Source organism: Carcharhinus amblyrhynchos, chromosome 24 (assembly GCF_965287045.1).
Source record: "Carcharhinus amblyrhynchos chromosome 24, sCarAmb.v2.hapA, whole genome shotgun sequence".
Classification (NCBI taxonomy): Eukaryota; Metazoa; Chordata; class Chondrichthyes; order Carcharhiniformes; family Carcharhinidae; genus Carcharhinus; species Carcharhinus amblyrhynchos.
In genome coordinates, this window is record NC_137347.1 from 45453186 (window position 1) to 45525274 (window position 72089).

General features: G+C 44.9%; 1 protein-coding gene across 2 annotated transcripts; it reads left to right on the top strand.

Moving 5' to 3' along the window:
* Window positions 1-15477: 15477 nt before the first annotated feature.
* Window positions 15478-59275, top strand: LOC145357934 (tumor necrosis factor alpha-induced protein 3-like). Of its 2 annotated transcripts, XM_080211518.1 has the most exons (10): window positions 15478-15801; window positions 23802-23992; window positions 27485-27626; window positions 34856-35026; window positions 36222-36390; window positions 38369-39261; window positions 46092-46336; window positions 48298-48387; window positions 52784-52898; window positions 59170-59275. In XM_080211518.1, exons 1-10 carry the CDS (start codon window positions 15498-15500, stop codon window positions 59217-59219), a joined length of 2370 nt encoding a protein of 789 aa, XP_080067644.1. In that variant the 5' UTR covers window positions 15478-15497; the 3' UTR covers window positions 59220-59275. The 2 variants fall into 2 exon arrangements, with proteins under 2 accessions (XP_080067644.1, XP_080067643.1); XM_080211517.1 differs by lacking the exon at window positions 59170-59275 and having other exon boundaries at window positions 48298-52899.
* Window positions 59276-72089: the final 12814 nt, after the last annotated feature.

Below are 72089 nucleotides of genomic sequence, written 5' to 3' on the forward strand. Positions count from 1 at the left end.
AGACCTGAATAAGTTTATAAAATTAAGAGAAGCATAAATAGGGTGGATTGGATATAGGTAGCACAGTGGTTAGCACTGCTGCCTCACAGCATCAGGGACTGTGTTTCAATTCTGGCCTCGGGTTACTGTCTGTGTGGAGTTTGCACACTGTCCCTGTGTCTGCATGATTTTCCACTTGGCTCTTGCCACACTTCAAAGATGTGTGGGTTAGATTGATTGTTCGTGCTAAAATTGATCCTTGGTGTCAGGGGGATTAGCAGGGTAAATATATGGGGTTACGGGCATGGGTCCTGGGTCAGATTGTTGTTGGTGCAGGCTCGATGGGCTGAATGGCCTCCTTCTGAGCTGTAGAAATTCTATTCTAAGGACTCTGATCTCAGCGCCTCACTGTACCACAAGCCCATGGATAACCTCACAATGCTTCACTTCTCCAGCTTCCACCTTAAACATGTTAAAGAAGCCATCCCCTATGGACAAGCCCTGCGTATACACAGGATCTGCTCAGATGAGGAGGATCGCAACAGACACCTCCAGACGCTGAAAGATGCCCTCATAAGAACAGGATATGGTGCTCAACTCATCGATCGACAGTTCCGATGCGCCACAGCGAAAAACCGCACCAATCTCCTCAGAAGACAAACACGGGACACGGTGGACAGAGTACCCTTCGCTGTCCAGTACTTCCCTGGAGCGGAGAAGCTACGACATCTTCTCCGGAGCCTTCAACATAGCATTGATGAAGACAAACATCTCGCCAAGGCCATCCCCACACCCCCACTTCTTGCCTTCAGACGACCACACAACCTCAAACAGACCATTGTTCGCAGCAAACTACCCAGCCTTCAGGAGAACAGTGACCACAATACCACACAACCCTGCCACAATATCCTCTGCCGGATCATCGACACGGATGCCATCATCTCACGTGAAAACACCATCCACCAGGTACATGGTACATACTCCTGCAACTCGACCAATATTGTCTACCTGATACACTGCAGGAAAGGATGTCCCGAAGCACGGTACATTTGGGAGACCATGTAGATGCCCCAACATTGAATGAATGAACTCCGCTCGACAATCACCAGGCAAGACTGTTCTGTTCCTGTTGGCGAACACTTCTGCGGTCACGGGCATTCAGCCTCTGATCTTCAGGTAAGCGTTCTTCAAGGCAGCTTTCACAGCACACGAAAACGCAGAGTCGCTGAGCAGAGACTGATAGCCAAGTTCTGCACACATGAGGATGGCCTCAACCGGGATCTGGGGTTCATGTCACACTATCTGTAACCCCCATGACTTGCCTGAACTTGCAAAATCTCACTAATTGTCCCTGCTGGAAACAATACACATCTCGTCAACCTGTGCTTAACCCTCTCTCCACTCCATTGTCTGTACCTTTTAAGACTTGATTACCTGTAAAGACTCGCATTCCAATCATTATTTTGTAAATTGAGTTTGTGTCTTTATATGCTCTGTTTGTGAACAGAACTCCCACTTACCTGACAAAGGAGCAGTGCTCCGAAAGCTAGTGGCTTTTGCTACCAAATAAACCTGTTGGACTTTAACCTGGTGTTGTGAGACTTAGAACATAGAGCATAGAACATAGGGCATTACAGCGCAGTACAGGCCCTTTGGCCCTCGATGTTGCGCCGACCAGTGGAACCAATCTAATGGCCCTCTAACCTAAACTATTCCAATATTATCCATATGCCTATTCACTGACCATTTAAACGCCCTTAAAGTTGGCGAGTCCACAACTGCTGCAGGCAGGGCATTCCACGCCCTCACTATCCTCTGAGTACCCTTCCTACTGTGTTTTGTGAAGATCAGATTCAGGCTCAGCTGCACAAGTTGCCACCACTCACCATTGGAGGGAGCTGATGGTTAATGAGCAGCAGTTACTGAAGGTTAATGAAAATGTTGAGAGAGAATTAATAAAGTGATTGGGATCCTTGGCTGTATTACTGGAGCATAGACATAGAAACCTGCACAAAACACTCGGTCAACCTCAACTATGATCATAATGAATGGCAGAGCAGCCTTGAAGGGCTGAACGGTCTCCTCCTGCTCCTAGTTTCTATGTTTCGATAGCGTATTGTTTCTAGTCAGTTCTGTGCATCAAGGATGTGGATACATTAGAGAGAGTGCAATAAACATTCACAGGAATGGTTCCAGGGAAGAGGGATTTCAGTTCTGTGGGTAGATTGGAGAAGCTGGGACTGTTCCCTTGGAGAAGGGAAAGTTGAGAGGAGAATTGATAGAGATGTTCAAATCATCAGGGGGCTGGAGAGAGTCAATAGAGAGCAACTGTTCCCACTGGTGGAAGGATCGAGAAGGAGAGGATTCAAGTTGAAAGTCATTAGTAAAGGAAACGATGTGACACGAGGAGAAACATTTTCACACAGCGAGTGGTTAGGATCTGGAATGCACTGTCTGAGAGTGTGGTGGAGGCAGATTCACACAGCGAGTGGTTAGGATCTGGAATGCACTGTCTGAGAGTGTGGTGGAGGCAGATTCACACAGAGAGTGGTTAGGATCTGGAATGCACTGTCTGAGAGTGTGGTGGAGGCAGATTCACACAGTGAGTGGTTAGGATCTGGAATGCACTGTCTGAGAGTGTGGTGGAGGCAGATTCACACAGCGAGTGGTTAGGATCTGGAATGCACTGTCTGAGAGTGTGGTGAAGGCAGATTCAATCAAGGCATTTAAAAAAGAATTGGATAATTATCTGAAAATAAATATTGTTAAAGTTAAAGGGAAAGAGCAGAGAGGTGACACCCAGTGAATTGCTCTTTTGGAGATCCAGGATGGACATGAGGGGCTGAATGGTCTCCTGTGATGTAGCCATTCTGTTATTCTATGAAAAGTCAAACAATATCATCACAGGCTCCAATCAGCAGACAGATGATGGCGAGCGGTCCATATCTACCAGGCCCCCTGCTCCAAACGTGTAGCATAGGGTGGATACAGACAGTAACAGCAGGCTCTGGTCCATCTCAACCAGTTGCAAACATAATGTTAATGGAAGTGATTCTTGGTTCAGAACACACAGACACCCTCCTGACGCTATTGCTTAAAGATTTTGTTCAATAACAGGAAAGGCAAAGCTCTTATATCATCATCACTGAGCCCGTGGGTTAGGATTTGAAATGAGATACCACACACTTCTGCTGAAATTTCTGCCCTCAGCAGTAATTGGACAGTTCACATTTCAATAATTTTAGTATTGAATAATTGTTCCGGGGGCACATGAGGGTTTCTATGAATATTGGACGTCGCTTTCTATTGCTTAACCTTTCAGTAGTTCCATGTCATAAAGGTGGAAGCAAAGCAATTTGTTCTTTCAGTTTCCAGAGTTTAAAGAACTAGAAACAATTCAACAAACAATAGTGTTCGTTGCCTGATAACGAAGGGTGTCACCGACTGGCTGAAATGGGAAAATATCTAGAATTAAACCTGGAAACAAACCTCTTAACAGCAAACCTCGATTAATTTGTTAATATTTCTTATGTTAAAAAGTTCGTTTGCAGGATCTTGCTAAAAATAATGTTTCTATTCTTTCTATGTTCTAGGTTAACCAGAAATTTCTGGAAAAACTCAGCAAGTCTGGCTGTGTCTGTAGAGAGGAAGAAACAGAACTTTTCAAAAATATTGTTCCATTCTTAGTTACAAAGCCAATGTGCAGAGTGGACAAGGCAAGCCTTTAATCCACCTCCTTGCTTGCGATAAAAACCACTTCAAATTCAGGCTAAACTGAATTCATGGTCCACACAAGAGAGACAAACAAGATCCGAGCTGACAAGAAAGGTTATTGCACCCCATCCTAGGCTTGATCTGATGCTTGATCTCAGCCCAAGAAGCAGTGAAACAGGCTGATGTTTCAAGTCCGTTGAGAAAGTTTAAGATGTGTTGGATTCTCTCCATTGGAAGAAGCAGGTGAAGCAAGATAGAAGGTCAGACATGGGTGAGAGCTCAGAAGAGATTTGACAAAGATGCCAGGGACATAGACAAAGACAGTGTTAAAGACGAAGGAAGATGCTATTTGTGGTCTGTAGGTCAGAAAGCAGAATGTGTTAATAGCAGAACAAGGATCCACACTCTGAAAATAAAACGTGGCAACAAGATGCAGACTGAGTCTTGTAGTGGGAAGGGTTTTGGGGAATACACATTTGACTGAGCATTATTGTAATTTCCCGAATGTCGGACAGACTCCTTGTATCCATGTTTAACTATAAAACAATACAGTTATATGTAAACATTTATAATATCGTGAAAAGGTCCACATTTCATTCTGACACAAAGTGGCCTTTTTATCCCTCACTGCATCGGCCACTGATGCAACAGGGTTTTTCAGTTCTTCATTTCCTCCCAATTTCCTCCTTTTTAAGTTTCTGCATATTTTAGGTAATTTCTAAATTTTGTTTTGCAACCCACTTGCCTTTTCCCTCCATTTCTCACTTCACTTTTTTTTATTTTAAGTATTTTAATTTGATCTTTTTGAAATGTTTATTATCCCCGCTGTGTACTTTCTCCATGTTCCTTTCTCTGTGTTAATTTTGACATTTCTTCCCGATGAGATTTCCCTTGCTTTGTGATGTACTCTGAGAGTTTGCTACAATTGTTCTAGTTGTACATTCTGTCCTGGATGATGGATTTATAATTGATGTTATACATTGGTCTTCCTTCTTATTCTATCTCATTACGACCCAGTTACAGCAAAGAGAGAGTAAAAAAACTAACATTGAGTTTGATCAAAGCCTAACTGAACACTTGCCTTTTTTTTCCCACATTGTTCTGCTGCTCCTACTTAAACAAGTTCATGAATTTCACCTCAATTACATTTCCTGACAGTCTGTACTACCTGCCAATGTAATCAAATTCTTCCTAAATATACCCTTCACAAATCTGGTCATTTCCCTTCTCATCCTAATATCCTGTGCTTCTGCAAATATTGTTCCAAATTTACTTTCTCTAACATGTGAAATATCTCAGCAATGCTTCACACAATCGCCAGGCAATGACAAACCGCAAAAAGAGATTATCTAATAATCACCCCTTGGCATTACCATCATTGAATCCCCATCTATCCTGGGGGGGTTATTATTAACCAGAAACTGTATAAATACTCTGGCTACAAGATCAGGTCAGAGCTGGGAATCCTGCGATGAGTAACTTACCTCCTTATTCCCCAAAGCCAATCCACCATCTATAAGGCACAAGTCAGCAGCATGATGGAATACTCTCCATTTACCTGGGTGAATGCAGCTCCAACAACATTTAAAAAGCTGGATATTCAGAATTAAATGTCCTGTTTCATTGGCACCCTATTCACCACTTAAACAATACCTCCCCCACTACTGACGTGGGCTTGTAAACCGTCTGTAAGAAGCACTGCAGCAACTTACCAAAGCTGCTATAGCAGCGCCTGCCAACACAACCACCACTATCTGAAAGGAGAAAGACAGCAAATACCCAGGAACCCACCACCTACAACTTCCCCTTGTTACACAGCTTTAATTTAACACCTTCCAAACATTCCAGTGTAATGAGACAAACATGTACAGCAATTCAATAATTCCTTTATTTAATACTTTGGGTTCCAAGTCAAAAGTAAGCAGTTGCAACTTATTAACTCTTTGTTGAAATTTATCTTTAATTATTTAATTGAAAATAGATACTACCAAGTTTAGGAAAACCTTGGCCAAGAAATATCCTTGGTGTAGAATCTACCTTCTTCTTTTCTGAAGCATTCCTCAGGGTACAGGTCTTCTTGTGATGGTTGCTGTCTTCAAATTATCACCAGCAAACAAAGGTTCACATGTCTCTTTCTCCACAATTCTCCACCCACTTCCAGAAGATTATCTGTCATCCAGCCAACTGTGTTACTAGAAACCAATCACATGGCTTGAACATCTAGTGAAATTACTTGCAAACAACACCATTACACTTAGTTCAAACTACATACTCCATAGATCGCAGCCATATAAATCAGAGAAGCAATGTCTGGGTGAATGTCAACAATTTCTTTTATCTGCCCAACACAAGAAAGCTTCAGATCAGAGTCTTACCCAGAGCAACTTTGCAATCCGCATCTGGTTTTAACCTATAAATTGACCAAAACTCCCAGCATGCTTAACTCTCAACCAGAAAAGCCATTTTGAAACCGCTATTGCCATTATTGTTATTAAATTATTGTTGTAGCCGTTCTTTCTCCATCTACACCCTCTAAGTCACTCACCATTCTGACTTGGAAATATATCATTCCTTCACTGTCGCTGGGTCAAAATTTTGGAACTCCTTCCCTAACAGCACTGTAGGTGTGCCTACACTGCATGGACTTCAGCAGTTCCAGACGGCATCTCATCAGCACCTTCTCAAGAGCAAGTAGGGATGGGCAATAAATATTGGTCCAGCCCACGACACCCATATCCCACTGAACAACAATGAAAAACCAAGTATCCCCCAAGGCAATTTACCTGCTCAAAAAGAAATGTGGGAATATCAGACTGGTAACTTTTATTCTGTCTGTCAAGAGATCACAGCAACAGAGTCTGGGCTCAGTCACCCTGCTCGTTCAGCAGCTTACACTCAGGGTAATTTTAGAAAACTAATGAAAGATGCTACAGTTACTAGTGGAGGAAAAAGCGAGTCAGCATTCTGAAAAAGAATGACTTCCTGGTGTTGTACAATCCTGTGTGTTTTAACCTCTTTAGCAAATAAGGACACAATTTGACTTCAAGTACTTAAACAGAATTTCCTTTATAGAATCATCGAGGTTTACAGCCTGGAAACAGACCTTTTGGCTCAACTTGTCCATGCCGCCCTTTTTTTTAAAACTCCTAAGCCAATCCCAATTGCCTGCATTTGCCCCATATCCCTCTATACCCATCATATCCATGTAACCATCTGAATGCTTTTTAAAAGATAAATTTGTACCCGCCTCTACTACTACCTCTGGCAGCTCGTTCCAGACACCTCCCTCTGTGTGAAAAAAGTTGCCCCTCTGGACCCTTTTGTATCTCTCCCCTCTCACCTTAAACCTATACCCTCTAGTTTTAGACTCCCCTACTTTTGGGAAAAGATATTGACTATCTAGTTGATCTGTGCCCCACATTATTTTAGAGACCTCTATAAGATCACCCCTCAGCCTCCTACGCTCCAGAGAAAAACGTTCCAGCCTATTCAGCCTCTCCTTATAACTCAATCCATCAAGTCCCGATAGCATCCTAGTAAATCTTTTCTGCACTCTTTCTAGTTTAATAATATCCTTTCTATAATAGGGTGACCAGAGTTGCACACAGTATTCCAAATGTGGCCTTACCAATGTCTTGTACAACTTCAACAAGATGTCCCAACTGCTGTATTCAATGTTCGGGCTCACTTTTAACGTTTAAGGTTGATTTCCACTTGCAATAGAATCTGCAGGGCTTTGCCACATGAAATCAGTTCTTTGTCCTCTTCTTCCAGATGTTATCTCTCTCCTTGTGAGCCTGATTCCCAGGTTCTCCACACTGCCTTTCTGAACACATTCTTTGTGTTAGAAGAGCTAAACTCCAAAGGTTCCTTGGTAATCAGTCAATGAATTAATCAGAAACCCCAACTGCATTGTTCAGTTCAGAAAATCAAATAGAACTGGAGTAGTGGCATTGGTCACTCCAGACCCTATCATATCAGCCCCATAAGTGCATGTTCTTTACATTCCAATGCCCAAAGAACTTCTCTCTGCTAAGGACAAGCTGTTACAGCTGACACCTTGTGTCTTTTGACAAGTTGCAGGTCACTGGCCACAAGAAATCCCAGCACAGTGAAAAAACAACTTGAACCAAAACTCTGCTTTGCTTGATGGGAGATCTTTAATAGATTGAAAGTTAAATCTCTGCAGTCCATTCAGCCACGCTGGCCAGGATCCCACTGCCCAGGTTTCAAGAAACTGCCAGGAGAGGCTTCTCTTTTTAAATTTTATTCCTTTCTCAAAGCCAATGTGCAGAATGGACAGGGCAATCTCCAAATCCATCTCCTCGCTTCTCCAAAAACCAAATTCACACTGAGTCCAATTCACGGTCCCTACAAAAGAGATAACCAAGATCCAAGCTGACAGGAACAGACATTATACCTGATCGTAGGTTTGTTTCCCTGCTCAGTCTTAGCCAAAGGTGTCAGCCAAGGACCAGAAGTGAATGGTTCCCCTTGGACTCTGATTCTGCCTATTACTCATTGGTGAGCAGGGTGACCACTCCCTGGTCATCATAACTGCCCCCTGCTCCTTGCTCCCTGTACCTGCCACCTGGTCCCTGCCCTCTGGCTCCTGGCCCTTGATGTTATCTGTGCCCCCTGCCCTTTGCCCTTTGCCCCCTGCCTCCTGCCACCTCTTCCTTTAATCACATCAGCACTCTGCTAAAGATTAAAGTTATATTTAACCCAAAACATAGCAAACCAAATTGTTTTGATTATTCTTGGGGCTGAGATCGAGCGGGAGGATGGGGTGCAATGCCAACTCCTGTCAGCTTGGACCTTGTTTGTTTCTCTCATGGAGACTGAGTTGGATTCAGTGTGAATCTGGTTTTTGGTGGATTAGGGACTTCCCTGTCCACTCTGCACATTGGCTTTGTAACTCTGAGTTTCATATCTGATATGCCCCTTATCTGGGGAAAGATATTAAAGTGATTTTTGTGACAGGAATCAGACAGATGACAAGGATTGGAGAATTCTCATTGGCCCTCTCAGTGTCCATGGACTGATAACCAACAATACTGGGAAAATTATCAATGTGTTAGCTTATTGACAGTAACAACACTACCCCGAAATATCTGGGAGCCCAGACACCATCAATCTCTCTTCAAATGAAAGCTCTTCAGTTGCTGCAGGTTTTTTTAAAGATTATATTAGGACGGAAAATCCCAGGCTGCTACTGAGCATGCGCCTCACAGCTCAGTCTGTGACTGACAATGGGGGTTTCCAGTGTCTACAAAAGGAAAAAATATCAATGGAGGTAAGAGAGAGAGAGAGAATGTGTGTGAGAGAGGGAGAATGTGAGAAAGAGAGGGAGAATGTGTGAGAGAGGGAGAGAATGTGTGAGAGAGAGACAGAGAGAGGGAGAGAATGTGTGAGAGAGAGACAGAGAGAGGGAATGTGTGAGAGAGAGACAGAGAGAGGGAATGTGTGAGAGAGAGAGACAGAGAGAGGGAATGTGTGAGAGAGAGACAGAGGGAGAGAATGTGTGAGAGAGAGAGGGAGAGAATGTGTGAGAGAGAGAGAGGGAGAGAATGTGTGAGAGAGAGAGGGAGAGAATGTGTGAGAGAGAGACAGAGAGAGGGAGAGAATGTGTGAGAGAGACAGAGAGAGGGAATGTGTGTGAGAGAGACAGAGAGAGGGAATGTGTGAGAGAGAGACAGAGAGAGAGAATGTGTGAGAGAGGGAGAGAATGTGTGAGAGAGAGAGGGAGAGAATGTGAGAGAGAGAGGGAGAGAATGTGAGAGAGAGAGGGAGAGAATGTGTGAGAGAGAGAGGGAGAGAATGTGTGAGAGAGAGAGGGAGAGAATGTGTGTGAGAGAGAGAGGGAGAGAATGTGTGTGAGAGAGAGGGAGAGAATGTGTGTGAGAGAGAGTGTGTGAGAGAGAGAGTGTGTGAGAGAGAGAGAGAATGTGTGAGAGAGAGAGGGAGAGAATGTGTGAGAGAGAGAGGGAGAGAATGTGTGAGAGAGAGAGGGAGAGAATGTGTGAGAGAGAGAGGGAGAGAATGTGTGAGAGAGAGAGGGAGAGAATGTGTGAGAGGGAGAGAATGTGTGAGAGGGAGAGGGAGAGAATGTGTGAGAGAGAGAGGGAGAGAATGTGGGAGAGAGAGAGGGAGAGAATGTGTGTGAGAGAGAGGGAGAGAATGTGTGTGAGGGAGAGGGAGAGAATGTGTGAGAGAGAGAGGGAGAGAATGTGGGAGAGGGAGAGAATGTGTGAGAGAGAGAGGGAGAGAATGTGTGAGAGAGAGAGGGAGAGAATGTGTGTGAGGGAGAGGGAGAGAATGTGTGTGAGGGAGAGGGAGAGAATGTGTGTGAGAGAGAGGGAGAGGGAGAGAATGTGTGTGAGAGAGAGGGAGAGGGAGAGAATGTGTGTGTGGGAGAGAGAGTGTGTGTGGGAGAGGGAGGATGTGTGTGAGAGAGGGAGGAAGAGAATGTAAGAGAGAGATAGAGAGAGGAAGAGTGTGAGAGAGCAAAAGACAATGTAAGGGAGAGATAGAGAGAATGTGAGGGAGAATGTGAGAGATAGAGAGCGAGGATGAGAGAGAGGATGTGAGAGAGGAGGAGGGAGAATGTGTGAGGGAGAGAATATGTGAGGGAGAGAGGGAGAATGTGATAGAGCAAATGTAAGAGAGAGAATATGAGAGTTTATGTATTAATGTCACAAGTAGACTCACATTAACGCTAAGAAGTCTCACACCACCATGTTAAAGTCCAACACATTTATTTGGAATCACAAACTTTCGGAGCACTGTTCCTTCATCAGATGAATCAGCCGATGAAGGAGTAATGTTCCAAAAGCTCATCAAAAGCTGAGTCCAGAATTGAACCCAGGTCCCTGGCGCTGTGAGGCAGCAATGCTAACCATTATTCCATCATGCTACAGAGACCGAGAATGTGACACAGGGAGATAGAGATAGAAAATGGGAGAAAGAATGCCTGAGAGGAGAAGATGAGGTGAGAGATCTTGGCACAAACCAATAACAGTAGCAGTACAGGTAGATAAGGTTGTAAAGAAGGCAAATGGAATGCCTGTGGCAGAGATATAGAATATAAAAGTAGAGCTGGAGAATTGTAGCTACGAGGAGAGATTGGAGAGGGTGGGGTTGTTTTCCTTGGAATAGAGAAGGCTGAGGGGTGACATGATTGAGGTACAAAATTGTGAGGGGGCAGGGAGATAGTAGATAGGAAGAACTGGTTTCCCTTGGCAGAGAATTCAAAAACCAGGGGTCATAGATTCAAGATAAATGGCAGAAGGATTAGAGGGGACGTGAGGAAAAATGTTTTTCTGTAGAGGGTGGTGGGTGTCTGGAATTTGCTGCCTGAGTTGGTGATGGAGGCAGAGACCCGAAACTCGTTTAAAAAGTCCCCGGATCTGCAACTTAAGTGCTGTAAGCTGCAGGGCTATGGGCCAGGTACAGGAAGGTGGGACTAGAAAGGGCACCTGGCTGTGTTTGGGTCAGCATAGATAAGATGGTCTGAATGGCTCCTTCTCACTGTATCATTTCTTTGGTTCTGGAAAGGAACAGGAGAGTGGGATACAGGGGACAAAGAAATAAAACCAAAGAGAGATTTGGGACATTTTATATCATTAATATTTGGGTGTTTTATAGTTGAATGTATTGATCTCTGCATTATGGCTGCAATCGTTAGATTCCTGGGGTTTTCCCAATGATTTGCCGGAAGTTTGACCTCTCTCTGCTTCCCTGTATGAACAGTAAAAAGTCTGACAACACCAGGTTTCAGTCCAACCGACTATCAAATAAATCGGTTGGACTGAAACCTGGTGTTGTCAGACTTTTTACTGTGTTTACCCCAGTCCAACGCCGGCACATCCACATCATCCCCGTATGAAGACGTTGAGCTTTTCCCATCGAGATTTAGTGCTAATCTCGGTTGGTGGAACTGACTCCCAGTTTGAGTTGTGACTCCATAGACAGACATAGCTGGAGTGGAACACTGGGATTTAAAATGGGCATTGCGGAGGGCTGGGATCAGAGTGGGTTGTGGATTAAGGAGCAGACAGTAATTCATTCCAGCAATGTCACCTCCAATTTCACTTGCTGCTCAGTTTGAAAGGCCGGTGTCCTCATTTGCAGGAAGAGTGAACAGAATAGAGGCAGCGGAAAGTGTCTGCTAAACAAGCTGCTTCTTTCTCATGAGGCTGAAAGATTTGTGCAGATCAGTTTCCTGTTCACCTCCTGTTTCTGTGTGAGTTGGAGTGGAGCAGGATTCCTCACCGCCCTCTGATAGGTTTCTACCTGAAGCTGCAAATCTTCATTACCATCTGGTTCGTCTCTTCACCGAGATTTCATTTTATTACCCAGAAACATTACAGTTAAATGTTTGAAAATGTACTTCGATTTTTATTGAATTCACGGTTTAGTTGAGGCATTCCTTGAAGGATGGTTTATATTTTAATATTCTCCAAGTTAGGGACTTTCCCAACCCTGGCGCTATGGAATAATTCTCCAAATTAGTGCCTTCCCCGCTCCTAATTCTGCCAAACAGCAATTTACTGGCTTCCCTTCACTTGAGTCAGGGTTCTGGGTTCAGATTGCTGTCTGACACTGGGATGGAGTTGTTCACGGGGGGGTGGGGAGTGAGTATTGTGTGAAGGCGGTTTAAAATGGGCAGGATACTCTGGTAACTCCAGCACAGGACAATGTGGTTCAGAGGGAGCTCTTTAAATTATTGGTTTGTGCTGGGGGGATATCTGGTTAAACCGGATCACAAACCGTTTACAGGAAGCAGCAAAGAGTTGGTGATTTACATGTTTTGCCAGCGGGGCTGTTTAGTTTCTGATTCCATTGTCCCTTCAGCCTGTAAAAGATTGAAGTGATTGTTTTCGCTTTTCACAAAGCACCACACAGATACCTTCAGCACAGACCAGTCCATCAATCCATCAACAAACCCCCGGATTTACACTGACTGTGAGAGATGTTTGCGGTTAATGTACAAAACATTCCCTTGGTGATATTCAAGCGGAACCCTGTCTCCAGCCAGAGATACGGAGAGTCCGATTCTCTCATTCCATTACAGTGAGGGGGTGACAGCACTCTGAGGGGCTGCAGTTCCAGGCGCTATATCAGTGGCTGAGTTTCTTACATGGAGAGGATTGAGAATGGACTTTCCAATGAACCTACGCGGTTGGGGTTGAACGTGGTCCTGCCGGTTGGAGAGTGCCTTACCGCTGGCTGTCCTGTGTTCAGTCATTGTGAAAACTGGTGTTTATTTCCTGGTTGAATGAGGAAGAGTTGACAATTATTAGAGAGAATCCAGCAGGCCTGATGTCATTGTGGGCTGCGTGTGTGAAACACAACTGGCCAATTTATTGAACGGAATCTCTGTCTAAACTGTTCGAGTTTAAAGACAAGGGTAATCCAAAGGGGAAAAGTTAGCGAGAAATACCCTAGCTGTTTGAAGTGAAGTTTCCTTTTCGCTATGATGCTATCAACTAGTTTGTAAGCAAGACTTTTAAATGGCCAGTAAACTCACACCAGAACTTTTAAAGTTATAAATGCAACCTACAATTGTTATTAATATAATAATTATTTATTAAAGTGAAAAAATATTTATGGGTATTTCATTCTCCGTCGACGCTAAAATCAAATCTTGCACCAAGTGGTAATTATGTTTCCAGATTTGTGTTGAATATTACCGTTAGACAATTATTAATTAATAATACTCATCTTTATGGGGAGTTTTGCTCGGGCTATTGGGGGTGGTTTAAACTAATTTGACAAGTGGATGAGTCACAGTCTGGAGGTGCAGTGAGGAGGGGGGGGAGGGGGGGACGGGTGATGGATAACCAAATAGAGAAGAAAAACTAAGTCAGTCTGGAAGGCAGTACAAAGACAGACTTGTTAATGCACAAGGACAGTGGCAGGGCTGAGATGGCATTGATTTTATTGCGAGGAATCTTACGGGTACGACTGATAAATTGAGGGTGGGCATCGATTAACACTTGGGAGTATGATATTATTGCTGTCATAGCGACATGGTTGAGGGAGGGGCAGGACTGGTGGTTCAATATTCCAGGGGATGCAGAAGAGAGGGTAGCATTGCAATATTGATCAAGGAATCAATTACTGCAGTGAGGAGGGATGATAACTAAGCAGGCCTCTCAATTAATGCCATATGGGTGGAAGTTAAAGACAAAAAGGATGCAGTCACATTGCTGAGGGTGCAGTAAAGACCCCCAAACATGTAGACAAACCTTAAGAGAACTGTAAAAATAATGGGATAATAGTAGGGAATTTCCACTCCCCCAATATTAATAGGAATGGGCAGAGGGTGAAAGGCTTAAAGTACATCCAGGAGAGCTTTGAACCAGCACGTAGAAAATCCTACAAGAGATGGGGTGGTACTTGACAGTTTTAGGGTTCAAAGTTGAGCAGGCGGTAGAACTGTCAGTTGGGGGACATTTTGATGATAGTGACCACAACTAGGTAACATTTAAGTTAGTTATGGAAAAGGAAAAAGATGGACCAAGAATGAAGATTCTGAACTAGGGGAAGACTTTTTTTAATTGAATGAGACAAATGCCTAAAGTGGACCAGGAGCAGCTTCTTAGAGGAAAATCCACATCAAAGCAGTGGGAGCCATTTAGAAAGAAAATAGAGAGAGTATACTGCTAACGTGTTCCCATTAAGATCAAGGGTGGGAGCAACAAGTCCAGAGAAGGAGGAGAAGGAACCTGACTGAGGTGTACAAACTGATGAGAGACAGATAGGAAGAAACTTGTCCCCATGGTAGAGGGATCAATAACTAGGGGCCATGAGTTAAGGTAAGGGGCAGGAGGTTTAGAGGGAATGTGAGGAAAACCTTTTTCACCCAGAGGGTGGTGGGAATCTGGAACTTGCTGCCTGACAGGGTGGGAGAGGCAGCAACCCTCACAATGTTTAAAAACAATTGAGATGAGACTTGAAACATCCTAGCATACAAGGCTACTCAGCAAGTACTGGAAAATGGGATTAGAATGGATAGGTGCTTGATGGCTGGCACAGAGACAATGGGCCAAAGGGTCTCTCTTCGTGCTGTCAAACTCCATGATTCTAATACTGTAGTTACACAATGATTGATTAATACTGCAGTTGCAATAACTAAATCAGACAACACTACTTACAAGCAGTGTTAATCAGTAATAACCTCGTGCCAATGTGAATAAAACCCGCTGGGCTCTCAGAGTCAATCTGAATACTAGTTTTTTAAATCCCTTATTCAAAGCCAATGAGTGAGAGGTGAATTAATCAATTAACCCACATATTCAATCATGAACATGGCCAGAAAACTGAGAGGGGACAGCAGAATGTAAGATCCCAGATATAATAACTGGAACCTCAGCAAGCTGAAACCCCTTCCCCTGCAAAGCCTGTGTAAAGAAGGAAATGGAAAAAACGAGCAGCAAGTTGTGGCGAGTAAGGAGTTAAAGGGAGCTTACCAAGTGGAAAGTCCCCATCTCACTCACACCCATGTCAAACATTCGCAGTTCAACGTTAGCATGAAGTTAAAGGCTGGTGAATACAGGGCAGCTTCACAATACAGAGGAATTAATAAACACAGTTTAAACCCGGCAAAGAGAAAACTAGCTTGATCAAAGCGGAGGGAGTTTGTGAAAGTTGGGGTTAGTTTGATAGGTCGCCAAGTTGCATTTGGACAGTCATTGGGTTTAATGTTGCAGTGAGTTGTGGAACAGACTGGGTGAGCAGTGTGTTAATGAATGCTTCCCCTCATGGTTTCCAGCTCTTCTGTGTTCTGATCGGCTGATATGGAGAAGAAGGGAATTCTACCCAACACACTGGCAGACAGCAATTTAATCAAAGCGGTCAAACTGCGAGGATTGATTAGTGAAGATATTATTAAACCAACAAGTGCTGAGCCCCTTATCCATCATTTGAACAGACTGCACCAGCACACGATGCATTTATGTAGCACCAAGGGTTACACATCCAAGTTCAGGAGAATCGTGGAAGAAGCGCTGCTGGATGGAGCTGTTTGCAAAGAGTTACAAGAAGCCAAAAGACTGAACTGGTGTAAAGAGATCAGGAAGCAATTTCCACTCAAAGTTTCTGGTAAGAAAAACGGAAAGAAAATGTTTACATGGTGAAGATATTTACATGTAGAATAAAAATGCAGATCTCCTGGAGGTAATGTTGGATTCCTGTCCATTCTCATTTTCTCAGTCAGAAATGTAGATTAACATTAAAATCTGTTTAATGTTTCTTGCAGAAATATGGTGGGTATAAACAAAATATCTGTGACCTTGTTATGATAAACATTTAATTCAGTAAACTTTAGCCCCATAATGTGTTGTCATAGGGTGATTAAAGTTACCTGAGAACTATATGTTAAAACTTAATTTATCTGAATAAAACACTGGACGTACAGACTGTACGATGGTGCAGAATATACACAACTATCATCTATTTTGAAGATGAATATATTAAATATTGTCAGGTTGCACAGACTTCTGAATACAATTATACCATTAGTGAATATGGAGAGAATTTTATGATTATGAATATTTCACGCTGAGATTGAGGTTGGTGGATTCTTATCCAAAAGAAGACAGTCTCTGTGAGAACTAAAATCAGTGATGATATTCTCAAATCCACAACTCACAATTCATTGTGCATTGGACATTTTGGCTATTTTTTGTGTATTGACGAAGGAGAGAAGCAGATGTTCAGATGTGTTTCCGAACTCCAGTGCCAGAAATACAACCTCATTTACTGTCCAAAGACAGACTGTGGTCACTATTGTAGGATTCTGTTCAGTCACAGGTGAAAGAAAAAGAAAGGACAGGCATATTTATACAGTAGCTGATGGTCTCTCAAAGATCTGTAACTATTAACAAGGCGTGTTATTCAAGAAGAAAAGGAGAGGAATAACTCGTGCATTCCACAAGCTTTGTAATCATAGTGAACATATATGGGAAACAATATTAGTAAAACATTAAATAGCAGTTGTGGTGTTCTTTTATACTTTAGAAAGGAATCAGGAACGGGAAGATTAATCAAGAATCTCACTGACTTCAGAAGAACACACTTGTTAAAGAGCTCAAGGGATATGGGGGGGGAGGGGGTATCAGCCTGAGAGAGAGGGCTACAAAGGTTCACCAACTGGTTCCTGGGATGAAGCATTTCTTATATGTGATGATATCATATCAGGCCTGTATTTCCACAGTCGGGTTTCCCAAGCGTTTCCAACGACTGAACTCGAGAGTACTGACGGAAACACAGAAACATTCCTATTGTGAATTAAACCACAAAACAGCATTGCTTTTGCTCAATACTAAATACAAAAATACTAAAACAAAATTAATCAACATAATTTCTAATTCCTATCTACATTTATTATAATTAATAACCTCTCTTATTCAATAGAGTGCTTTAATCTTGTCTTTTTCTCATTTTTAATGCGAGGAGTTGCTGCTTCTTTTGCTCACAAATTCATTTAATATCAGGACTGCTGCTGGATTCTCGTAACATACAAACTCACACTCGCACACCCACACCCACACTCGCAGACATACATCACACTCACTCCTCTCTTTCTCACATGTGTGGAGACACATCCACACGCTCACATCTCTCTCACGCTCACACATGCTTACACTCCCATCCATCTCACACACAAACACACCGTCACCAGACACACACACACACTCACCCCTCTCTCCCTAACTCCTTGGCCATTACCCCACCTGCCCTATGAACACTCCACCATCCTCTCCCTCCCTCCCTCTCCCCCTTGCTCTCCCTCCCTCCCTCTCCCCCTCGCTCCCTCCCCCTCTCCCCCCCCTCCCTCCCTCCCCCCCTCCCTCCACCCTCCCCCTCCCCCCTCCCTCTCACCCTCCACCCTCCCTCTCACCCTCCCCTCCCTCCCTCCCTCCCTCCCTGTCACCCTCCCCCCTCCCTCCCTCCCTCTCTCTCACCCTCCCCCCACCCTCCCTCTCTCTCTCTCTCACACCCTCCCCCTCCCTCCCTCTCCCCTCCCTCCCTCTCACCCTCCCCCCCTCACCCTCCCCCCCTCTCTCCCTCCCCCCCTCCCTCCCTCTCTCCCTCTCTCCCTCCCCCCTCCCTCCCCCCCTCACCCTCCCTCCCTCCCCCCCTCACCCTCCCTCCCTCTCTCCCTCCCGCCTCCCTCCCTCTCTCTCACCCTCCCCCTCTCTCTCTCACCCTCCCCCTCCCTCCCTCTCACCCTCCCCCCTCCCTCTCACCCTCCCCCCTCCCTCCCCCTTTCCTCCCTCCCTCCCTCTCACCCTCCCCCCTCCCTCCCCCTTTCCTCCCTCCCTCTCACCCTCCCCCCTCCCTCCCCCTTTCCTCCCTCCCTCTCACCCTCCCCCCTCCCTCCCTCCCTCTCACCCTCCCCCCTCCCTCTCTCCCCCCCTCCCTCCCTCCCTCTCACCCTCCCCCCTCCCTCCCTCCCCCTCACCCTCCCCCCTCCCTCCCTCCCCCTCACCCTCCCCCCTCCCTCCCTCCCCCTCACCCTCCCCCCTCCCTCCCTCTCACCCTCCCCCCTCCCTCCCTCTCACCCTCCCCCTCCCTCCCTCTCACCCTCCCCCCTCCCTCCCTCTCACGCTCCCCTCTCCCTCCCTCTCACGCTCCCCTCTCCCTCCCTCTCACCCTCCCCCTCCCTCCCTCCCTCCCTCTCTCTCACCCTCCCCCCACCCTCCCTCTCTCTCTCTCACCCTCCCCCCTCCCTCCCTCCCCCCTCTCACCCTCCCTCTCCCTCCCTCCCTCCCTCTCACCCTCCCCCCTCCCTCTCACCCTCCCCCTCCCTCCCTCCCTCCCTCTCACCCTCCCCCTCCCTCCCTCCTTCTCACCCTCCCTCCCTCCCTCTCACCCTCCCCCCCTCCCTCCCTCCCCCCTCTCACCCTCCCCCTCCCTCCCTCCCCCCTCTCACCCTCCCCCCTCCCTCCCTCCCTCCCTCCCTCCCCCCTCTCACCCTCCCCCTCCCTCCCCCCTCTCACCCTCCCCCCCTCCCCCCTCTCACCCTCCCCCTCCCTCCCTCCCTCTCACCCTCCCCCTCCCCCTCCCTCCCTCCCTCTCACCCTCCCCCTCCCCCTCCCTCCCTCCCTCTCACCCTCCCCCCCTCACCCTCCCCCTCCCTCCCTCTCACCCTCCCCCCCTCACCCTCCCCCTCCCTCCCTCTCCCTCCCTCTCCCTCCCTCTCACCCTCCCCCTCCCTCCCTCTCACCCTCCCCCTCCCTCCCTCTCACCCTCCCCCTCCCTCCCTCTCACCCTCCCCCTCCCTCTCCCTCCCTCTCACCCTCCCCCTCCCTCCCTCTCACCCTCCCCCTCCCTCCCTCTCACCCTCCCCCTCCCTCCCTCTCACCCTCCCCCTCCCTCCCTCTCACCCTCCCCCTCCCTCCCTCTCACCCTCTCTCCCTCTCACCCTCCCCCCACCCTCCCTCTCTCTCTCTCTCACACCCTCCCTCTCACCCTCCCCCCCCCTCCCTCTCACCCTCCCCTCCCCTCCTCCCCCCCTCCCCTCTCCTCCCCCCCTCCCCTCCCCTCCCCTCCTCTCCTCCCCCCCTCCCTCACCCCCTCACCCTGGCCATTTGAGGACTTAATTTCCTGCTGTTTCCAGTTTATCCAATCAGAGGCTGGCTTCTCATTGCATTGAGAGGCTAATTGAGCCTATCAGCAGCCAATACAGAGAAAAGCCAGCCTCTGACTGGACAAGCAACTTCATGGCATTTTCCATACTTTATATAACAGCCTAATCTGGTATCCCAGAACATTCCCAACAGAATCCCAAGGTTCCGCGGAACCCAGTTTGGGAAATCCTATCCTGGAATTTAGAAGAATGAAAGGTGACTTCGTGGAAACATCCAAAATTCTTAATGGTATTGATGGGGTAGAGGCTGTGAGGATGATTCCTCTTGTTGGAATGTCTAAAACAAGGTGTTGCCAGCCAAAGATGAAGCTCAGCTAATAGGATTGAGATGAGGAGAAATGTCTTCACTCGGTTGGAATTCTGTCCCGGGGAAACTGTGACTGCTCAGTTATTGAGTAGATTCTAATGAAGGTCAATACCTTTTCAGGTACTGAAGGAATTGAGTGATAAGGGGATAGTGAGGTTCGTAAAAGGTATGGGACATATGGGGTTAACATTGGACTGAGTACAGTATCACTCATACAGTGATGTAAGAGGGACATGATCTGCACCCAGGGCCAGTCTAGAGTTGGACAGAGCAGTGTGTACAAGCAAGCATGAAGACAGTTCCATATGTGAATCCTTTACTGTATATATGTTCATTGTTCTTGTAGCTAATAAATACACAGTTATTCCAATTTTCCAAAATTCACTCAATTCTGGAAAGGTTTCATCAGTCTGGAAAGTAGCGAATATAACCTCTCTATTCAGGAAAGGAGAGAGGGAGGCAGACATCAGGAAACTACAGGCCACTTGGTTTGCTGTCTGTCATGGGGACGGTGTTAGAATTATCATTAAATAGGTTGTAGCTGGAATTTCAGACATGCTCAAGTTAATTAGGAAGAGTCAGCATGAAATGGAAATCATGGTTAACCAATTTATTAGGAGCAGCATGTGCTGTGGATAAAGGGGAATATGTAGATGTACTGTACTTGGATTTCCAGAAAACGTTTGATGAGGTGCCACACCAAAGTTTATTGCAAGACATGAAAGCTCATGCTGCAGGGGGTAACATATTAATCTCATTGAAGATTTACTGGCTGACAGAAAACAAAGAGTATGCATAAATGGGTCTTTGTCCAATTGGTCAGATGTGACAAGTGGAGTTCTGAAAGAGGGGGGTGTGCTGGGTCTTCATCCTTTTACAATTTACATTGACTTTTACATTGACTTGGATGAGGGGAGCGAAGGCTTGGTAGCTAAATTTGCAGATGACACAAGTATAGAGTTAAAGAGTCATGGGTAGGAAAGTATGTTGTGAAGATGACATATGGAGTTTGCAGATGGATATAGACAGATTGAGTGAGTGGGCAAACATCTTGCAGGTGGAATATAATGTGAAAGAGTGTCCAGTTGTTAATTTTGGCAGGAAGAATTCAGAAAAAAGAATATTTAAATGGAGAGTGACTGCAGAATTCTGAGATGCAGAGGGATCTGGGTGTTCTAGTGCATGAGTCACAAAACATTAGCGTGCAGCTGCATCAAGAAGGTTAATGGAACACTATCTCTCTGCTGTTCATTCCTCACTCTTGGTATAATTTTTCCTTTCATTTTCCATGCTTCTTTTATGGAGGCCCCTAACAACAGATGCACTGTAAAAATCCCTTGTACTGTAATTAGCACTAGATATCAATAAAACCTTCACTCATCCTGGGTGAATAAAAATTACAGTCTGGAACCCGCTTTTGCTTATTTTTGTCAGAGTTTTAGCACCAAGTGGGTATTGGGTAAATATTTTAGGCTTGGAGTGTTCCAGCTAAGCAGCCAGATCACGTTTCCATTTTCAGCTGATGAAGTCCTGTTTGTGACATAAAAGGTCACATATTTCGGGCATGGACGTTGCTGGCTGGGATAACATTTGTTGCCCATCCCTAATTACCCTTGAACTGAGTGGCTCGGTCGGTTATTTCAGGGAGCAGTTAAGAGTTAATCACATTGCTGTTGGTCTGGAGTCACATATAGATAATGACAGCAGATTTTCTTCGCTAAAGGATATTAGCGAACTAGATGGGTTTTCAGTGATGGTTTCATGATTTTTTTCTTGGACTTGCCATCTGCCGTGGTGGAATTTGAACCAGAGTCCCTGAATTCTTCATCTAGTGAAAACACCATGACATTAACGCCTCCCCTAATTATTTCTTCAATGCATAATAAACATGATAGAAATAACCAGAACAGCCAGGTTTTACAGGGATGGGTCCCAATTTCCTGATGTCCAATCTTGGGACATGGAATGCAGCCACTCACAATTCACAGTGAAGATATAAACACAAACAATATCCGGCAAATTGAAGTAAAGAATTACCCAACTGGAGTTTGAGAAGTTACGAATTTGAGCTTTTGGAAAACTGCCCTAAGTACCTACAGCTGATGTAACTTAAATTGCTTAGAAGCAAGGAGATTGCAAAAGGGGATTGAATCTGGTTGGTGAGACTATCCCTTAACGTTCTCACTCTTTGTATTGTCCAGCAGTTTCTGTGCTCTGTGTCACTCTGCACCTCAGCTTTTCAGTAATCTCAGATGGCAGCTCTTCATACACTATCACTCAGAGTCCAGTTTTAATGTTAAGTTTTCCTGATCATTGACAATATTTGGTTACTTTGTGCAATCCTGCATCATATCCAGTGAAAGTTTACTGTTCCAGCCACTTGTCAAACTTCTAGCTTTGAATTCTTTATCTGACGTACGCACAAAACTTTATCTCAAAATTTTTATCATCCTACATCAGCTTGGTAAGATTCATCCCCTGAACTAATCTGCAGCTAACTCCAAAATCAGATTGGCACAAATCCTTCCATCATTTAGAATTGTAGAATTTTTGTAATTTGCCTGCAAATTTAAAAGAAAATCAGGTATTGTCAATGTGTTTTTAAATAGCCTGACAAACTGAGCAAGTAGTCTCACAACACCAAGTTAAAGTCCAACAAGTTTATTTGGTAGCACGAGGTTTTGGAGTGTTGTCCCTTCATCAGGTGATTGCCTTCATCGGAGCTCCGAAAGCTCATTCCACCAAATAAACCTGTTGGACTTTAATCTGGTGTTGTGAGACTATTAACGCGCTTACTCCAGTCCAACGCTGACATCTCCACATCATGACAATCTGAGGCAAGTGTTCTTGGTCCTGGGTCTGAGGGTTCCAGCTATTCAGAGGCAGCAGTCAAATTGGCTGCCCATTTTCTTTTTTGTCAGAAGTTATCATTATCAATAGAGATATCTGACTTTCAAATCATTTGCTGAACCATCCTCTGCCTTTGGTAATGAGTAGTTTAATAGTTTTGTTTGCATTGTGTTTATAATCATCCTTCCTCCTGGGCAGGAGAAAATCTTGGAATAAATGGGTGCTTTTCCGGTTAGCAGTTGGTGACTAGTGGCGTGCCGCAGGGATCGGTGCTGGGGCCTCAACTATTTACCATTTATATAGATGACCTGGAGGAGGGGGCTGAGTGTAGGGTAACAAAGTTTGCTGATGATACAAAGATGAATGGAAAAGCGAATTACGTGGAGGGCGGGGAAAGTCTGCAGAGATTTGGATAGGCTGAGTGAGTGGGCGAGGACCTGGCAGATGGAGTATAATTTTGGCAAATGTGAGGTCATCCACTTTGGAAGAAATAATAGTAGGAAGGAATATTATTCCTTAAATGGTGAAAAGTTGCAGCATGCTACAGTGCAGAGGGACCTGGGGGTCTTTGTGCATGAATTGCAAAAACCCAGTCTGCAGGTGCAGCAGGTGAATGGAAGGCGAATGGAATGCTGGCGTTTATAGTGAGGGGGATAGAATATAAAAGCAGGGAGATCTTGCTGTAACTGTACTGGGCACTGGTGAGGCCGTAGCTGGAGTACTGTGTGCAGTTTTGGTCCCCTTATTTGTGAAAGGATATTTTGGCCTTGGAGGGAGTGCAGAGAAGGTTCACCAGGCTGATACCGGAGATGAGGGGCTTAGCTTATGAGGAGAGATTGAATAGACTGGGTCTGTACTTGTTGGAGTTTAGAAGGCTGAGGGGGGATCTTATAGAGACATATAAGATAATGAAGGGGCTAGATAGGGTAGAGGTAGAGAGATTCTTTCCACTTAGAAAGGAAACCAGAACTAGAGGGCACAGCCTCAAAATAAGGGAGGGGAGCAGTTTAGAATGGAGTTGAGGAGGAACTTCTTCTCTCAGAGAGTAGTGAATCTCTGGAATTCTCTGCCCACTGAAGTGGTGGAGGCTGCCTCGCTGAATATATTTAAGTCATGGTTAGATAGATTTCTGATAGACAAGGGAATTAAGGGTTATGGGGAGAAAGCGGGAAAGTGGAACTGATCCACTTCAGATCAGCCATGATCTTATTGAATGGCGGGGCAGGCTCGAAGGGCTCAATGGCCTACTCCTGCTCCTATTTCTTATGTTCTTATGTTCTTACGTTCTAGGAGAAGGTAACAGTCTCTTGCATTCCCTCTCTCTCTATATGTGGGGAGTTGAGGACACAGATCTTGTCCTGCAGAAGACCTTCCATGAAGCACTGGTCAAAACTCAAGACACAAACTTCAAGTTAAGACTGTGGGCAGAGTACAGAAAAGCCCAGGGAGTTCTCGAGCCAGCTCTGTGTCAGGAATCTGAGGTAAGGTTAGAAATCTTTCTTTTTCTTCATTTTGTAAGACCAGTGGAAATAAAGAGAAGACTGATGTGAATTAATCGGAAAATGTCCAGTTACTCATGGTCAGCACACAGAGTTACAATCACCCCAACAACTTCATAAAGTCCGCACAGAAAAGGCCCTTCAACCCATTGAGCTTGCATTGGCAATAACTACCACAAAGGCACGCTAATCCCAGTTTCCAACACTTGTCCCATATCCTTGAATGTTCAGATATTTCAAGTGCTCATCTAAATATTATTTTAAAGGTTGTAAGGTTTCGGCCTCCACTGCCTTCCCAGGCAGCACATTCCAGATTCCCACTACCCTCTGAGTAAAAAAATGTTTCATCAAATCTTTTGTCTCCTTCCCTACTGCATTGAGAGAATTTCAAATTCCCAAAACATTCCGATTTCAGAGATAAAATTTAAGAACTGAAAATGTTCAATATCTGAACTAAAAATAAGAAACAGTTCAGGCACAGCAGGTCTGTCAACATCACAGACAGAAGAAGCCAGGTGAATATTACAAATCCTTCAGCTGAATTGGAAGATTATACCGTAAATGCATCTTTTTAAAATGATGAACAGTCTGTTGTGCGTTTGTAACATTTACTTTCACATTTTTCTGTCGAGTATTTATCCTTTGTGACGATGTGACCCTCTAATTTGTCTTAGTTTTGTATGGCTGGGGATTACCACATAGTCAAAGAACAAAGAAAATTCCAGCACAGGAACAGGCCCTTCGGCCCCTCCAAGCCTGCAACGACCATGCTGTCCGACTTAACTAAAACCCCCTACCTTCCGGGGACCATATCCCTCTATTCCCATCCTATTCATGTATTTGTCAAGATGCCTCTTAAAAGTCACTACTGTATCCTCTTCCATTATTTCCCCCAGCAATGAGTTCCAGGCACCCACCACCCTCTGGGTAAAAAACTTGCGTTGTATGTCTCCTTTAAATCTTATCCCTCACATCGTAAACCTGTGCCCTCTAGTAATTGACTCTTCCACCCTGGGAAAAAGCTTCTGACTGTCCACTCTGTCCGTGCCTCTCATAATCTTATAGACTTCTGTCAGGTCTCCCCTCAACCTCCATCGTTCCAGTGAGAACAAACCAAGTTTCTCCAACTTCTCCTCATAGCTAATGCCCTCCATACCAGGCAACATCCTGGTAAATCTTTTCTGTATCCTCTCCAAAGCCTCCACATCCTTCTGGTAGTGTGGCGACGAGAATTGAACACTATATTCCAAGTGCGGCCTAACTAAGGTTCTATAAAGCTGCAACATGACTTCCAATTTTTAAACTCAAGGCCCCAGCCGATGAAGGCAAGCATGCCGTAAGCCTTCTTGACTACCTTCTCCACCTGCATTGCCACTTTCAGTGACCTGTGTACCTGTACACCCAGATCCCTCTGCCTATTAATACACTTAAGGGTTCTGCCATTACTATATATTTTCTATCTGTATTAGAACTTCCAAAATGCATTACCTCATTTCATTACCCTTCATATCAGCCCCTGGATTTGACAAGTGGTGTCTCAGACCTTGCTCTTGTTAACCCGCTCCATTTAACTGGCTTGGCAGTTGGCCACATACACACAGGCTTTCCCCTGCCAGCGGCTGGGCTGAACACTTGTTAAAAGTGCTAAATAAATGCAAATTGTTGTTGTAAAAAAACATTGGTATAAATTCCACAACCTGATGGGTTAAAAGTGCATTAGCTGTTTTGAAGGCTGGATTATTAGTATTACTCTGATTTTAGCTGTGTTGAGAGTGTTTGATGCTGGATGGGAGGTATTTCATTCTCCAACACAATCATTTCTCATGACAATGAAAAGAAAGGTTTTACAAAGAAACATTTGTGGACTGTTTGTGAGAAGGTGATTAAAACTCAAGGAAAAGGCCAGTTACTGACTGGAATATCAGCAGGATAAATAATACAAGAGTATTCCTGAGGTTTTATTTCAATCCTGTTTTAATATGAATGGGATGCTGAGAGATCATTGATGAATATTTCCCATTTTCCTTCATGGTGTTTTCAATAGTGGATCTTTTTATTTTGTGATACAATGATCAAGAACATCAATCAAACCTGAAATGGAATCTCTTGTCTTTCGCCCTGTCACAAATTTTCCCTTTTGTTTTTTTTCCCACTCTCCCACCTTTCACTTCTTTACCATTTGTGGCATCTCTAACTTCCCTGACAAAGGATCACTGACATTAAATATTGGGCAGGATGTAATGCCCTCCCCATGGCAGGTTTGGTGGCAAGTGGGCTCTTAATCAGGTGGGAGGGTGGCTGGTGGGGTCCCCTTCTCCCTGCTGCCTCCATCTCAATTAAATCCCATGGCCCCCAAACCTGTGAACCTCTCCCGACATCAGTCACCTGAGTCTGGAACCTTCCACTCACCTGGGCCTTGTGTAGGTGTAATACCAGCAGCTGCCACCGCATTCCCAGTAGCGCTGTCATTCAGTAGCACTGGCCTCCGACTGGCTGATAGCACTTTGCTGGGCTGGACCTCTCCCCCTTGTTCCCTGGTAAGGCTCATCAGTGTCCAGAACATAGAACACTACAGCACAAACAGGCCCTTCGGCCCACAAGTTGTGCCGATCATATCCATACCTACCAGGCCTATCTATAACCCTCAATCCCATTAAATTCCATATACTCATCCAGAAGTCTCTTAAAAGACCCCAGCGAGTTCGCCTCCACCACCACCAACGGCAGCCGATTCCACTCACTCACCACCCTCTGAGTAGAAAACTTAGCCCTGACATCTCCTCTGTACCTGCTCCCCAGCACCTTAAATCTGTGTCCTCTCGTAGCGACCATTTCAGCCCTGGGAAATAGCCTCCGAGAATCCACCCTATCTATACCTCTCAACATTTTATAAACCTCTATCAGGTCGCCTCTCAACCTTCGTCTCTCCAGGGAGAAAAGACCTAGCTCCCTCAACCTATCTTCATAAGGCATGCCTCCCAATCCAGGCCACATCCTTGTGTCTAGTTAACTGTCTGACAGATAGTTCAGTGCACCTTCTCCAGTTGAGGCAATGAGGAGTTTTTGCCAGCTCTCCAGCCAATGTGTGAGACCCCTGTTGTCTCCATTAAATCCAGCTCATTAACACTGTTTCTCCCCTTAGGTACTGTCCAAATGTCCACTGGTGTCTGTAAGGGCTCCAACATACTGTCCCATTGCATCCACTTTGCGTATTAAACTTGGTACATGGCTTACAGCTTTGAAAAACAAATTATTTGAAGATTTGAGTCAGTATAGGTCTCGTAAATATCAAATTCCTAATTTGACTCCTTTTTCTGTAAAGGGAAGGTGTTATTTTTGGGGATATTTCACTTGTACTCAATGGTGAGGTTTCAGTATGTACGGAGCTCATTTGCTATTTTTCTTGTAACTGATTTGATTTAATTTTCTTGGTGAATTTCCTGTTGCAACATTAGTTTGTTTTATTTTAAACAGATTTGGGATCAGGAATGGCAGAATGTGATTAAATCTGCAGATCCGCGATTGTCTTTGGGCCAAGCTTTTACAAATATCTATCAGGATGTCCATATATTTGTTTTAGCCAACATTGTCAGGCGGCCTATTGTCGTCATTGTCGGTAAGTTAAAAAACTGAAAGGAAGGAAAACAACTGAAATTCGATTGTAAACTGGTAACAAAAAATAACCATTCCATCCATCAGCTCAGATAAAACACTTTTATTTGAATTAAATTGTTGTGAGATTCTGTTGTCCCTGAGTAGTTTCTCTTGCTCCATCCTGAAGTTGCTGATGTTCTGCCAAGTGTTACCACAAATATCCAATGTTATTTTACTCAGATATTAGACATTCTTCACGTCTAAGCCAAGAGTCAGTAAGCCAGTCAACCATAAGGATTCTGTACACCTGAGTCTCGCCCTGTCCACACTCAAGTAATTTCCAGGAACACTGAGTCCAAATGCAGCCCTCACAGTCCTTTCCCCACTGTGCTACTGGGATCAACTATAACAACACACGCTGTGGATCAGATACCAGACTGACGGTGGCAATAGTCGGCACCACCGCCTCACAGTGCCAGGCACTCAGGGTCGATTCCGGCTTTGAGTCACTGTCTGTGTGGTGTTTGTATGTTCTCCCCGTGTCCTCCAGGAGCTCCTGTTTTCTCTCACGCTCCAAAGATGTGCTGGCTGGGTAAATAAATTAGCGTGGCAAATACGTGGAGTTACAGGAATAGGGCCTGGGTGAGATGCTCTGTCAGAAAGTTGGTACAGACCTGATGGGCCAAATGGCCTCCTGCACTGTGGGGATTCTATGATTTTACTCTGTACAGTTTAGTGTCACACAGACTATTACACTCACCATCACACCAGGCCTGCACAGTGTTTCTCCCTGGAGCAATCAACTATCTCTCGGCTCAATAACTGTCCCTTCCTCTCGAATCCCATTCCAGAATCTGAGGCAGGAGCCTGGGCTGAGGTTTTGGTGCAGTATTTGGAGAGTGCTTCAGTGTCACAGGTGTTAGCCCAGGCTGGGGTATTAAACTGACACCCTGTATTCCTGATCAACTGGTATCAATGTTTCCTTGCTTCTTGTTGAAGAAGAGCACAAAGTTCTCCTGTTGTCCAATCAATATTCATCCCTCAGGCAACCAGAGCAATTTACCACCTCTTAGATTTCTAATAAAACACAAACTCGTTAGGGTGGATTTTCCCATCACACCTGCCACAGGAATTGGAGAGAGCGAGAGACAGACCTTGGAAAAGTCCGTTGACCTTGGGTGGGAATTTCCATTTTTTTTTGTCCGGAAAATCCCACCCAGTGTTTCAGAAACTCTTGAAGCTTCCCGAGGACAGGAGAGGCACTGTTTAAATGCAAGTTAACTCGTTTTTTATTAGTCTGCAATTAAAGAATATAATCCATGCCTAGCTTTAAACCTACCTTCCACTGCATGGACTATTGACCTACCCACACATACAGACAACCCCCCACGTAAATCAGTTATGTGGTTTATGAATTTCAGTCCCAGGGAGATGCCAGAGGTACAGGGTGTCCATCCCAAAGACTGGCGGATCATATCAAAGAGCACGTCCCAACCACTGTTCACAATGGACAAGGAACAGACTGTATCCGACCAACGCATACTTGTGAAACTCAAAACTCAATGTCCAGCATTAAGTGACAACATTTGCTTAATAGCCGTCAGTGTGCTAAGAATGACAACCAATTTCAGATTGTCAGTTTGGTTCAAAGTATGGCACATTTGTGTGTACAGAAAGCTATATATTAATGAACAAGGCACCATACTTTGCAGACAGAAAGAACAGGTATACACATTGCATCTATTTCAACCAGCTAAATAAGTGACAGCCATTTGTTGATTCATTCCTCAGAGTTTTGACCTATCAGAGTCAAACTGCCTGGTTTGAATTTCAAACAATGCTCTGCAGTCCACTCGCCAACCAGTCAGCATTCCCTTCTTATACAGTATGAAGTGTTGTTTTCCCATGTATTCTTTCAAAGTGTCCTGATGAGTACAAGATGAAAAGCTTTGCTATGTCTCTTTTCTTGGTGAAACTGACAGGTTGGGAAAGCTTTGACAAGTTACACTGCAGCCCTGGTGATTCAGAGACTGCTTTTCAAAACTACTGATCTCTAAAAGATTATTTGGCAGCTTCTTGGAATGTACTTCACCTGCACAGCACTTCATTCACCTTCAGCCACACCTCCCTGCTGCCGACCTTAACCGTGGAATGTAATACAGCTGCACTTTACCATCCTGATTCGTGGCAGAGTTGTAAAGATGTGGAGATGCCGGCGTTGGACTGGGGTAAACACAGTAAGAAGTCTGTTAAACCTGGTGTTGTCAGATTTCTTACAGAGTTGTAAAGAGCAGCTGACAGCCAGTTAGGTTCCTGACCCACAGATTGTTCCACCAATTGGGCAGCAATGAAGCTGAGAAGTTTCAGCCCAGTGTTTCTAAGTTGTCACGTAAATTAGCTATCAAAACAGAACAAGACTGACGCCACCCCTTCTATAGAGCCTCACTCCAAATTCAAGCCACGTTTTCACAGTAGCTGTAACACAGTTCATTCTGAATTAATATTATAATTTATACTGTCTGCAGCCATTGCAATTCTTATCATGGAGTTAGTGCTCCTAATTCCACCAGATGATATCAGTAGATTTTAGTGTCTCTGTTGAAGGCAATGATGTTATATTTAAGTGTTGTGGGGGGGCGGTGGTGGGGTGAGTGTAGAACAATGCCATTGGAAACTGGTAACCATGATCACATTGTTCAGAAACAACCTTGAACAGAAGTCAGATGAAAATTGCTGAACCTGGCTGCTGGGAAATGATTTGGAAATAAAAACAGAGAAAGATGTTAAACCAGTTTAGGGAAATAATTAACATATGAATACTGGAGGGAGTAACTGTTCCTTTTTCAGTTAAATTACAGGATGAAGTTGCAAACAATAAGGAAGCAGTTTTATATCGGAATCAAATCAAAGTTTAACTTTATTTTAATGGAATGTTCACTCAGACGGGTAAAAAGCAGAGAGAGGTGACAAGGATTCACAGTATTTTCCCACACGCAATAACCACTTTGCGGTGATTTATTGATGCTATGAGTGTGGATATTCCCTGCAGGAGGGGAAGTGTTGGGGAACTTGGTTGTCATATCCATTGTTTCAGATTCTCACAGAGTGTCGATGTCCACATCAGCTCAATTTCAGAGCTTTGTAATCAGCTTGTGTGACTTGCAGACGGATTAGTGCAGGAACTAAAGGAATGTAGCAACATTTTATTAGAATTAACAGTATCCACAATCAAGGAGAAATTTTGGCAAATTCTGAAGATAGCAAACAGCACTGACTTCATTATATTCCAAAAATGGTGACAAACATTTTAGATGAAAATGAGATTGTTTATATTCATATATTAACAGATATCATATATCCACACACACCTTCTGTCCACCTTATCGTGAAAAAGACAAGAAATACTTACATTTGTATAGCACCTTTCACAGTCACCAGATGTCAAAAGTGCTTTACAGCCAATGAAATACTTCCAAAGTGTAGTCACGGTTGTAACATAGGAAATGCAGCAGCTGGTTTCTACACAGCAAGATCCCATAAAGAGCTTTGTGAGTTTTTGTGATGAATTGAAGGATGGATCAGGAGCAGAACAGTTTGGAGAATTCTGCTGCTGTTCTTCAACAGTGTGTCATGGGGTCACTAACGGCCACCTGAGAGCACAGCCAGTTTAACATCTCATCCAGAAGATAGCACCTCTGACAAGGCTGCACTCCTTCAGTACTACTCTGAAACGTTAGCCTTGTTTGTTGTGCTAAAGACCTGAAGTGAGAACTGAACGCAGAATCTTCTGATACACTAAGACACAGCTCACACACGGACACGTTCACATTACCCACTTAGACATGAACATGGGGGAAGCAATGAATAAAGATTGGCCAAGTAGTGGATAGAGCATAACATATAAGAACATAAGAAATAGGAGCAGGAGTAGGCCAACTAGCCCTTTGAGCCTGCCCTGCCATTGAATAAGATCATGGCTGATCTGTCGTGGCTCAGTTCCACATTCCCGCCCTCTCCCCATAACCCTTAATCCCCTCTCTTATCAAAAACCCATCAACCCAAGTCTTAAAAATATTTAGCGAGGTAGCCTCCACCACTTCAACGGGCAGAGAATTCCAGAGATTCACCACCCTTTGAGTGAAGAAGTTCCTCCTCAACTCCGTTCTAAACCGCACCCCCCTTTATCTTGAGGCTGTGCCCCCTAGTCCTACTATCCTTTCTGAGCGGGAAGAGTCTCTCCACCTCTATCCTATCCATCCCATTCATCATCTTATACGTCTCAATGAGATCTCCCCTCATTCTTCTAAACTCTAATAAGTACAAGCCTAATTTATTCAACCTCTCCTCATAGCTCAACCCCCTCAACTCCGGCATCAGCCTAGTAAACCTCCTCTGCACTCCCTCCAAGGCCAAAATATCCTTGCGTAAGTACGGCGCCCAAAACTGCACACAGTACTCCAGCTGCGGCCTCACCAATGCTCTATACAGCCGCAGCAAGACCTCCCTACTTTTATATTCAATCCCCCTCGCTATGAAGGCCAGCATCCCATTTGCTTTCCTGACCACCTGCTGCACCTGCAAGCTGGGTTTTTGCGACTCATGCACAAGGACCCCGAGGTCCCTCTGCACCGTTGCCTGCTGCAGTTTTTCTCCACGTAAGTAATAATCCTTCCTACCATTCTTCCTACCAAAGTGGACCACCTCGCACTTGCCAACATTAAATTCCATTTGCCATTTCCTGGCCCATTCGCCCAGCCTATCTAGATCCTTCTGTAGACTCTCACCACCCTCCGCACAATTTGCCTTTCCACCAATTTTGGTGTCATCAGCAAATTTCGACACCCTACACTCGGTTCCCTCCTCCAGATCATCTATATAAATGGTAAATAGCTGAGGCCCCAGCACCGACCCCTGGGGCACTCCACTAGTCACCAACCGCCAATCCGAATAGCACCCATTGACCCCCACTCTCTGCCTCCTATTTGACAACCAGTCCTCTATCCACGGCGTAGAGGATCATCTATAAAACAGTATCGATGGATTGATGGAGTGGGCGGTCAAGTGGCAGATGGATTTTAACATAGAAAAATGTGAAATAATGCATTTAGGAAGGTTAAAGAGTTCTAGGGAATACACAATAAATGGGAATATACTAAGAAGGGTAGATAAAATGAGGGATCTTGGCATACAAGTACACAGGTCCCTAAGGGCATGTTCAAGGAGACAAGATTGTAAAGAAGGCATATGGAACGCTCACCTTCATGGCAGAGATACTGGATATAAAAGTAAGGATGCTGGAATTGTATAAAACACTGGTGAGGCCACAACCGGAGTATTGTGTACAGTTCTGGTCATATTACAGGAAGAATGTAACTGCTCTGGAGAGAGTGCAGAGGAAGTTTACAAGAATGTTGCCAGGGTTAGAAATGTGTAGCTGTGAGGAGAGATTGAAGAGGTTGGGGTTATTTTCTTTGGAACAAAGAAGGCTGATGGGTGACTTGATAGAGGTGTACAGTAAGTTCACTGGGGACCTTGACGCTCTGTTTATATCTCACATTAGTACTGCTCTGTCCTGCCGTGGACTCAGCAGAGGAGTTAGTGCTCTCTCTCGCAGATTCAGATACGAGATCCTGGCCAGGGCACACTGACCTCAGCTGGTGGATGCAGAGTGCTTGCCTTCCTGAAAATTCATGACCAAAGGGCCAAAATCTGCATAAAAGATGAGTTTGGGACCCAAATGAATAGCAAGAGACATGTTGTCATTGAATGGAAATGCTTTGGGAGATTTTACAGTGCTGAAGGCACCATTTAAATACATGCTGCTATTGGTGCAGAGAGATATGCTTCAATGTCATTTTGTCATTGCGTCAGGTTTGTGTCAGTTAAAAGTTTCATTTGCACAGTCTAAGCTATCTTGGCCGGAATCTTTTGGCTATTCATGCCAGCGGGTTCTCCAGTCCCACTGCAGTGAATGAAGATGCGGCTGAGCGCCAAATTCTCCATGCTCACTTGCAGCAGTGGTGAGGTGTGAATGGCCGGACAATTCCAACCACTATATCGGTAACGAGACTTCATTAGTGAAGAAAAGGGGATTTATTTAATGATCTTAAAGTGTAGCAGCTTGTTTGCAGTTCACTTTAAAATACCTCTGTCTAAGAGAACTCTTCCGCCCGCACCCCCCCCCCCCCACCGCCCCCCCCCCCCGCCCCCCACCGCCCCGAGGTGATTCCCCACTCTGGGTCCTAATTGGTCACAGTAAAAAGTCTGACAACACCAGGTTTAAGTCCAACCGATTTATTTGATAGTAAACTCACAATCTCTCAGGGTTTGTCCCTTTGTCAGGTGAATGGAGAGTTCTAGCCTCAGACAGAGCATATAAAGCACAGACAGTTTAGAGATTACTGATTAGAATGCGAATCCTTACACCTAACCTGCTGTTCAAGTCCTGAAGTGGCCGACAATGTGTGTGGAAGGAGCACTGATCACAGTTTAAAGAGATGTGTATTGTCTCCAGACAGTACAGTAAGTGAGGTTTTGCAAACCCAGGCAAGTCACGGGGGTTACAGATAGCCTGTAACCCCTGTGTAACATCTCTTTAACCTGTGATCAGTGCTCCTTCCACTCAGTGTCGGCCACTTTAAGACTTGAACAGCAGGTTAGGTGTAAAGATTCGCATTCTAATCAGTAATCTGTAAACTGTCTGTGTTTTATTTGCTCTGTCTGAGGCCAGAACTCTCCATTCACCTGACGAAGAGGGTAACCTCGAAAGCTAGTGAATTTACTATCAAATAAATCGGTTGGACTTAAACCTGGTGTTGTCAGACATTTTACTGTGTTTACCCCAGTCCAACGCCGGCACATCCACATCATGACTCCTAATTGGTCAGCCAGGTCAGGTGACCCTTACTCTGCTGTGTTGCTCTTAAAGGGACAAACACCACAGTATCTAATACCTTGTATCCTGTGGCAGATAAAGTTTAATTGTACTAATTTCCCATTGCAGTTCTTAGTGAGGAAAATTAATTGGACAAGAAAGCATTTCAAGTTCTACAGGTCACTATGAAAATGAAACATTAACATTTCAGAGCTCATTAATCTTCAAGCTCTGAAGTAAAGTCACTCGGACTCAAAATGTTAACTGTGTTTCTCTCTCCACAGACACTTCCAGACCTGCTGAGTTTATTCAGCATTTTCTATTTTTATTGCAAAAATCTTCCATTTGAAATAACTTTGTGGTTCTTTTGAAATCAGGTAATTCAGAAGGAAACTCCAAAAGTGTTTCAGACACGATGACATCGAGTCCAGCTGGGATTTACCTGCCTTTGCACTGGCCTCCCTATCGCTGCCTCCCTTATCCCATTTTGCTCAGCTGTGTGAACCAACATTTCACACCACTCATCAGTATCGATGACATAGGGCCAGGTAAGATTTTCAATCGGTCCATTTCAAGAATAGATCTGCCTTTGGGGAGCAGGTAAAGACGTGCAGCAAATCAAAATGGCCACTTTCCAGCTTCTGGCCTGCAACTAACCTGAGAATTAATTCCAAGAATGGAGAGCAAATAGATTTCCTACAGAAACAGAATGTGTTGGAAAGTCACAGCAGGTCGGACAGCATCTGTGGAGCTGTGCTGAGGATTCACCCAGACTCGGAACAGCTTTATTCTCTCTCCACAGAGGCTGTCAGACCTGCTGAGATCTTCCAGCATTTTCTGTTTTTGTTTCAGATTGCAGAATCCGCACTATTTTGCTTTTATAAACAGACTTCCTAACCTCATGGGCAATTGTAAATACACTTTCACAGCAGTAATATCCTTAGGGTCAAATTCCTTGAATCACAATGCCCAAGGTTAAAGTCATTTACCCCCCACCTGCCAGCCTTGACCCTGCTGTACTCACTCAGGGATCTCATTGCAGTGAAGTATGTGGTGCAAACTTACACAGCTCAGCACCACCTAGCTGGGAGGGAGCAGCCCTGTGACCCCGGCTACAAACTCCTCCTGCCTCGGGAACTGATTTTTATCAATAATCCTTTGGTTGGGGGTCTGGACTTCAGTCCAAACTGCTCAGTGTCACCTTTGAAAGCCCCCCACCATAACCAGACACTCAGGAAACACACAGAGTGCATGGTAGCACCTTTCACCCTGGCATTAGACATACTGAAGGCATTAAGAATATAATTCTGTTCCTTTAGTTCTCAGATGTTTTATCTAGATGAGAGATTTTGGGTCAGAGATTTTTTAACCCATAGAGTTGTGGCTGTGGCAGTAATGTGTCCCTGAGCAGGGGAGACCTTTCTCCAGCCTGGAGGAGTCTGTCAAAAATCAGAAACTTTAAAGAAATTATAATTGATTGGCCACCTCGAGCTCTGGCTGTTATTCCAATATCTGTGAGCAGGGAGGAGATGGTCTCTGAGCTCCTGCTGATTGTTAGAGTATTCTCTTTATCTTTAAAGGAGATTTCCTCTGGGCCTGATATGGAGCAGGACAGAAATTTCAACTCCCAAATGTGTGAATAAATGAGGAGGACGATCACAGCATTTGTTCACAATTCCCATTGTTCACGATTCCCGTTGGGAATATATTTTAAAAAAGATTCCAAATTTCTTCTTCCTTCAGAAATCAATGCTTTTCCGCTGGTCATACCGAGTGGGGAAGGAAGCATTGAGTTACCAATCCGCTTTCTCCTGGATACTGAGAAAGGTGACAAGAAGCAATTGCTGGACAGTTATCTCACCGGGATTCCTGTCCCTGATTGGAAAGGTGTGGAATTTGTCAATGCAGCCAGGTCAGTCCGGTTTCTCACTAACTACCTTCAACTTATCCTTATCTCATTCTCATGATGGGTGACACAGTGATTAGCACTGCTGCCTCACAGCTCCAGGGACCCCGGGCTCGATTCACAACTTGGGTGTCTGTGTGGAGTTTGCACATTTTCCCCGTATCTGTGTGGGTTTCCTCCAGGTGCTCCGATTTCTTCCCAGAGTCCAAAGATGTGCGGGTTAGACTGATTGACCATGCTTATTTCCCATGCGTAAATCAGAGGAATTAGCAGGATTATGGGAATAGAGCCTGGGTGGGATTGCAATCGGTGCAGACTCAATGGGCCGAATGGACTCTTTCTGTACTGGAGGGATTCTATGATTCTTTCACTATCCAAAACGCAAATCCACAAATTGAGTCCACCAACGCACTGACTGCTTGCAATGAAACTATGGGTGGGATTCTCTGGCTGCACACACCCCAACACCAGAAATTCCTTCCCACACTCAGCACAACTTTGAATGTTCTGCCGAATTCTCTGCCTCACTCGCTATGGTTCCTGTGGTCAAGATGAGAGAATTTCAGCCCATGAGTCTCAAAGTCAACAGTACAGCTGACAGGACTGCACAGAATGTGAACAGCAAAAAGGCAAGTGAAATGTAAAATAATTAAACCAATGCCTGCCTACAGATCCTGCTTTCTTGTTAAATATAAAATCAAATCCCAGTGGGAAAAGTGAGTTTTCACTTGCGATGCCTGGGTCTTGATCCAATCCACTGAAAACCTTGTTCGGCACAAGGTTCTAAACACTGCCTTTGAATCAAGAAGTCAGTAACTATTATAGGCTGGATTTTGGCAGAGTGGGGAAGTCTCCCACCGGCCCCAGGGGGAACGGCGAGGGGTGTGATTTGCACAACAGGGAATATCAGCAGTACCAGCTGAGTTCAAACAGGACCCATTTTGACTTTCTCCAAGGGCCTTAACCCACAATGTGGGAGTCAGAAATTGATGGACTGAATAAAGCCTCCATAAATATCACAATATGAAAATGTCCTTCAAATGTTAAAACATGTAGTCTGCACGTTAATCTGGGTTCAAATCTGGCCTCAGGTCACTGTCTGTGTGAAATTTGCACATTCTCCCCGTGTCTGCATGGGTTTCCTCCGGACATTCCAGTTCCCTCCCACAGTCCAAAGATGGGCGGGTGGGATTGATTGGCCATGTTAAATTGCCCCTTAGTGTCAGGGGAATTAGGAGGGTAAATATATGGGGTTACAGGGATAAGGCCTGTGTATGGGATTATTGTTGGTACAGGTTCAATGGGCCAAATGGCCTCCTTCTGCACTGTAGATTCAATAGCCTATGAATCTGTGTTGTTGACTCTTAACTGCCCGCTGAAATTGCCAAGAAGCCCCTCAGTTCAAGGACAATCATGGATGGGCAAAAAATGCCAGCCATGCCAATAATACCCACATCCCATGAGAAAATAATATTTTAAAAATTGCGTAAGGCTGTGGCTACAATTCTTAGATTGGAGGCAACTTGAGCACCAAGTTGTTAATAATATTTTTTCAGTTCTTCACTCTGCCCCTAGAAACAATTCCAAATCCCTCACTTTGAGGCGAGTATTGTTTATAGTAAGCTGATACAATGGCCAGGATTGTTCCAGTTTCCAGTGCTGAAGGCAGTTCACCATCGCCCCATGGCAGGACCTTTCAGTCCCACCAAAATCTACACCATTTTGCATGGTTCGCCTGTCCCGTCACCAGGGAACATGCCACAAGGAATCGCTCTTAGCAGGACTGGTGAGAAGGATTGGAAAATCCCACCCAGTTTGTTTTGAAATCCCTCAGATGAATAAATGGGATTGGACAGAGTCTGCTATCTGTGTCATCAATCAGAGCACTCAATCTATGTCTCAATGAAACAAGTGAAAAGTTTTCTAATTTAGTTCTTCCAAGGAGAAAAATAAGATTCTAAATGCAGTTTGTTTTGTTTTGCAGGTTGTTTACAAATCCTTTGCCCGATGATCTGAACTTGGTTCAAGATTATTTCCAGCTGGTTAATCATCAGTATAAATTCTGGCAGGAAAACCTGGAGAAGGAAAGAAGTTGTGAGAATGAGGATGAGTTTACTTTCCCCGTAAATCTATCTATCATAGGGAACAAATGTTTGACTCAAGGTTGCATATACTTTTGCTCTAAATTCACCAAACCATTCTGTCATACATGTCACAATAGTTTCCAAAAGAGAGAAGTGGCTTCCTGGACAAATAGCCATAAACAAAGTGGCAGCCAAGGCTCTGATGGACGTTTGAAGGGATTACAATCAGAAAAAACAAAGACCTTTGGATTACAAGGCATCAGGAACACTCAACCACACCAGCCAGCATCGCACAATCTCTTCTTCAATGAGGACAATGCCCTGAAATGTAAAACACCTCATTGTCTATTCACTGGAATGGTGTCCCAGAATGGGCTCTGTCCAAGCTGTTTCCAAGGAAATGACCACTCGGAATACTTTCCAGAGGGAGACAGTAACTCTGATCCATGCTTTCCAAAGTTGGCGGCTGGATTAGTGGAGGAAAGGATAGATTTGTGGGGAGACAGATGCAGCAACTGTAAGCAAGAAATAAGAAAGTTCAATGGTTTATGCTTCTCTTGCTTAAAGACAATGGATTCTCTCCCAAAGCCACATGCCAGAACAGAGCACATTCCTTCCGAGTTGCTGGCCAATATTGGCAATTTTAGAATATTGTCTCACCAGGACCAGGGACAGACATTCAGTCAGATCGGAGAGTGTGGAAAATGCAGAAATCCAAAGTGTCAGTATTTTGGGACTGAAGATCAGAATGGATTTTGTACGACATGTTTCTTTAAATATGTGGAAGAAATTGGTGAGTAGCTTGTATTTTGTAAATTATGTGTGCCAATGGAAAGGAAGTTGTTAACTGGTGTTGTTGATCATCTGTGACGTATACTCATCGAGTGAGATTCTCTGGCCTTCGCTCAGTGCTTTTTCAGGGCAGAGGGGGGTGTGCTCTGCCTGCTGGCTGTGGGATCCTCTGGTTCCACCGCTGTCACTGGGAATTCCCATTGAAGCCACCTCACGCTGTCAGGAAGCCCACGGCAGAGGGTTCACTGTCGGTGGGAGCAGAGAATCCCTCCGGTGGGAACGGCCAGGGAGTTTGGGCTGCTGTCAGTCACGACTGGGACAAAATCTGCCCTTTGGCTTTTGCAAAATCATCAAGCCTGAACTCTTCTTAAATCGCTGATTTCTATCATCATCTGACTCTGCCTCTTCCTCAACTCATCTGCGCTGAAACCAATGCCTTTGTAACCCTTTGGACTTAAATATTCTAGATTTCAATAGAAAGATATAAGGCGAGATGGAGAAATCTGCAGGGCCAGTAAAACAGATGAAAAATATTCATTGCAATTACAAAGGCTGCTAATATCATAATTTTACATTTCAGTCTTTGTTAATGTTATTTGAGTAGTAAATATTATACTACAACATTTTAACACTCTCTATACAGAGGCAGGAAGTGTACATTTGGGTAGATAAAGGGACAGCAAACACGGGATCCTCTTGCAGCTGAGAGATATGTTAAACACGGACATTGTGAGACTTACTGTAAAAAGACACCAGTTGTTTAGCAGAGCTTGCTTCTGGGGCATTTCTTGCTGTTTCGCCTCCTCTTTGTCCGTTGAACCTAAAGAGGTGAATCTCCATTGGGAAGCCTGTCATCCCTCTATCAACTGTGGGTGGAATTAAAGTATATTTCTGTTATTTCATTAAGACAACAAAGTTGTTTTCTCTTCTTACAGCCATTTATATTCAAACCAAAGTTGAAGTTAAGATTGTTGTTAATCTAGGGTTTCTCAAAGTGGGGATCGCAGGGATGTTGAAAATGTGTCGGTGGATATCCCACCTAAAAAAACCAAGGGATGTTCTGTGATCCTCCTCAAATGAAAAGCAGCTGCTCTGTTTATAATGCACATTTTATAGGAGGCCATATGGCAATGAGAAAGCCAGCATTAAGAGGAAAGATTTGTTTTGCCTGATACAATTCAAGCTGTGTACACATTGAAAGGGAAAGGTAAGAACGTGTGTTTTTAAAAGTGAAGTAAATCCCATTTAGATTGTGACTTGAGCAGCTTGCTGAGGTTGCCAAGGTGGCCACTTTGTAAAATTGGGTCATAGAAACATAGAAAATAGGAGCAGGAGGAGGCCGTTTAACCCTTCGAGTCTCCTCTGCCATTCATGGCTGATTGTCCAACTCAATATCCTGATCCCACCTTCCCCTCTGTATGGTTTGATTCCCCCTCACCCTGACAGATATATCTGATTCCTGAAAACATACATTGGCCCACTGGAAAATGAGTTTGAAAAGTCCTCAGTTAACCATCTAAAACATATCAATCTGATGTAAAATATTGTAGGCTAAAGTGAATTCATTCATCCTGACACACTGTTACACAGAACAGCTTTATGTACAGTCTACAGCAGATAACATCGCAATGTGGGTGGAGTATAGCAAGCACATTCCTAGCTCATCTCTCTCAGATTGTTAGAGATTATTTTGCTTAACAAACTGGATTTCAAATGTAGGAGTGAGTTATCTGGAAATAGTTCTCGTGATCAGGATTGGTCGTTTAAAACTTGTCTCCCAGACATACTGCCTTTTGTTATCTTCCATTTCCAAAGTTGCTGCTTGTATTAAACAAGGAAATGTTCCAGAACGTGTCCCAATTCACTGGTGACCCAGTTACTTAGCATGTCCTGATATGTGGCCTATATTTGAATGTTTGGTTGTCCAGTTACTCCGCACCACAACATTAGCACAGGATAAAGTGTGATTTTCCAGCCCACTCCTTAAAAAGACCGGGATTTTCCGACGCAGACTCGGGAAAATCCCAGGCTTTGGATGTGGGGAGCTGGCATCTTGATGCAGACATTCTCGAGGGTTTGAATGAACCAGCTTAAAAAAGTGAAAATAAATTAATGATTGAAAACAGGTCATGGATGAATGTGTTTCTAGTCACTCGCAGTAAAACTAATCAGCTCAGTTCTTTAAAAGCTGCATTTACAGTTGTGCAGTTGTGGTGTTTATTGGATGCAGCAAGGTGCGTGCACAGTGATCACTGAACCTGAATGACAAATATTACAGAGCCAGCATTAGAATCTCTCAAGCACCCACAGTTTTCTTCATCCCATTTGATTCCCTTCACATTTTTCATCCCCTTTTCTCTCCTGTTCTTTTGGGAAAAGACCTTTCTTCCCATGAACCATCTGGTATCTCAGTGGTGTGGAAGGGATGAAGTGTAATTAAGCCTTTCATCCATCATCTGTCTGCCTTGTTGGTGTCTAACATGCTGGGCCATCAGGAGAAGCCCCGGAGCAGCAGAGTGAACTGTAGCTCTCACTGACCCCTCCCCGCTCTCAATCCTGATCTCTGGAATCTGAAGCCCCCACAGGCAAGCTGTGCCCTGACTACCCACCACACCCCCACCCTTCTGCAATACCCTCCACCCCCACTGCCACCGCTCCTCTGCCCCCGCCCCAACACCATGGGGCTCAGAAACTGAGTGAACAGCTTGCACCCAGCACTCTGTCTCCTGTAATTAACAACATAGGTTCTTCATGTGTGTTGCCAAGTTCATGTGGACAGCAGCCATTCTGCATTGCGAGGAAACACAGACCGACATAGATGGAAAAAGTGGGGGATTCTAAAGCAAAATAATAGGGTGCAAAATATCAATAAGTTACACTGGAGAAAGATGTTATTTGACCTCAGGCTGAACCTCATGACTGAAAATCTCTAACCAGTTTGGGTGGAATTTACCCAAAAGCTGCCCGAGTGTCGGGCTCTGACTGCAAGCCAGTGTCTATCTCTCCAGATATACTGCCGAGTTTTCACACCTTCCGACAGTCTGAGCGAAATGAACAGGGTGAGCAAAATGAACAGTTCCTCCCAGGGTGGAACCTGATACACAGTCTAGGATCTGACTGTGGAACAGTGCACAGCTGCAGTAAGGAGTTCCCTGGTGTTTAAGTTACCAAGACTACTTTGTGGTTCTTCTTGCACAATATTTCAATAAGTATAATTTAATAATATACAAGATCCTGAGGGGATGTAACAGGGCGGATACCAGCGAGATTGTTTTTAGAACAAAGAAAAGAATAAAGAAAATTCCAGCACAGGAACAGGCCCTTCGGCCCTCCAAACCTGCACTGACCATGCTACCCAACTGAACTAAAACCCCCTACCCTCCCAGGGACCATATCCCTCTATTCCCAGCCTATTCATGGATTATCCAGATGCCCCTTGAACTCTCTATCGTATCTGCTTCCACTACCCCCCCCGGCAACAGGTTCCAGACACCCACCACCCTCTGTGTAAAGAATCTGCCTTCCACATCTCCTTTTGGAAAGATGCAGTTTAATCCGAGATAGTCAGCACGGTTTCGTGAGGGGTAAGTCCTGCCTCACAAATTTGATTGAATTCTTTGAGGAGGTAACTCAGTGTGTAGACGAAGGTAGAGCAGTTGATGTTGTATACATGGATTTTAGTAAGGTGTTTGATAAGGTTCCCCATGGTAGGCTCATGAAGAAAGTAAGGAGGTGTGGGATAGAAGGAAATTTGGCCGATTGGATAAGTAACTGGCTGTATCATAGAAGACAGAGAGTGGTGATGGAAGGAAAATTTTCAGACTGGAGGTCAGTTACCAGCGGTGTACCACAGGGATCAGTGCTGGGTCCTCTGCTATTTGTGATTTTTATCAATGACTTGGAAGAGGGGGCTGAAGGGTGGGTTAGTAAATTTGCTGATGATACTAAGATTGGTGGAGTAGTGGATGAGGTGGAGGGCTCTTGTAGGCTGCAAAGAGACATTGATAGGATGCAGAGCTGGGCCAAAAAGTGACAGATAGAGTTTAACCCTGATAAGTGTGAGGTGATTCATTTTGGTAGGAAAAACTTGAATGTGGATTACAGGGTCAACGGCAGGGTTCTGAGGAATGTGGAGGAACAGAGAGAACTTGAGGTTCATATCCACAGATCTCTGAAGATTGCCACTCAAGTGGATAGAGCCGTGAAGAAGACTTATAGTGTGTTAGAACATAGAACATTACAGCGCAGAACAGGCCCTTCGGCCCACGATGTTGCGCCGACCAGTTAAAAAACAATGACCCTCTAACCTAAACCAAACCCTTTCCATCCATAAACCTATCTCTTAAACGCCCCCAAACTAGGTGCATTTACCACTGCAGCAGGCAGGGCATTCCAATCTCTCACCACCCTCTGGGTAAAGAACCTACCCCTGACATCCGTCCTATAACTACCACCCCTTAATTTAAAGCTATGCCCCCTCGTGCTAGCTTTCTCCATCCGAGGAAAAAGGCTACCACTGTCCACCCTATCTAAACCTCTAATCATCTTATATGTTTCAATAAGGTCCCCTCATAGCCGCCTTCTTTCTAACGAAAACAACCTCAAATCCCTCAGTCTCTCCTCATAGGACCTCCCCTCCATACCAGGCAACATCCTGGTAAACCTCCTCTGCACCCTCTCCAAAGCCTCCACATCCTTCCTATAATGTGGGGACCAGAACTGCACACAATACTCCAAGTGCGGCCGCACCAGAGTTTTGTACAGTTGCAACATGACGCTGCGGCTCCTAAATTCAATCCCCCTACCAATAAACGCCAAGACACCGTATGCCTTCCTAACAACCCTATCTACTTGATTCCCAACTTTCAGGGATCTATGTACACATACACTGTTAGCGCTTAATAACAGGGGGTTTGAGTTTAAGAGTTGTGGGGTTATGCTGCACCTATACCGGACCTTGGTGAGACCACATTTGGAATATTGTGTCCAGTTCTGGTCACCTCACTATAAGAAGGATGTGGAAGCATTGGAGAGAGTGCAGAGGAGATTTACCAGGATGCTGCCTGGTTTGGAGGGTAGGTCTTATGAGGAAAGGTTGAGGGAGCTGAGGCTTTTCTCTTTAGAGCGGAGGAGGATGAGAGGCGACTTAATAGAGGTTTATAAGATGATGAGGGGGATAGATAGAGTGGACGCGCAGAGACTATTTCCTCGGGTGGATGTAGCTGTTACTAGGGGGCATAACTATAAGGCTCATGGTGGGAGATATAGGAGGGATGTCCGAGGTAGATTCTTCACTCAGAGAGTGGTTGGGGTGTGGAATGCACTGCCTGCTGTGATAGTGGAGTCGGACACTTTAGGAACTTTCAAGTGGTTATTGGATAGGCACATGGAGCACACCAGAATGATAGGGACTGGGATAGCTTGATCTTGGGTTTGGACAAAGCTCAGCACAACATTGAGGGCCAAAGGGCCTGTGCTGTGCTGTAATGTTCAATGTTTTCCTTTAAAACTTGCCCCTTGCACCTTAAACCTGTGCCCCCAAGTGATTGACTCTTCCACGCTGGGAAAAAGCTTCTGACTATCCACTCTGTCCATGCTCCTCATAATCTTGTAGACTTCTATCAGGTCTCCCCTCAACCTCCGTCGCTCCAGTGAGAACAAACCAAGTTTCTCCAACCTCTCCTCATAGCTAATGCCCTCCATATCAGGCAACATCCTGGTAAATCTTTTCTGTACCCTCTCCAAAGCCTCCACATCCTTCTGGTAGTGTGGTAACCAGAATTGAACACTATATTCCAAGTGCGGCCTCACTAAGGTTTTATAAAGCTGCAACATGACTTGCCAATTTTTAAACTCAGTGCCCCAGCCAATGAAGTAAAGCATGCCGTATGCCTTCTTGACTACTCCTCCACCTGCATTGCCACTTTCAGTGACCTGTGTACCTGTACACCCAGATCCCTCTGCCTATCAATACTCCTAAAGGTTCTGCCATTTACTGTATATTTCCTATCTGTATTAGACCTTCCGAAATGCATTACCTCACATTTGTCCAGATTAAACTCCATCTGCCATCTCTCCGCCCAGTCCCCAACTGATCTATATCCTGCTGTATCCTCTGATGGTCCTCATTGCTATCCACAAATCCACCAACTTTTGTGTCATCCACAAACTTACTAATCAATCCAGTTACATTTTCCTCCAAATCATTTATATATATTACAAACAGCAAAGGTCCCAGCACTGATCCCTGAGGAACACCACTTGTCACAGCCCTCCATTCAGAAACGCACCCCTTCACTGTTACCCTCGATTCTCTATGACCGAGCCAGTTCAGTATCCACCTTTCCAACTCACCTCTGATCCCATGCAACATCGCTTTCTGTGTTGTGGTTCCTCTTACGGGGGAGACTGAAACCAGGGGACACAATTGAAAAGAAGGGAATTTTCATTTAAAAGGGATTGAGAATTTTTTTCTGTCAGGGCCATGAATCTGTGAAATTCCCTTCCTCAAAGAGTGATGGAGATTGGGTTAATGGATATTTTTAAGGCTGAGTTAGGTTCCTAATTGATATGGGGTCAAAGGGAGTCAAAGTGTATAGGGGGTATTCAGGAAAACAGAGGCCACAATCAGATCAGCCATGATCTTATCAAATGGTGGGCCAGGCTCGAGGGGCTGAATGGCCTAACATGAATTACATTTTCTACAGCGACACCAATTTAATAAAATACATGCACTATGTTTTACTAGTAGGAATTGTGGTGAGTTTGCTGAATATCTGTTGGGGTTAATATGATTGATAGTGAGACTTTTTATAACGTTTGTCTTTCCAGGGGCTTCCAATGAGCAAGATTCAAACAGAAAGCAGAATAAAGAGTCTCTCCCTTCACCTCATGGGCACCTTTCTCAGATTTCATCTCATCTTAAAAACATGTCCCTTTGTTGTAAACCCAACTGTAGCATGCTCGCCAATCCAGTCTATAATGGCTATTGTGAAAAGTGTTATGTTGATGTACAGAGTAAACACTTACAGAGGCTCAAAGTGGGCAGCGACATTCCTACAGATCAACCTGCTTGGGTAAGTTAGGATTTTTTAATTGAAGAACATGATGAGGTGGGGAATAGAAACAATGTGATATGATTTTAACTACATCTCCAATTTGTGGCATGTACTATGTGCTGGTTTTCCAGCTCCCCAGTGACAGCTTTTCCAGTGATCAAGTCAGTTTGCCATTGGCCACCAGCGGGACTGGCAACTTGCATTGCTTGTTGGCCGTGCTGCCGAAGAATCTCTGATGGGGAGCTGGAAAGTCCCAGCCACATGTTCATGAATCATAATCAAAACAGAAAATGCTGGAAGAACCTCCACACTGTCATTAATGTTTCTTCCAGTTTGTTCCCTACGTATCTTTGCAGTCTCTTCTAGCTCCTACCTATCATTGCCTGAAGCTGCTCCACCCCCTTATACAGTGTAAACTTCATCACATTTCTCCCCTTCTTTAGCTCTGAAGAAGGGCCTTATGGATTTGAAATGTAATTTTGTTTCTCTTCACAGATGCTGCCAAATCTGCCCAGTCTTTCGGTATTTTCTGCTTATTTGCCGATTTTCAGAATTCTCAGTGTTTTCCTTTCTTATTGGTGAATAAGTTGGTTTTGTAATATTTTCAGTTGTTAGGGACCAGCGATGTGACTGTGGCAGATTCTGGAGATCTGCTCTTCCTGAATTTCATTTTGTTTCCAATTTTCTGTTTTTCCTTTTCTGCAGTTTGGAAATCTCTTTATCACCTTAAAATAAACACAACATAGAAAAACTGTACAAATCACCTAGCTATCCTGACAACCACCCATTCTACAGGGAGTAATGGCTTATTCCCTTAAACTGAACAGAAACATTAGCCAAACATACAGGATGGCATTGTGGCACAGTGGTTAGCGCTGCTGCCTCACAGCACCAGGGACCAACGTTCAATTCTGGCCTTGGGTCACTGTCTGTGTGGAGTTTGAACGTTCTCCCCATGTCTGAGTGGGTTTCCTCTGGGTGTTCCGGTTTCTTCCCACAGTCCAAAGTTGTGCGGGTTAGGTTGATTGGCCATGATAAATTGCCCCTTAGAGTCTGTGGCATTAGAGGGTGAATACTTGGGGATAGGGCCTGGGGGGAATTGTTGTTGGTGCAGACTCGATGGGCTGAATGGCCTCCTTCTGCACTGTAGGGTTTCTACGAGCACTGAATGGCATGTTTTGTGATGGAGAGGCGGCTCACTGTTGGTCAGATCGTCCAGTCAATGGAGTTCACGGGTTCCTGTACTCTCTGCTGCCAGGAACCTCACAGCATGGGTTCACCATCAGCTGGACAATCCCATCCACAGGAACAGCTGGAATATTCTGACATTGCAAATATAAAATGCTATAGGTTCTAGAAAAGTGCAAAAGATGCTGGAAATACTCAGCAGCTCAGACAGTTTCTGCGGAGAGACAGAGTTCAGGGCAAAAACTGATGAAAGTTTAACTTTGATGATCATCCCCTTCATTGTGTGAGGTTAACTTTATTTCTGTCACCACAGATGCTACCCAGACCCAGCAAACCTGATCAGAAAGAACACAATTCTAATCTATTCTTACACCTTGCATTTGGAAAATTAAATCAATGTTTGAACAAATCAAATACTCACTCTCATTTCCTACAGCAGGATTGTAATGCAGAATTTAATTGATTCAAGGTGGGAGCTTGTTTGAGTGAAGTGGAGTACTTGTTTGATTGTACAGAGAGTTTAGGAGGGTATTTTCTTTTCAGAAGAGGGTAAATAAAAATAACAAAACAAGACAGTCTGTATGAGACAGTGAGAGACTTGCAGCAAAACCCTATTTCTCTGACTGAGTTGAGAATGTTTTGAGATTTCAGTCAAACCAGCAAAACAAAAACTTTATCAACTAAAAGCTGATGGCAAATTTTCCGCTGGAATACAATCTGTGAAAGCAATAATCATTCAATCCACAAAATCTTTTAAAGAGATTTGGCTGAATAACATGCTGTCATTTCAGAGTGATGTGATGTGGCGATCTCACGATCAGAGGTTACCTGAAGGAGGAGAAAATGAACATTTTGCGTTGGAGACAGTGAGAACCAGAAAGGTCAGCAATGCACACTCACAGACATCACAGCTTCACGATTTGTCATCAGCAGATCAACACAGTCCAGAAACAAAGAGAAACCTTTGCAGAACTCACGACTGTGAGCACTTTGGAAATACAAAATGTGATGGATACTGTAACGCCTGTTTCACCACCTCACAGATGCTCAGGAAGTAGATATTTTTGGGCGACAGAAAGGGAAACACCAGCCCATACCTCCCTCTCCCCACCACTTAAGTCACTTGCTCCCAGTTGGGTCTTAGTGTCACCCAGTTTCATTGCTGTTAATTATCACCAGGAAAAATCAAACCTCTTCCAGTAAAACGGAAGCAGAGGATAGAATTTTCAGCTGGAGAATATTCTAAAGGTTAGGTGAATAATGAGTAATGATAAGAAATCAATGTTTTAAAGGAGAATTTGCTTCAACTTCCAAATTCAGTTCATTTTTTAAATAGATCATTGTTACATTCACAGTAAACAGCAAAGCAGGAGATTGTATGATACTGTGTTGGCCCAGTGAAGCATAACGTTGATGCAATGTAATGTAATGTGAAAGTGGTTACGAGAGGGCACAAGATCATTAGAGCTTTGCTCACTCTGTCTCTCTCCCTGTGAGAAATCATCTCACCTCTGGCACTCGTTTCCTGGCAACATAACTTCAATAAGGATCTCACGGGATGGTGACTCATTGACACAAACTCGTTTCTAATCAGCACCAGGAAATACTCCTCAGCACACCACTCCGTGCATCTTTGTGTGGTGGTGGTTTCACCGTCTCACAGGCAATTGCAGACACAGAATTCTAGCTGAATAAAAGAAACTGAGAATTGTTCTTTTTAAGAATTGTGAAGTGCCTCAATTCTGGTTGTAAACTTTTGAGAAATTATAACCACGCAATCTAAAACAGGAATTAAATTGGAAATGTAATTTTGAATTGGTGGGTGGAGCCTTTTTGAAATATTCTGAGAGGATTTGGCAGAATGGATCCTTGGAAGATGTAGTCCACATGTGGGGAATCTAGAACTCAGACTATAATTTAAAAATAAGGAGTTTCCCATTTAAGAGGGAGATGTTTCTTCTCTGAGGGTTGTTAGTATTGGAATTCATGACCCCAGAGAGTGATAGCTGGGCCAGTGAATATATTGTAGACTGAGTCAGACAGATGTTTGATCTCTGGGTGAGTCAAAGGTTATTGGAGGTAGGCAGGAAAGTGGAATTAAAGCCACACTCAGATCACCCGTGACTTTACGGAAAGGTGGAATAAGCATGAAGGGCTGAGGGCCCACTCCTGCTGCTATTTCCTGTGTTTTTATGAGATTGCCAGTTTGTCTAGAATGGTGAATAGTTTTGGGCTGAACCTATGGAAAATTGAGTTTGAGTTTAGCAAAACCCCATTTCACCCAAAAACCATTGAGTAATCAGACTGACAACCTTCTATCCAATCAGGACATGGATTAAATTTAAATCCAGGTTCCCGGGGATGTTTACCATAAACTAGTTGTCACTTTACAGGGACTGTAGAAAAGTGTTTTATTGAGCCAAAATAATTGAAAATGTGCTTGGCTATATTATGTACAAATTGTTTTATTAGTTCTTTGTATTTTTTTTAGTTTTCTATAGATACTTGAGCAGGGATAATTTAAATACTTTAATATTTCATGCATTTCTATAAAACATTGGTTCAATGAAAGGAACTTATTTCTATTGAAAAGAAATACAGAAACTCATTTCAGAATGTGATAATCTGCAGATCAGTAGCTGAACAATAACCAATATCTGCCTGACCTTTCAAACACTAAAAGTCCATTGGCCTTCACAGTGAGTGTCTTTACACCTCGTAGAAATATCTTCCTTTCATTATCAAGTTCATACTTTTTAAAAAGGAGGCAAAGAAAAAGCAAATTTATCTATTTGAAGATTTTCAAGACACAGGTTTCTTCAAATTGGAATGATTCCATCTTTATACTTTTACATGATATTTATTCACTTCTTGCTCTCTAACTGGACTACAACTGAATTATTTTCTTTCTCCTCGACATGGTAAAAACAGGAGAAGAAAGACTAGCAGTAGAGCATATCCTCCATCTCCAGTAATGGTCACCATCTCCACCACTCAATAAAGCTCTAACTCATTTCTCCCAGTTAGTCAGACTCCTGAAAATGCATCCAACATCTGAATTCAGTGATAAAAAGCACACATCACTGTTCTTTAAAAGACAAAACATTATATTATTCCATGAATCACTGCATCTTTTGCTGTTTGAATAATTCAAATCGTGTTCAAATCAAACAGGTGGCAACACCAATATGAACAAGGGACCAAAAGGAAATAGATTTTCTTTTAACAGAGGGTTAGTGTGATCTGTGATCATTCCTAACTTTGTACTCTATCTAAAGCTTCTGTTTCTAATGTTTTCATCAATTATGTTTAAATAATGAAGTTAAATTGTAATCTGATTGTTTTCTGCATAATGGTTAATAATTAATGCAATGCATCCATTTTATCACCTGTGGAACTTATCAACTTTTCAGCATCTATATAAATATCCAACAGTTGAGAAAGGCACCTCTCAAAGCACAATCACAGCCTACATTATAGTCTGCAGATAAACCTCATTCATTAGTTTCAGTTCCTCTGATGACTCAGTTAGTAAAGGGACTGCCCAGTGTGGAACTGACCCATTGACAATAAGTGATGGGAAATCCCAAACTCAACACTGATTGAGCTGAGCTTGGTTCTGGTTAACACCATGGAGCTCAGCGTGGTTCTGCTGGGAGAGGATTGATGATTGTTGTTGATCATTTGTGGCTGATGATGGGAGTTCACTACATTCCCCCCTTGATCCTTTGTTTGATCCCAGCAGGAATGTGAGGAACGTTCGGGGAACAATCGAGGGCTGATGGCATCCTCAGGATGTCACAGTGAGCTTCTGCAACATCCCAAAGTATTTCACAGGAACATTCCCAAAAAGAATTGGACATCAGGCCAGAAAGGAGATATTATGGCTTTGACCAGTTTGGTTTTAAGGAGGAAGTGATGAGGTTTCAGGATGGAATTCCAAAGTTGAGGGCCTGAGCAGCTGAAGGAACCGCCACCAATAGCGGAGCAGTTTAACCAAGGGTGCAAAGAGGCTGGAATTATAGATATCAGAGGGTTAGGGAGATAGGAGAGATTAAAGAGAGGGAGGGGGTTGAAGAACAAAGAAAAGAACAAAGAACAATACAGCACAGGAAACAGGCCCTTTGGCCCTCCAAGCCTGTGCCGCTCATGCGCCCCATTAGATCATTTGTTTGTATCCCTCTATTTCCAGTCTGTTCTTGTGGCAATCTAGATAAGTCTTAAATGATCCCAGTGTGTCTGCCTCAACCACCTTGCATTCCAGCCCCCACCACCCTCTGCGTAAAAGAATGGAGGATTTGAAACTAAGGATTGGATTCTCTGACCTTCCTTCAATATTTTTCTTGGTGATGGGGAGAAGCCACCATTTGCTGGTGGTGGGATCTTCTGGTCCTGCTGTAGTTAATGGGAATTCTTACTGCAGCCATCCCACAGTGCTGGAAACCCACGGCAGGGGCTGTGCTGCTGGAGGGATCAGAGAACCCTGCCATCATGAACGGACAGAGAATTCTGGTCTACAAATGAGGATTTTAAAAATAAGGCATTGTTTAGCTGGAAGGCAATGTCAGACAGTGAACACTGGGGTAATGGGCAAACTGGACTGAGTGAAAATCAGGGCACCAACTACAGAGGTTTGACTGACCTCAAGATTCCTGAAAGTAGAACCTGGGAGACTTAGCAAGAGTACACTGAAATATTCCAATACAGCGATAACAAAGACATGGTGAGGATTTCTAAAGAACATGGCTTGAGGCTGGAGTGAGTCAGCTGATGTTACAGAGTTGGAAACAGACAATCTTAGTCATGTGTTCATGAGTAATTAACCAATCTCCTCTGGGTAGCAGGGGGAAGAGGCAGGGAGGGGGGTCACATTCTTGCAGGGTGCCATTTAACCACCAGGTTTTTATGGGGGATGTTAATTCACTGGGCAGGATTTTTTCACACTGCCTGCCGAGTGTTTCGAGGCAGCGCCATTGGCCAGTGGGGGGGTCTTTTGGTCCTGTCGTCAATACGGCTTTTGGTGAATGCATCTCTCACCACCTGGAAATCTGTGGTAAGGGTTTGCCATTGGGCAGGACAGGAAGATGCTGCCGGCATGAATGGCTGGAGAATTCCAGCCACTATTCCTGGCCAGATGAATTGCCAATTGTGACTAAGATTGATAGATTTACATTAACTACTTGTGGCAGAAACATATCCACAAATTCCTGTTCACTGAGTGCTTCGATTGAATTGTATAGTTAAACAATAGACATTATCTGTTGTATTACTGGGCAGGATTCTCCGATCGCATCTGTGCCCAATCCCACTGCCAGCAAGAACGGAGAATTTTATCTCTCAACCAAAACTCCATTCACTGCAGTGGGGCTGGAAAATCCTAGCCACAAGCAAGGTCAGAGGTTTTCTCCAAGTAACTATCTTTCTTTTAAACGTACAGTTCTTGTGGGTACATGTAGAGTTGTTAAAAATATTGTTCAAATTATTACAAAATAAAATCCATTATTTAGAGAAAGTTATATTTACTTTGTGCTGAAGATGTTTTTCTCTGGAGTTTCAGTTATGGACAAGTGTGTGACCCGGGGTCTGTTTCATTTCCTGAAAGTGTGACTGATGCTTACACAATGGGATGTCCCACTTTGCTCTTGCACATCGCCCGCTTTCCCCAAAAGTACAATTATACTTTTCTGCCAAAATCTCCTACCAAAGCCTCAGATCATTGAATTCATTCCACCACCTTCCTTTAGTCAGCAATCCTAGTTGCTTATATTGGCACAATATACTCATTCTGGATACCATTCCCTCTAACTCTGTATCCAAACCATTGCTACAGAGTAACACAGTCAAATCCTGTGGTATCCCACAACTCATCGCCAACCATCAGAGAAAATGTTTTTAACTCTTATTCTTCCCTTCTAACCAGTGTTTCTGCAACTTACTATCCTCCCAATAACTCAAACCTCTTTTTCTTCTCTGCTGAGGTTTTGTTGTATTAATTTATCCGGAAGGGTGAAGAGGAAGACTCTCATTGTTTCATGGTTTCTTCTTAGTGAATAAGATGTTATCGCACAGATATCGCTGGAGCATATTTGATGTGATGTAATATTCCATTCAGAGGATATAATTAGACATATAAAAATGTTGACTCTGGAACTCCTTGGGGACTGTTGACACCAGTGTAAATAGTCAGGACAAACATACTTTTAATGTCCTGAGGAGTCGCTAACACATGAGTGACCCTGACAAAGGATTTAAAATTAGACTTGGTTCTAACTGATACCCCTCTCTAATACATTGTATTTAAGAGTTTTCTTTGCCTCTTTGACCTGATTCAATAAGTATTAGCAAAACGTCTTCAAACTTTATAGAGTTAAAGGGTGTATAACACTACTTGGAAAAATCTTCCATGTGAAAGGAATAGGGATTAATGGCAATATCCTACATCAAAAAACTCAATTTTCCAACACTTGCTGACAAAAATAACAATTTTTCACAATATTTCCTCAAATCTCAACAACTCTTCAAACTAGACGCATGTTCCCATTACATTGTGATCGACTTTTCCTGGAGAAACTGTTCCAGAACGGAGATGGAGACTCTGTCAGCATCACTCTCTGAGAGATTGCATTGGGTTTAAGTTTATAGTTTCAGTCTTCGTTATCAGGTATTTTTGCAGCGTGTGTAACTGCAGATGGACAACTTTAATGGTAATAGTGAAATGTCTGAATGTTTGGAGTGTGACCTGACTGATGATGGTGTATCTCCCAGTTAATCTCCACTGGGCAAAGGTGCAAAGCGTTCCTGAAACCAGTAAACTGGTACCCACCCACGTATGTTCGGAAACAGGGCACTGAACCAACAGAATTCCCTCTGGGTTCCACCTGCCAGGACCTGAGAGTAATTTTAAGTGGGGGTAGGTAATGCCTTACATGGGAAGCCCACCCTTGCCCCAATTCAGGGTCTTTAGTGGCCAATTATTGGCTTTTTTCCACCCAGCCTTGATTGCTAGGTTCCGTACAGCTCAGTGGGGAAATGCCAGAAATTAAAGGAATTTGAACTCAGACAGAGGGAGGAGTGGGCCCCTCCATCAGAACCCCCTCCTGCTTGGGGAGGTGCCCTCCCCTTAAGGTCCAGTGACCTCCAGAATCTCCTCCTCACTATTCATCCAGCCTATCACTTGAGATCCCAACTTCTCCCCACACAGGACTGTAGGTGGGGCTTTAAACTAATTTGGGGGGGGGGGGAGGGTGAGAGGGTAGGTGACATTACAGGGTCTAAAGTTAAGGAGAGGGTACAGGTAAGGAAAGAGGCCGAGGATGTCCCAATAATAAAGGGAGTAGGGGGCGTGAGTATGGTTGGTGGCGTTCAGGCAAATAGGGTCCAGGTGAAGGCTGGGATGAAGGCACTTTATCTGAATGCACGAAGCATTCGGAATAAAGTGGATGAGCTGGTGGCGCAGATCAGCACAAATGGATATGATCTGGTGACCATTACAGAGATGTGGCTGCAGGGTGACAGGGACTGGGAGCTGAATGTACAGGGGTATCAAGTGTTTAGGAAGGATAGGCGGGAGGAAAAAGGGGGGGGCGTAGCTCTGCTGGTTAAGGATAGCATCAGGGTGGTAGCAAGGGATGATATAGGAACCAAAGAGCAAAAAGTGGAATCGTTGTGGGTGGAGATTAGGAACAGCAAAGGGAGGAAGACGCTGGTGGGTGTCGTCTATAGGCCCCCAAATAATGATCTGGAGGTGGGGCGGGCTGTTAACGCGCAAATAAATGCGACGTGCAGGAATGGGACGGCGATAATTATGGGGGATTTCAATCTACATATTGATTGGTGGACCCATGTTGGACGCGGTGGGCTCGAGGAGGAGTTCTTGGAATGCTGCCAGGATAGTTTCCTTGAACAGTGTGTGTTGGAGCTGACAAGGGAGCGAGCTATCTTGGATCTGGTGCTATGTAATGAGGCGGGTAGAATTAGGGACCTTGTGGTGAAGGATCCTCTTGGGGAGAGTGATCATTGTACGGTGGAGTTTCTGATGCAGATGGAGGAGGAGAAAGTGGGTTCCCGGACATGCGTCCTTTGTTTGAACAGAGGGGCGTACGGTAGGATGAGAGAGGAATTGGCGAATGTTGACTGGGGGAGCGCGTTGGAAGGTAGGTCTACTGAGGAGCAGTGGAGGATCTTTAAGGAGATCTATCTTGGTGCTCAGCAGAAATTTATTCCGATGGTTAAAAAGGACCGTAGGAGGAGAGGTAATAATCCGTGGATAACGAAGGAGGTGAAGGAAAGTGTTAAATTAAAAGCGGAGGCGTTTAGAGTAGCTAAGAGTAGTGGGCGAGAAGAGGATTGGGAGAGGTTTAAAAGTCAACAAAGAATGACGAAGAAGTTGATAAAGAAGGGTAGGAGAAACTATGAAGCTGGGCTAGCGCTTAATATAAAAAAGGATAGCAAGAGTTTTTATAAGTATATAAAAAGGAAGAGGCTGGCTAGGGTGAACGTTGGACCCTTAGAGGATGAGAGGGGGGACTTAGTGGTAGGGGATGGGGAAATGGCTGAGGCCTTGAATAACTTTTTTGTTTCGGTCTTCACGGAGGAGGACGTGAATAATTTGCCAGGTGTTAGCGATGGAAAGATGGTAGGAGTGGAGGGCCTGAATGACATTATTGTTACTAGAAAGGCGGTGCTCAACAGACTGGAGGGGGCTGATTGTGGACAAGTCCCCAGGACTGGATGGAATGCATCCGAGGGTCCTGAAAGAAATGGCGGAGGTGATAGTGGATGCCTTGGTGGTTATTTTCCAAACGTCGCTGGATTCCGGGGAAGTGCCGGAAGATTGGAAAACGGCTAATGTTACACCGTTGTTTAAGAAGGGTGGCAGGCAAAAGGCAGGGAATTATAGGCCGGTTAGTTTAACGTCTGTTGTAGGTAAAATGTTAGAATCCGTGATCAAGGAGGAAATAGCGAGGCATCTTGAAGGGAATTGCTTGATAGAGCAGACGCAGCACGGTTTCGTTAAGGGGAAGTCGTATCTGACAAATTTATTGGAGTTCTATGAGGATGTGTCTAGGATGGTGGATAGAGGAGAGCTGGTGGATGTGGTCTTTCTTGATTTTCAGAAGGCGTTTGACAAGGTACCTCACAAGAGGTTATTGCAGGAGGTCAAGGGACATGGAGTTGGGGGTAGGGTGTTAGCGTGGATAGAGGATTGGCTGTCAAATAGGAGGCAAAGAGTGGGGGTTAATGGGTGCTATTCGGATTGGCGGTTGGTGACTAGTGGAGTGCCCCAGGGGTCGGTGCTGGGGCCTCAGCTATTTACCATTTATATAGATGATCTGGAGGAGGGAACCAAGTGTAGGGTGTCGAAATTTGCTGATGACACCAAGATTGGTGGAACGGCAAATTGCGCGGAGGGTGTGGAGAGTCTGCAGAAGGATCTAGATAGGCTGGGCGAATGGGCCAGGAACTGGCAAATGGAATTTAATGTTGGCAAGTGCGAGGTGGTCCACTTTGGTAGGAATAATGGTAGGAAGGACTATTACTTATGTGGCGAAAAACTGCAGCAGGCGATGGTGCAGAGGGACCTCGGGGTCCTTGTGCATGAGTCGCAAAAACCCAGCCAGCAGGTGGTCAGGAAGGCTAATGGGATGCTGGCCTTCATAGCGAGGGGGATTGAATATAAAAGTAGGGAGGTCTTGCTGCAGCTGTATAGGGCATTGGTGAGGCCGCAGCTGGAGTACTGTGTGCAGTTTTGGGCGCCGCACTTACGCAAGGATATTTTGGCCTTGGAGGGAGTGCAGAGGAGGTTTACTAGGCTGATGCCGGAGTTGAGGGGGTTGAGCTATGAGTAGAGGCTGAATAAACTAGGCTTGTACTCGTTGGAGTTTAGAAGAATGAGGGGAGATCTCATTGAGACATATAAGATGATGAATGGGATGGATAGGATAGAGGTGGAGAGACTCTTCCCGCTCAGAAAGGACAGTAGGACTAGAGGGCACAGCCTCAAGATAAAGGGGGGGTGGTTTAGAACGGAGTTGAGGAGGAACTTCTTCACTCAAAGGGTAGTGAATCTCTGGAATTCTCTGCCCGTTGAGGTGGTGGAGGCTGCCTCGCTAAATATTTTTAAGACGCGGGTTGATGGGTTTTTGATAAGCGAGGGGATTAAGGGTTATGGGGAGAGGGCGGGAATGTGGAACTGAGCCACGACAGATCAGCCATGATCTTATTGAATGGCGGGGCAGGCTCGAAGGGCTAGATGGCCTACTCCTGCTCCTATTTCTTATTATCTTATGTTCTTATGTTCAAACCCCAAGGCCACCCCTTCCCTCCCCACCTGGACCCCTGACAGTCACATTTGTCTCTGGTTCACTGGATTAGGTTCTGGAAGCTTCTTGAAGTGCTTCCTCCGCACTGCAGTGCTGTTCCTGGAGGGATGGTCAGACTGCTGATGAATCTGATTGGCCAGCAGCTCTCCAAGGTAGGATGTCCAGTGAAGGTGTGGGTAGAAGTCCCACCCACTGGCATCGATGCTAATTACAATTGTGGGGCAGAGGGGTGGGGGCGTGTTCCCCAATGACAGCTCAGCTCAGTGCCATCCTAAACATTCTGGCTGTTGAGTCTTTTTTATGTGATTGTCATTTAATGTGGACCTGAAGATTTCCCAGAGGGTGGTTCTGGGCTGCAAAGGGAGTTATTCATTCCAGGGAATTCTCAATAGAATAGAGAAGTTATTCCCACCAGCAGAGATCAAACAAGTTTGGGACAAATAACAAAAAGTCTCTGAAAGGCAGGAAGCAATCCTGTTAAGGGTTGTTTACATCACCGGGTTTACCATCCAGCAGCCAATTACTGCCTTTGCTTTGAAATGGTTGACCAACAATAATGAAGTTCAAATACAGACAACAAAGAGAATCTCCTTCCAAATTCATCACGTTGGTCTAACGCAGACCCAAAAACATCAACTGGCACCCATTGGCTAGACTTTAACTGGCACTTGCAGAATGGCATTCTCTGCATGGCCTCGGGCGGGATTTTACGTCAGGCCACATGGGCAGGTGAGGCAGTAAAATTCCGTTATTGTGATCCTTTCTCCAACGGGAGATCTTTGGTACCAAATCAAACTTTTTACAACTGACTCACACAACTCATCAGGTCAACATTATGCCGGATGAAAGAATTCCCTTCTAAGGACAAGGTAAGTGATTCCTTACTTTACTCGTCCTCCTTTTCCCCTTTCTCCTCTCACTCACTCTCAAAATGTTAAATATTTGGGACTGTTTGGAGTCGGCCTTCACCTCACCACTCAGATATTCAGATTTTCATTAAGAATTGAACATTGCTGGGTGCTCTGTCACTCCTGTGTAATTAGAATGATGTGATCTTGCTACATCTTTATTCTCTGTGTCAGAGTTAAAGGGTTAAGTTAAGTGCTGACTCAATATGTGGTGTATGGTTCAAACAGGAAAGTTATTCCATTGTGAAAAATTTGTTCTTATGTCTACTGATTTCAACACTGCCTGAGCTGTGGGTGTAAAGCCAGTGTTTAACTTTACACTTCTTACAGCCTAGGAGTTCCCCCATTATCTTTCAACCATTACATCATTATTAAGAGATTTTTTCCATTACCACACAACCACATCCTCCTGTTCTGTTTTTTGCCACCACAGTGACATGGTTCTGTGCTGCTGATACTCAGAATGGGGTGTACAGTCTGTGAGGTGAGTACATTTAACCCTTTGTTGTTCCGTGTCCTTGTACAAGGAGCTACGTGGAATTTTGAAAATGATGATAATAAAAAATATAACATTGCATTCCTATCTCCCGCCCACCTCTAAACAAGAGGGGCCAGTAGAAGATTACACTTTATAAATAATGTTAAAATATTTATTTGCACAAAGGAAATCCTATTTCTGAAAATGTATTTATGGAGCTGTGAAATCATTCTGCAATGTAACAATTTCCAGTCTTGTAATGAGATTGAATTAATGAATTATTCCATCACCATTTAGTTTTCTTCTAACATGAATTATACTTGCAACAAGAAGCAATTTCTGTGAGTGTACCCAATCGCCTCTCAGCCCCTTGAGGAGGTATTAGTGAGTGGATGAGGGGTGTGTAGTGATGTAGTGATGGACCTGATGTTCCAAGGCTGGAGTGCAGCTGCATTTTGAGGGAGCAGAGAAGAGGAAGCCTCCTGTAAACAGAGAAATGTCAAAAGCAGCCTCCTGCTTTATCTCTTGGCAATGTTAATCTCACAGTAGGACAGCAGACTTTTGTTATTAACTAAAGTGAGTCTATTCCCAGGGGCAAAACCCAGAAGATGCATCAGAATTTTAAGGTTGAAGTTTGTTTACGAGTAACACAATACTTAGTGCATGTATTTCTGCGATGGTTATGAAATCCACACTGCAGCCTCCTAAATTTGTGCAAAGAGATTCACATCCTGCTGGTTCAATCATAGAGTCACAGTCATAAAGTCATAGAGGTTTACAGCATGGAAACAGGCCCTTCAGCCCAACTTGTCCATACTGCCCTTTGTTTAACCCCTAGGCTAGGGGTTTAATTGCCCATATTTGGCCCATATCCCTCTATACCCATCTTACCCATGTAACTGTCTAAATGCTTTTTAAAAGTCAAAATTGTACCCACCTCTACCACTACCTCTGGTAGCTTGTTCCAGACACTCACCGCCCTCTGTGTGAAAAAATTGGCCCTCTGTTAATCCCCAACTCTGAATGATAAATGAATGTTTTTGAGGTTTAAAACAGCATTCAGTGAAACAGCAACCAAAAGGGAAAATGCTGGAAAATCTCAGCAGGTTTGGCAGCATCTATAAGGGGAGAAAAGAGCCAGATGACCCTTTGTCAAAGCTCTTCAATGAAACAGCACTTAGCGAATCAATTTCTGTTTACAGTCTTCAATTTTCTGGTGCTTTGCAACCTTGATATGTCACCAGTCATGTGGCCAGGTTGCAATATTACAATAACTTTGCCAGCTTAGGCTCGGCTGGAAGTTCTCTGATCTCTGATTCAGAAGATTATTCTTCAAATCCCGTTGCAGAATCTTAAGCACAAACCTAGGTTGGCACTCCCAAGGCGCTGGGGATATTATATTAACATGGATAGACAACTGCCTAACTAATCAAGGACTAGCTAACTAACCGAGGAATAGCTAACAAGGACTAGTTAACTAACTGAGGACTAGCTAACTTACTGAGAACTAGTTAGTTAACTGAGGACTAGCTAACTAGCCAACTAACCAAGGGCTAGCTAACTAACCAAGAGCTAGGATAATGGGTCACTTTTAGATTGACGAACTGTAACCAGTGAGTGCCACAGGTATCAGGCCTCAACTATTTACAATCGATGTTGACGATTGAGTGTCCTGTAACAACATTTACTGACGATACAAAGCTTTCTCCAAGTGGCCGTCACAACACACGACAGCGCAGAGTTGCAGCTTTATAGAACCATAGTTAGGCTGCACTTGGAATATAGTGTTCAGTTCTGGTTGCCACACTACCAGAAGGATGTGGAGGCTTTGGAGATGATACAGAAAAGATTTACCAGGAGGGCATTAGTTATGAAGAGAGATTGGAGAAACTTGGTTTGTTCTCACAGGAACAACAGAGGTTGAGGGGAGACCTGATAGACGTCTACAAGATTATGAGAGGCACGGACAGAGTGGATAGTCAGAAGTTTTTTCCCAGGGTGGAAGAGTTAATTACTAGGGGGCACAGGTTTAATGTAGGACGGGCAAGGTTTAAAGGAGATGTACGAGGCAGCTTTTGTACACAGAGAGTGGTGGGTGCCTGGAACTTGTTGCCGGGGGAGGTAGTGGAAGCGGATACGGTAGTGACTTATAAGGGGCGTCATGACAAATACATGAATAGGATGGGAATAGAGGGATACGGTCCCAGGAAGGGTAGGGGATTTTAGTAAAGTTGGGCAGTATAGTCAGTGCAGGCTTGAAGGGCTGAAGGCCTGTTCCTGTGCTGGAATTTTCTTGTTCTTTGTTTGTTAGGAAAACAAATGGAATCGTGGCCTTTATTACTGGGGCTGGGATATTGAAGCAAGGAAGTTGCTACACCTGCAGGGGTGTCGGTGAGACTGCACCCAGAGTATTGTGTAGAGTTTTGGTCTCCTCACTTTCGGAAGCTATATTTACATTAGAGTAAGCTCAAGAAAGCAATATCAGGCTGATTCCTGGGATGGGTTGTCTGTTGAGGAAAGGTTGAACAGAGTTATATTTAGTGATCAGTGGTACCCTCTCCAAAGCCTCCACATCCTTCTGGTAGTGTGGCAACCAGAATTGAACACTATATTCCAAGTGTGGCCTAACTAAGGTTCTATAAAACTGCAACATGACTTGCCAATTCTTAAACTCAAGGCCCTGACTGATAAAAACAAGGTTGAACAGGGTTATATTTAGTGGTCAGAAAAACAAGAAGTGATCTTATTGATTTATTTTTTAATGAGATGTGGCGTCACTGGCATGGCCAGAATTTATTACCCATTTCCAATTGCCTTTGTACTGAGTGGGTTGCTAGGCTACTTCAGAGGGCAGTTAGGAGCCAAACACATTGCTGTGGCTTGGACTCACATGTAGGCCAGACCAGGCAAGGACGGCAGATTTCCTACCCTAAAGAACATTAATGAACCAGGTGAGTTTTTAACAACAATCAACGTACCAGAGAAGGTTCCAGGATTTTGACCCCGTGATAGCGAAGGAAGGGTGATATATTTCCAAGTCAGGATGGTGAGTAGCTTAGAGGGGAACTTGCAGATGGGGGTGTTCTCATGTAGCTGCTGCTCCTGTCCTTCTAGATGGAAGTGATGGTGGGTTTGGAAGGTGCTGTCTATGGAGCCTTGGTGAGTTGCTGCAGTGAATCTTGTAGATGGTACACACGGCTGCTACTGAGCATCAGTGGTGGAGGGACAGGATGTTTGTTGAAGAGGTGGCAATCAAGTGGACTGCTTTGTCCTGAGTAATGTTGAGCTGCGAGTGCTGTTGGAGCTGTACCCATCCAGGCATGTGGAGAGGATTCCATCACACACCTGACTAGTGCCTTGTAGACAGTGGACATAAGATCATAAGGACATAAGAAATAGGAGCAGGAGTAGGCCATCTCGCCCTTCGAGCCTGCCCCGCCATTCAATAAGATCATGGCTGATCTGTCGTGGCTCAGTTCCACTTTCCCGCTTTCTCCCCATAACCCTTAATCCCCTCTCTTATCAAAAACCCATCAACCTGCGTCTTAAAAATATTTAGCGAGGTAGCCTCCACCACTTCAATGGGCAGAGAATTCCAGAGATTCACCACCCTTTGAGTGAAGAAGTTCCTCCTCAACTCTGATCTAAACTGCTCCCCCTCCACCCCCCCCCCCCCCCACCACTTATCTTGAGGTTATCTTGGACAGGCTTTGGGGGAGGCAGGAGTTGAGTTATTATCTGCAGGATTCCCAGCCTCTAGCTTGCTTTTATAGCCACTGTGTTTATATGGTCAGTCCGGTGCAGTTTCTGATTAATGAGGACCACATTAATGTTGACAATGGGGTGATTCAGTGATGGAAATGCTATTGAATGTCATTGGGTGATAGTTAGATCTTCTCTTGTTAGAGGGGGTCATTGCCTGGCATTTGTGTGGCACAGATATTACCACTTCTCAAGCCTGGATAGAACATAGAACACTACAGCACAAACAGGCCCTTCGGCCCACAAGTTGCGCCGATCACATCATCACCTACCAACCTACAGACCTATCTATAACCATATTGTCCAGATCTTGCTGCATTTGGACATGAACTGTTTCAGTATCTGAGGAATTGCGAATGGTGTTGAACATTGTGTAATCATCAGCGAACATCCTCACTTCTAACTTTATGATGGAGGAAAGGTCATTGATGAAGCAGCTGAAGATTGTTGGGCCTAGGACACTCCCCTGAGGGACTCCTGCAGAAATGTCCTGGAGCTGAGATGATTGGGCTGCACCAACCACTACAACCATCTTCCTACATACCAGGTATGACTGGAACCAGCGGAGTTTCGCCCTGATTCCCATTGATTCCCGTTTCACTAGGGCTCCTTGATGCCTCACTTGGTCAAATGCTGTCTTGATGTCAAGGGCAGTCACTCTCACCTCACCGCTGGGGTTCAGCTCCTTTGTCCATGTTTGAACCAAGGCTGGAATGAGGTCAGGAGCTGAGTGACCCTGGAGAAACCCAAACTGGGCATCACTGAGCAGGTTGAGAATCGCAGCGAGACCTGGGGGTGCAAGTGCACAAGTCTTTGAAGGTGGCAGTGCAAGTGGAGAGTGTGGTGAAGAAAGCCTATGGTATGTTAGCCTTTATAGGAAGGGGTATAGAATATAAGAGCTGGCGTCTAATGTTGCAGTTGTACAGAACGTTGGTTAGGCCGCATTTGGAGTACTGCGCACAGTTCTGGTCGCCTTACTACTGGAAGGACGTGGAGACTCTGGAGAGAGTGCAGAGGAGGTTTACCAGGATGTTTCCTGGTATGGAAGGACTGGGTTATGAGGAAAGATTGAGCAAATTGGGGCTCTTTTCCCTTGAAAGACGGCGACTGAGGGGGGATCTAATAGAGGTATATAAGATTATGAAGGGTATAGATAGAGTAAACAGAGGTAAGCTATTTCCTATGATAGAGACACATAGGACAAGGGGCCATGGACTTAAGGTGAGGGGGAAGAGGTACAACACAGATATTAGAGGGAGGTTTTTCACACAGAGGGTAGTGGGGGTATGGAATGCTCTGCCAAGTAAGGTGGTGGAGGCAGGCACGCTAGTGTCATTTAAGAGTAACTTAGACAGGCGCATGAATGGGTTGGGGATGGGTGGATATAGGAGATTGTTTTAAATAAGGTTCATTAGCATTGGGGCGTCCCTGGCAATGTAAATGGATATGGCACAATAATAATGTTTTTTTTCTCTTTTTCATTCACAGGTTTTAAGTCGGTCCACCTCGTGTCCAACGAGGGGGATACACACGATGGGTCGTACTTGGGCTGCTCTTGGTTGTTCGAGATTGGCCTAGTGCTTCATGTTGTTAGTGTGTGCCTAAACTGGACCAGATACTGGGCAAGACGACAGCTCAGTGACTATCACTGATTGCTGTGCAGACACATGGATTTGGGCCGGTGTCTGTGGGAGTTTGCGCATTCTCCCCGTGCTTGCGTGGGTTTTCTCCGGGTGCTCCGGTTTCCTCCCACACCCCAAAGATGTGCTGTTAGGCTGATTGGCAGGAATAAATTGTCTCTAAATCAGTTTCCCTCAATCTGGATGGCCATAAAACATTAGACGGGGGTCATGGGTGGAGGGGGGGACTAGTGGTGTTAAGATGGCGGCGCGGGCTCGTTGGGCCAAAGGGCCTGTTTCCCGGGCTGATTTTGTTCTTTTTTTGTTGTTTTGTTATTGCTGAGCAGGTGCTGTTTGATCGCACTGTCGATGACCCCTTCCATCACTTTACTGATGATCGAGAGTAGACTGGGCAGTAATTGGCTGGGTTGGATTTGTCCTGCTTTTTGTGTCCAGGACGTACCTGGGCAATTTTCCACATTGTTGGGTAGATGCCAGTGATGTAACTGTACTAGAGCCGATTGGCTAGGGGAGCAGCAAGTTCTGGGACACAAACAAGTGCTCAATATTTCAGAGAACAAAGAACAAAGAACAGGACAGTACAGGAAACAGGCCCTTCGGCCCCCCAAGCCTGCGCGACCGTGCGCCCAACTAGACCATTCGTTCGTATCCCTCCTTTCCCAGTCTGTTCATGTGACTATCCAGATAAGTCTTAAACGATCCCAGTGTGTCCGCCTCCACCACCCTGCTTGGCAGTGATTTCCAGGCCCCCACCACCTTCTGTGTAAAATATGTCCCTCTGATACTGGAGTTAAACCTCTCCCCCCTCACCTTGAACTTGTGACCCCTTGTTTTTGTCACCTCCAACCTGGGAAAAAGCTTCTCACTGTTCACCCTATCCATACCCTTCATAATTTTATACACCTCTATTAGGTCTCCCCTCATTCCCCGTCTTTCCAGGGAGAACAACCCCAGTTTACCCAATCTCTCCTCCTAGCTAAGACCCTCCATACCAGGCAACATCCTGGTAAACCTTCTCTGTACTCTCACTAAAGCCTCCACCTCCTTCTGGTAGTGTGGCGACCAGAACTGGACGCAGTACTCCAAATATGGCCTAACCAACATTCTATATAGCTGCAACATCACATGCCAACTTTTATACTCTATGCCCCGTCCAATAAAGGCAAGCATGCCATATGCCTTCTTCACCACTCTCTCTACCTGTGCTGCCACCTTTAAGGATCTGTGGACTTGCACACCCAGGTCCTTCTGTGTGTCTGTACTCCTGATGGTTCTGCCATTTATTGTATAGCTCCCCCCGCTACATTAGATCTACCAAAATGCTTCACTTCGCATTTATCTGGATTAAATTCCATCTGCCATTTCTCCGCCCAATTTTCCAGCCTATCTATATCTGCTGTATTCGCTGACAATGTTCATCACTATCCGCAACTCCAGCAATCTTTGCGTCGTCCGCAAACTTACTGATCACACCAGTTACATCTTCTTCCAAACCACTTATATATATCACAAACAGCAGAGTTCCCAGTACAGAGCCCTGTGGAACACTAATAGTCACAGACCTCCAACTGGAAAAAGACCCCTCCACTGCTACCCTCTGTCTTCTATGGCCAAGCCAGTCCTCCACCCATCTAGCTAGCTCACCTTTTATCCCGTGAGATTTAACCTTTTGCACCTGCCTGCCATGAGGGACCTTTACTAAAATCCATATAGACGACATCCACGGCCCTCCCCTCGTCAATCGTTTTGTCACCTCCTCAAAAAAACTCAACCAAATTTGTGAGGCATGACCTCCGTCATATCGCTAATGAGATTATTCAGTTCTAAATGTGCATATATCCTACCTCTTAAGAATCTTCTCCAACAATTTCCCTACCATGGACGTCAAGCTCACCGGCCTATAATTACCCGGGTTATCCTTGCTACCCTTCTTAAGTAACAGGACCACATTTGCTATCCTCCAATCCTCTGGGACCTCACCTGTGTCCAGTGAAGAGATAAAGATTTCTGTTAGAGGCTCAGCAATTTCATCTCTTGTCTCCCTGAGCAGTCTAGGATAGATGCCATCAGGCCCTGGGGATTTGTCTGTCTTAATGTTTCCTAAAAAACCTAACACTTCCTCCCTTGTAATTGAGATTTTTTTCTAACGGGTCAACACATCCCTCTGAGACACTACCAGCCAACATGTCCCTCCTTTGTGAATACTGATGCAAAGTATTCGTTTAGGATCTCACCTACTTCCTTTGGTTCAAAGCATAATTCCCCTCCTTTGTCCCTGAGAGGTCCGATTCTTTCCCTGACAACCCTCCTGTTCCTAACGTATGTATAAAATGCCTTAGGATTCTCCTTAATCCTGTCTTCCAAGGACATTTCGTGATCCCTTTTTGCCCTTCTAACTCCCTGTTTGAGTTCTTATCTACTTTCTCTGTATTCCTCCAGTGCTCCATCTGTTTTTAGCTGCCTGGACCCTACATATGCCTTTTTTTCCTTTTTGATTCGACCCACAATTTCACTGGTTATCCATGGTTCTCAAATCCTACCTTTCCTATCCTTCCTTTTTATAGGCACATGCCTGTCCTGTAGCCCCATCAACTGCTCCTTAAAAGACTCCCACATGCCAGATGTAGATATACCCTTGAACAGCCTCTCCCAATCAACAGCCACCAGATCCTGCCTAATCCGGCTGTAGTTAGCCTTCCCCCAATTCAGCACCTTACCCATAGGACAACACTCATCTTTTTCCATTACTATCCTAAAGTTTAGAGAATTGTGGTCATCATTTGCCACATGCTCCCCTCCTGAAACTTCGATGACCTGACCGGGCTCATTCCCCAGTACCAGGGATAGCCTCCTCTCTAGTTGGACTATCGACATATTGTTCCAAAGAACCTTCCTGTATGCATTTTATAAATTCCTCCCTGTCCAGACCCCCAGTCCTAAGCGATTTCCAGTCTATACATGCAAAATTAAAGTCTCCCACCACAACAACCCTATTTTTTCTGCACCCATCCAGAATCTCCTTACATATCTGTTCCTCCACTTCCCATGGGCTGTTGGGAGGCCTGTAGTACACCCCCAGCATAGTGACTGTGCCCTTCCTGTTTCTGAGCTCCACCCACAGTGACTCATTACATGACCCCTCTAAATTGTCCACCCTCTGTACCACTGTAACATGCTCCCTAACCAGTATTGCTACTCCGCCTCCTCTTCCTCGCCTAAAACACTTATACCCTGGAATATTCAGCTGCCAGTCCTGTCCTTCTTTTAACCAAGTCTCCGTCACTGCAACCACATCCAAGTTCCGCATGAGCATTAAGGCTCTAAGTTTGCCTGTCTTGCCCGTTATGCTCCTTGCATTGAAGCAGACGCACTCCAGCCCTCCAGGCCCATTGAGATCATCCTCCTCCAGAATGCTCTTCCTCTTTAGAACATAGAATCCTACAGTGCAGAAACAGGCCATTCGGCCCATCGAGTCTGCACCGACCACAATCCCACCCAGGCCCTACCCCCATATCCCTACACATTTACCCTCTAATCCCTCTAACCTACGCATCCCAGGACACTAAGGGGCAATTTTAGCATGGCCAATCAACCTAACCCGCACATCTTTGAACTGTGGGAGGAAACCGGAGCACCCAGAGGAAACCCACGCAGACACGAGGAGGATGTGCAAACTCCACACAGACAGTGACCCGGGCTGGGAATCGAACCCGGATTCCTGGAGCTGTGAAGCAACAGTGCTAATCGCTGTGCTACTGTGCCTTAGATAGCCTTGTCCTGGCCCCAAGCTCGTCCCCAGCCTTTATGCTTATTGACCTATTGTTTTGATCCCCACCCCCCTGCCACATTAGTTTAAACCATCCGAGCCACACTACCAAAACTCCCACCCAGGATATTTGTGCCCCTCCAGTTTAGGTGTAACCCATCCTTCTTGTACAGGTACCATCCTCTCTTGAAGACTTCCCAGTGATCCATGAATTTGAAACTCTCCCTCCTGCACGAGTCCTTTAGCCACACGTTCAGTTGTACAATCTCCCTGTTCCTAGCCTCACTAGCACTGGGAGTAGTCCAGAGATTGCTACCCTAGAGGCCCTGCTTTTTAGCTTACTACCCAACTCCCTGAATTGCTCTTGCAGGACCTCCCTGCTCTTTCTGTCTACGTCATTTGCACCAATGTGGACAATGACGTCTGTCTGATTATGCGCCTCTTTTAGGATGCTTCCTACCCACTCAGAGACATCCAGGACCCTAGCACCAGGGAGGCAGACTACTATCCTGGAGTCTCGCTCATGCCCACAGAACTGCCTGTCTGTGCCTCTAACTATTGCGTCCCCCTCTTTCCCTTCTGAGGCACAGAGCCTGACTCTGTGCCAGTGACCTGGTCACCATGGCTTACCCCTGGAGTGTCACCTCCACCGCCCCCCCCCCCCCACTCCAAAACGGTATACTTATTTTGGAGGGGGACAACCACAGGGATCCCTTCACTGACTGCCCTCTCCCCTCCCCTTTCCTGACTGTCACCCAGCCCTTACTGTTAAGGCGGACAGCCACCGGGGTACTCTCTGGTATATGACCCTTACCCTTCCTAATCGTGACCCACGTGACTTCCTCCTGTGGCCCCGGTGTGACTACCTGCCTGTAACTTCTCTCTATTAATTCCTCATTCTCCCTGACTAAACTAAGGTCATCGAGCCGCAGCTCCAGTTCTCTAACGCGGTCCCTCAGGAGCTGCAGTTCCACGCACCTGGCACATGTATGGACTTCCGGGAGGCTAGGCGTCTCTAGGAACTCCCACATCCGACACCGAAAGCAGCAAACTGGCCTCTTACTTGCCCTTTCCTTTATAGTTTTGGAAGAGCCAAAAACATAACCTACCCTGCCTCTGCCTGTTTTCGCTGAAGCCTGTTGATCCAAAGCACTTTCAGCCTTCACTCTGCTCCCTCTCACTCCACTGCCTGCTCCTGATGCTGCCTGTTGTATAGTGCAGCCTTCCTTTTATATCTCGCGTGTCCTTCCCAGATCACCCCGCGACTCACTTCCGCTTTAAATTTAAACTACTCGCAAAAAGAAAAAAACCCGCGAACAAATAAAAATAGACTCAATCGCTTACCTTACTGCACCAGTCACAAATCACTCCTCCACTCAACTTGCTCCAGGGAACAATGAGGTTCAAAGATGTGCGGGTTAGGTTGATTGGCCATGCTAAGTAATTGCCCCTTAGTGTCCAGGGATGTGTAGGTTAGAGGGATTAGTGGGTATAATATGTAGGGATATGGGGGTAGGGCCCGGGTGGGATTGTGTTTGGTGCAGGCTCGATGGGCCGAAGGGCCTCTTTCTGCACTGTAGGGTTTTATGATTCTATGATTCCGCTCACAGGAACAGAATGGCTGTCCCATTGCAGTTTTTGGAAATTTGCTGTGTGAAAATTAGATGCAATGTTTACAATTCAAGAAATCTGCTGTAAAGCACTTTGAGAAATATTGCAAAATTGTAGAAGAGATTGTAGAATTGTTTCTAACCTTAATAAAGTCAGTACAGCCCAAACAGCAAACAAATGATATAACAGCAGCTATTCAGGTGGAGGGGAGGGGGAGAGGATGGAGGGGGATTGTTAAGGTGGAGGAAGCGGTTGCTTAAGGGAAGCCGGACCTCAAACATTCCAGGAATTTCACCTCCGAGCAAATTCCCTACAATCTACAATCGACATCATCCCTCTTCCTGCAGTTATGACCTTTCAGTGATTGCTAACTCACTCTCACTCCTTCATATTCCGATAATCAATGAACCTTCAGCTTGCTGAGCTGTGATGAAGATATTAAAGACAGGTTCACAGAAGCTTTATACAGAATATCTTGTTAAACTGTGTAATTATCACACATCACACTAACCCCTTATTCATATCAGTGTTGTCACCCATTTGATTTGAATTATTTAAACAGCAAAAGAGGCAGTGATACACGGAATAATATAAAGCTTTGTCTTTTAAAGAATGGTGACAGATGTAAATTTTTGTCCACTTTATTCAAACTTTAGATCCATTTGCAGAAATCTCACTGACAGGGATCAGTGAGTGCAAACTGGCCCCTGTTCTTTATGGAGTGGTGGAGATAATGGCCACTGGAGACTATCAGGGAGTGGAGGTTGTAACCTGTTGCTAGGTTTTCTTTATCTGTTTGTTCCCAGGCAGAGGAGAAAGGAAATGATTTGACTGCAATCGAAGCATTGTTCAAATTCAGAGTTGTGGCTTCAGAATGGGAAGAGTAACATCTACTTATTGGATTAAACAAAAAACACTGGGAATGGCTGTAATTAAATTTTTTACGACTCGTATAAGAACATAAGAACATAAGAACATAAGAAATAGGAGCAGGAGTAGGCCATCTGGCCCTTCGAGCCTGCCCCGCCATTCAATAAGATCATGGCTGATCTGTCGTGGCTCAGTTCCACTTTCCCGCCCTCTCCCCATAACCCTTAATCCCCTCTCTTATCAAAAACCCATCAACCCGCTTCTTAAAAATATTTAGCGAGGCAGCCTCCACCACTTCAACGGGCAGAGAATTCCAGAGATTCACCACCCTTTGAGTGAAGAAGTTCCTCCTCAACTCCGTTCTGAACCGCCCCCCCTTTATCTTGAGGCTGTGCCCCCTAGTCCTACTGTCTTTTTTGAGCGGGAAGAGTCTTTCCACCTCTATCCTATCCATCCCATTCATCATCTTATACGTCTCAATGAGATCTCCCCTCATTCTTCTAAACTCTAACGAGTACAAGCCTAGTTTATTCAGCCTCTCCTCATAGCTCAACCCCCTCAACTCCGGTATCAGCCTAGTAAACCTCCTCTGCACTCCCTCCAGGGCCAAAATATCCTTGCGCAGGTGCGGCGCCCAAAACTGCACACAGTACTCCAGCTGCGGCCTCACCAAGGTATCAAGGCACAGTTCTTGTGTACGTGGTAGAACGGGATTCAGGTGCTTTATGGTATATTTCAACAAACTCTTCAATTGACGTAAATACAACAAAACAGGAATTTAATAATAATCTTGAGAAAGATATTGGCCGGAATTCTCCAACGTCGCACATCATGCCACTGCTGCCAGCGCGAGTGGAAAATCTAGCACTCAGCCCAGTCTCCGGGCACTGCAGCGGGACTGGAGAATCCCAGCAGCGGATGAGGTCAGAGAATTCTTGCATAATTGATCAGATTGCAATGAGCCATTGACTAGCTTAATCCAGATCTCTTTCTGTTAATGTGCCATAACTGCTGCTATTTCTCAATATCGGCTAATTTGGCCTGAATTATCCAGAGAAGAGGTCATCGCTTCCCACCATCTGAAGAGTCAGTGGGGAACACATCCCTGCTGCCTCCCCTGCCCCATCGCTAGATAAGAAAACCCTCTCACCTTGGAGAGCTACCAGTCAGTCAGATGTTGGTAGCTCTCCAGTCTCTGCAGTGATCAGAGAACAAAACGCATGAAG

Excerpts from the sequence above, each read along its gene's own strand:
- LOC145357934 (XM_080211517.1), top strand. The coding sequence starts at position 15,498 with ATGGAGAAGAAGGGAATTCTACCCAACACACTGGCAGACAGCAATTTA. Across the intron at positions 23,993-27,484 it reads CTCTGTGTCAGGAATCTGAG|ATTTGGGATCAGGAATGGCA; the intron begins GTAAGGTTAGAA and ends TATTTTAAACAG. Across the intron at positions 36,391-38,368 it reads GAATTTGTCAATGCAGCCAG|GTTGTTTACAAATCCTTTGC; the intron begins GTCAGTCCGGTT and ends TTTGTTTTGCAG.